General features: G+C 34.6%; 2 protein-coding genes across 2 annotated transcripts; one reads left to right on the forward strand and one right to left on the reverse strand.

Annotated features, from left to right (window-relative positions):
• Positions 1-16,657: 16,657 nt before the first annotated feature.
• LOC111507058 (odorant receptor Or1) lies at positions 16,658-36,470 on the reverse strand. Its single transcript, XM_074176984.1, has 4 exons — positions 35,698-36,470; positions 26,743-26,980; positions 17,004-17,103; positions 16,658-16,789 (listed from the first exon to the last, which is right to left on the reverse strand). Exons 1-4 carry the CDS (start codon positions 36,236-36,238, stop codon positions 16,658-16,660), a joined length of 1,011 nt encoding a protein of 336 aa, XP_074033085.1. The 5' UTR covers positions 36,239-36,470.
• A 16,793-nt stretch (positions 36,471-53,263) lies between these two features.
• PCID2 (PCI domain-containing protein 2) lies at positions 53,264-58,877 on the forward strand. Its single transcript, XM_023162298.2, has 3 exons — positions 53,264-53,438; positions 53,564-54,202; positions 58,120-58,877. The coding sequence occupies exons 2-3, from the start codon at positions 53,568-53,570 to the stop codon at positions 58,676-58,678; spliced, it is 1,194 nt and encodes a 397-aa protein (XP_023018066.1). The 5' UTR covers positions 53,264-53,438; positions 53,564-53,567; the 3' UTR covers positions 58,679-58,877.
• Positions 58,878-72,089: the final 13,212 nt, after the last annotated feature.

Consider the following 72,089-nt stretch of genomic DNA (forward strand, 5'->3'; position numbering starts at 1 on the left):
GGAATATTTTAGAAAAAAAAAAAGATACATGCAAGTTTTGTTTTTCTTTCAATTGACGACATTTCGTTTGAGCAGAAGTATAGTATTTTAATTTTTTTGCATTGGCTTGAAATAATAAGAGAAATTGAAAACCACTCAAGTTCCTACCACTTGCACTGAGACCAGTTTCATTCAGTTTTAAGTTACCTACCTCATTTTACCATATTGTTGATTTTTGATCATGTTTTAATCTATTCAATGGCTTATACGAATAAATACCTAATTAGTTTTTTATATTTTTTATTTAGTTACAACCAGATTTAGATTTCTTTTGAAATTAATATTGGAACTTTTCACTATAATATTAAAATTCAAAAGTCTTGTACAAGTCAAAAAAGAGTTATTTTGAAAATAAACAATATTGTTACGACCAAAAAAATACCATTGAATTGAGTTATTAAGTGTTCATGTTTTTAATGGTGTGATTATGAGGATTTCAAATGAAAATGATGAAAGCATCTGAATTTTCCATCGACAAATAATTGTGACCTCACTCAACTTTCTTATTTATTGATAAAACATGTGTTTGGGACTGAATGACTATTTTGCATATATTCAAAGAGAACATGTAAATTTAAAATTATGTCATCGAGATCCATCATTGACTTTCTCAATTCATTTTTTCAGCGTCGTTCAATAAAATTCAAGATTGATACAACAAAGTTTCATAATGAGATAATCTGGTTTTGTTGTGTATATAAAGATCAAATAAATCAATCTTCAAGCAGACGGGCAATAAAATATGTTTATTTGAGAGCAAAATATAATTAGGATGTTAATTTCTCCGCTTTTATTGATGCTGTTACGAAATAATTCAGGCACATTTTTCAAATTGACATACTGATGGGTGATTCAATTTCTATTTCGGATTTGGATGATCGCCTTGAGATTTTTATGATAATAATAATCCTTAGATGATGTTCCCGGATGTAAACTGAAACACTATTGAAAACCTCATTCAAACACATATTTTTACATATTTTACGAAGTATATGGGAATTCATAAAAAACTTAATCTGAGTAGATATTTTTCGATAATAACATATCTCAGTTGAAATATATTGTAGTAAATTGATGGATGTAACCTTCACTACGTGGTAGGAGATCATCATGAAAAATGAGAAATAAAACTTCCTATGATTCGTTCTATAACGAATTCTTTTGAAAAATGTCCTTATAGGCAGTAACGTTAGTTAGAAATACAAGTGATAAAAAACAGAAAGTTTTATTCCTCATTTTTCGTATATTGTAGTCTTTCCTGTTATTAAAAAAAATTCGAATTTCAAAATGAGCTCAGGCTACATGAAACCAAAAATATTTTCGAATTACCTGTTTGCATTAGCTGAGTTCTATAAAACCTCACTTTGTTTCGAATCGAATGTCAATTTTGATACTGGCTTGATAAAAAGTTGTTGAGAATGTTGATTGTAATAACCCATTTTATTACGTATCATGTGAAGGTGAGTGCCAGTGTAAAATATGTCACAAAAAAGTCGTGAAGATGAAGCTGTTTGAAAATTCCAATTTGGTTGGCAAACTGTTCACACAACTTGGATATTGAAACGTGCATCTAGAAGAGTTGCAGTGCTGCTGTTGTGATAAGTGACTGTTTTGTGTTTATTCTACATCAGTGGTTTCAGTTTGGCCTTTGAATGAAAAAAACTCAAATACTATTAAAATATATCAAAAACAGATATAAGATCCAATAAAATCAAAATTACCATTTTCAGCCAAGTAAAATTATAAAAAATGATAGATGAGAGTATATTTTTTAAGGACAAAACACAAGCACTACAGAAAAGTCCCTAAGGCGCTCTAGGAGCGCTTCCTGTGCGAAAGTAGCGGTTCACATTGGATTTGAATCGCTGGAGATTAAATCCATTTGAAACACCTTCTCAGAAAGTTCATTCCACATAAACGCAGTTCCCCAAATGAAAGAGTTCTTAAACAGTAAAGTTTGAGGTGTACTGAGTTGAACCTCAAAACGATGAACAGCCACAATTCGTCGCGTATTTCTGATATGTATTGCTCATTAACATCTCCGTTCGCAAGCAATGATGGGGGAAAGGGTCCAAAGTACGTACCTGGGTTTGCTCCTCTGTTGACAGCCTGGCCCTAAGGAACGCAAGAAGAATGAATGGGATCTGAATAATTGTAGGAAATAAAAGGAACAGTATGAAGATTATGAACGTTTACGATGAACCGGGTGGAAGCAGAAATGCAAGGATGAATGAAAGACGTAAACTTTTTGATGAATAGGAAGGAAGATTATGGTTGGAGACATGAATGCTAAGAATGTTGCCTGAGGTGGCAACATCACGGATGAGAGGGGAGGGGACATTCTGGGTTGGGTAACCGAAAAAGGCTACCAAATCAAGAATAGTTGTGAGAGTCCGGCAACCTTTTCCAGTAACAGAGGAGAAAGCTGGGTCGACTTGACAATTAGTGGAAGTATGCAGGTTGATGGCTCGAAAGTGTGTATGGAGGAAACCTTGAGTGACCACCGTATGATTGAGTTCTGTCTGATGGGGCTACCAAAGATGAGGAAAGTCATGGTGACGAACGTCAGAGGAGCCAACTGGTCTGGGATAGAGCGATACGTATCCAGCTACATACCAGGGAGGCTAGACACGAGTGAGGAGATCGAAAGGGAGGCTATGAAGACCTGAGAGTGAAAAGATGATCGTCCCGGAGAAAGAATGGTGAAACGTGGAGTTGGAAAACTGACGGAGGAGTGTAAGGAGACTGAGACGAGTGTCACAAGGCACAAGGGACGAGGAAGCAAGGAGATGAAGAATGAATGGGTACAGGAGAGAAAGGAACAGGTATAAAAGAATAGTAGGGAATGCTATAATTGAGTGGTTGAAGGAGATAGTAGAGTGGATCCAGGATGAAAATCCGTGGGACCACGCCTACCGACTCCTCAACGATGACAGAGCCAGAGAAATACCTTCGAACGTTGTGAGAGATGATGGATCTTATACAGGGAAGAAGGAAGGAACCAGTAGATTCTTGCTGGCTAAATACTTCACCAAGGACGATCACTCGAGCGAAACTCCGATCAGGCGAATAGATGGGGTCCCCAACGAAGTGATTCGTAGGGCGTGATAGAATGGGATGGAAAAAGCATGTTGAGACTATTCAACGCTTTTCTGTAAGGTATTTCCCTACGGTTTGGAAGCAAACAAAGATTGTATGGATACCAAAGAAGGACGGAAACCCCAGGCCCATCAGTTTACTGACAGGCATGGAGCGGATGTTTCACAGGTTTCTTAATGGTAGGATTCAAGTCTGGTGTGGAAGGGAGTTGAAATTATCTCCAAAACAATATCGTTTTAGATGAGTAATGGATATAGTAATGACAGTAGAGAAAATTGTGAAAGGGATTGAAGAAAATAAGAGAGAAAGGAGACACAGTCTGGTTGTGGCATTGGACCTGTCATAACAGGTCATAACAGTGAATGAGAGAGAGATTGAAATCAGAATGAATGTAAAATACCTGAGAATTGTGGTGGACTCTGGACTACTGTTCATTGACCACCACAAGGAGGTTAGAAAAAAGCTGAATACACTGGCGGATTTGATTGAAGAGAGAGTGTGTCAGAATCATATATGAAAGGGTAGCGAAACCTGCAGCTATGTATGGTGTTTAAGTGTGGGGGTGTAGAGTGCATGATAGTAGAGTCAGGAGATAGCTGAGCGCGGCGCAGACGCCTTTCCTTATTGCCGCATGTGGGGCTTATAGGACGGCGCCGACGGCCGCGCTCAGTGCGATCTTGGGTATAGCTCCACTTCATATTGGAGCTGGGGCCAGATACCATGAGTGGAGAATGAATGGGGAAAAGAAGATTGAAGACAGAATGAAAGGTATAGACAAGATACTCCCCTGGATGCAAGGGGGGTCACTGGAAGAGTTGCAGGACAAGGGGATGACTGACGTGTATGAGGATGCCGGAGCAAATCTGTTCAAATCTGTTTTTTCGTTGATCAGCTGTCGCCCCCATACGAACGGCAACTTTCAGGGGTTGAGAAACTTGTGCGAGCTAAGGACTAACGAGGTCTTACCTTTTAACGTCATCGTCAAAGAGGTGAACAGATATCAAATTCTAAAATCACAATTTCACTACATTTTAAAAATAGAGGATTTTAAATACAACATTGGGAAGATTCATTTCGCAATAATTCAACAAAATGAAGCTTAATAGTAGAAGTCTATAATATCCCTGGTTATTGGTAAAGAATATAAAATTGGAAAACTGTTTTTCTCACGATACGGTGAATCCATTCAGATAGTATTACTGAATGAGAAAAACAATATTTTTGTTTGAAAGTGGTTGACAATGTTTCATGGAGAATTTTACCAGTTCGGAATTCCATTGTCTAATATAAATCGAAATCTATAGAAAATAAAATGAAATCAGAATGAATAGTCAAAATATCAATTATTCGTATATAAACTATGAAACGTGGAATGAAAATACAATAAAACGAATGAAATAAAATTATCAAGATGAGAGATAAAAATTATTTTTTATATTATTTTCTATTTATTTTTTTAACTTTCTGACCAATCCCATTTTTATCTTTTTTTTTCGTTTTATTTCATTTTCATTTCACGCTTCATTGCTTGGATATAATTAATATTTCAATTATTCATCTTGATTTTATTTGTTCTTCATAGATTCGAATCATGGAAGTCCAATCTTGTTGAATTCAAACTAATACCTATTTCAAATTAAGGTTTTCAAAACGTGTCGCAGAACAATTCACAAAAAAATAATTCGTGAAGTCAATTCATCAAAATCCGAATTTATGTTTACATATATAGGTCAGGAATATCCCGGTTCAAAAACCGCTCTTTGGTGAAATTTGTTTTGTTGGACTGAATGTCCAAAGCCCTCATTTATTTGTAAATAGTGAAAATATTGTGGAATAATATAAAATATGTATTAGCCCACTTTCAACATAATTCCCAAACTAATAACTGCAATTCGTGTTTTTTTCTGAGCTATTTCTCTAACAAATTTGTAAATGCCGTATTTAGCTGAAAAGTGGCCGGGAGCCGTAAATTTGGAGTCTGCTCTGAGCAGGATGTCTTGGGAATTAGCCGATCTGAGTGTTGATGCTCTACATTCATTAAATTATGATGTCAGAGTATACTATAATGCTGAAGAATTATTTTCAGAAGAAGTTACATTTTGTTCAAACGAGCATGTTAATCGGCAAAATACTGCAAAATACCAATCATTGTCTTGATATAACTCCACATAGGATACAAGATTGTGATACAAAATGACTACATATGATCAATATGTGGGATGGTCGACGTCATTCCATTCAAACAGTTCTCACATGTTGATTTTATATGCATCATTTTGCGCAAATTATCGTTATGTTTAATTTTCTAAAAAAAATCCGAAACACCTCTACTATCATCCACCCCATAAAAATGTTGATGCAACTCGAAATGAATCTAGCAAGATAGTTTCTAATTCGGGAATTTTCAATAATATTCAGTTGGTAATTATATATGTAAAAAAATACATTTCTCCGTTAACCAGCTGTCGCACCCCTACGAACGACAACCTTTAGAAGTCAAAACTTGTGCGAGATAAGGACTAACGAGGTCTTACCTATCAACGTGTGATTCCTAAAACGGGACTTTATTGAGACACTGTATAAATATTTCATTCGAAAATTAATACTTTCTTTTTATTTATTTTACTATTTGAATTTCGTTGCAGGTAAGCCATCGAGAGTTTTTTTCTCTTCATCAGATACTTGTTGATGGATAAAATTTTGGAAGTTTATTCCTCTTCAACTGAAAGGTGAGTTATTCATTCGTAACATGTTTAGATAAGGGCAGAAATATTTCCAACTTTGGTCTAGATATTGCTTTCACGACCTGTTTCTCCAAAATTCTTCCAATTTGGTATGTAAAATATTTAACATAGGGGAGGAAAGCTTTTCCCTCAACAGATCTAGCTGGGGTTACTTTGAAACATAGAAATAATTCCAATAGAAAGGAAGAGGGAATGATCATTAGAAAAATCAGGATACATGTCATCATTTGTACACAAACAAGGTCATTCAATCCAATTAAGAGCAACGAAGCCATGCTCACCAATGATGATATAAAACCGGAGACGAATTTCAATATTGCAGTTCCACTTTGACCCCTACTGCATCGTCTTTGATAATGTATATCACAGTAGTAGACGAAACGTCTGACAGACCACGGCAAAAAAAATCTGAGTAGCTTATGATTATGGAATACGTGTCGGTGATCATTCTAATAACAGTAATCCAAAGCTTATCCATAGTTCTCGATCATATTTTTGTGATATGCAAACTTGCAAGAGTTTTCAAAAGTACTATATTAGAAATTGTATGAACAGTTTAACGGTTATAACCAAAAAGTGCGTTATAAAGAATTATTACCAGTTTTTCAACTGATTTTCATCGTTTGACATATTCACATTTGATGTTACTTCCCCTATCTCACCCCCAGAGCATGTCACCAATTTTTTATAATGGATCACCCTATGTTAAGGATACCCAACGCTATAGTAAAACTTGATGAGAACGGCATATTCTACATTTCCATCATAAATACAAATGCGATCCCAAAGCCAATTGATTTCTCTGAAATAGAACTCGAACCCCTTCCAACACATCAAACAATTTCGAATATTAACATTTCATCTTCCAGAAACAAACCTCCCCATTGACCGTATCCAAGAAATGAAACCTCAATTGGTAACCGAATATATCTCAACAAAGAGGAACTTCAATCAATCACTGATTTTTATCTCCAACTCGAAAATATCTTTTATGTAGAATGAGATGATCTTACTTCCATCATTGAAACCAAAGATTCAGGACCCGTCTTTACAAAATCATACAGTTACCCACAGGTACACAAAGATATCCAGAATACCAAATCAAGGCATCATTCAGCCATCAATATCCCCAGTTTAGGTTGTACCCAAAAAGATGGATGTCAATGGTAAACAAAAGTATAGAGTTGTCATCGATTAACGAAAACTCAATGAGCTAACAGTTGATGATAAATCTCACTACCGAACATCACGGACCTTCTAGATCAGCTTGGAAAATGCGAATATTTCACCACGCTAAATCTCGCCTCCAGATTTCATAAAATTGAAATCGAAACCAAGACATCACCAATACGGCTTTCTCCGTAGACGATGGTCACTACGAGTTGGCTCGTATACCATTCGGCTTGAAAAACGCCCCAAGCACATTTCAGAGAGTTGTGAATAATGTCCTTTTAGGCATACAAAAGGAGAGATGTCTGGTATACATGGATATTTTTTCGAAAGAGATGAGCCTAGAATAATGTCTTTCAAAGCTCAAATGAGAATGCATATCAATCTTCTCAGCCAAATATCTGACTCATTACAAGTATTTCCTAGAGAAATTTTCACGGACTCAGAAAAATTTGTAAAAAAAAACTAAATATGGTCTAATGAATGGTGTAGGAACTTTTTGGAAAGAAATAATCGGAAACCTTGACACATCCGATGGAGAATATTTCACGAATTGTATCAATGAAATGAGTCAAGACAAACATCAAATGGAAAACCTACTAAAAACCAAATACCTCGGTGTCCAACAACTCCAATTCAACTATTCACAAATTATAAGTTGATGAAGAGACTTTCAATCAATATATAAAAGGAATCGAGAAATTACTATTTTACATATCAGATAATATGGCATTTTACGAAGCCCAAATAAAAACTTTAGAAATATACGAATCACTTATGGAAAGTTATCTATGTCTTGAAACTTTCATTGCTGATATTATCAATTCAATCACTTCCGCTCGATTGAAAATCATTCATAGTTCAATCAATAACATCGAGAGATTTCCTTTATTCACTTCAAAAAATATCACAAACGTTGAACAAAAATGATTTACCATTATACGTCAGTATTGGAAACGTTCCCCAATACCTAGACTTCATAGAATTGCAAGTATATCAAACAGATAATAAAGAAGTATTTGTTTAAATATTCCTCTTGTAGAGCCTGAAACATTTTTTCACTTGTATCCAATACAATCTTGGACTTGGACTTGGACTTCACGATATATTATAAACATTTCAAAATTCATTGCGCGAGATGATGATTCAATATTGTACATTTCTTTTTGGAATTTAGACAATTGTGAAGTAATCAAACATGATCTGAAAATTTGTGCAGGAATGCTTCCATACCCGATAGACAGCAACGCTATCTGTTAAACCCAGTTCCTAAACAAATTCTAAAACTACTCGAAAATTGCATATCAACAGTGATATACGCAAAGGACTACAACGTTCAAGTGATATCTCAAAACCTGTGTTTAATATCAATATTCGATCCTCTAACAGTCACCATAAATTGTACTGACAGAGAATCAATAAGAAAAATTATCGAATTCAATACTCTCCTGAAACTTCAGCATAAATGCAACGCCTTCATTGGAAACACGACAGTTCATTGCAAATATATTGTTGAAAGATACCAGAACGTAACTTACAACAAACATGCAGTCCAGTCCCGGAAAAATCAAAACTCTCGGAGTTGAAAACCCTGAAATTGAATGAAATGAATGTCGACGATCTCAACATCGCCGAACACATTACTCGTATGAATTGGACAAACTCATCAACGAAATGTTTCTTGGTTCACGTATTTTATAATCGAACTCATCATCGCATTATTAATCCTGCATATTTTTTGCAAGTGCTGTCGCAAAAAATCAGTTGCGATCGGAATCACCTCTTCAAGCAATGACAACCCACCTAGACCGCCAAGAACGAGAATAGTACCCAGAGTCCTCGCAAGATTTGTCCCCAGGAGAAGATCCAGCGTTCACCTAAAAGACCCTGTCAAAAAAGACGTCGAGTTAACCCACAAGTTTTAATGAAAAAAGTATTCTCAATGAAAATTGCTGCAAAGTACACACTTTTCTTTGGTAAGGGGAGTCGTTACATCATGCGGAAGACGATCTCCCCGGTATCAGGTTACCAAGATAACGTCTTCCATGATTTCGACTCATAGCAGAACTCAGTTCTTTCATTGTTTGCTATTTCCTATCGTCTCCTGCTGACATCCCTGTCTACACATTATAAATAGACCCTTCAAGATCAAATTTATTCAGTATTGAGTATTGAGTATTCGTTATATTTTGGTCCGTTGAACAAATAACGTCATTTTGATTGATAAATTTTGTATTTTCAAATGAAGTTTTTTTTAAAGTTATTTTTGATAGAGTGAATATTGCGTGACTCACGGTCGATGGTAGGTTAGACGTTTATGGCAAACCCAAAGCATGATTTTTCTGAAAATTTCACCTCCCACATTTCTTTATCTGTTCTATCGATCTAGAATATTTTCAGCATTGCGGCGTTGCCAGAAAAAAGTCCTAGCAACTTTATTTTTTTAAATAGAACACCCCGTATACTGATGAATTTTTAGAATCGCTCTGGTATTTTAATACTTTTTTGTTAATAATGTCCTATACCTCTTTCTATCTGTTTTCGAGATAAAAAATAAATTGTGCTAAATATGGTCCAAAACATAGCCTTAATTGAAATTAAGTACATCAGTACTCTCAATTCATGAAAAATTGATATTTTGATGATAGTTTGGACAAACTCGAAATATTCAAATAACACCAAGAAATCGACTCCATATCATACAGGGCGTGCTGAAATTACTATTATTTCCATTGTGCATAAAAGTAGTCAAAAGTTCATTTTTTCAAATCAAACCCCCTGTATATTACTCGGTAAATTGAAAGTTGGTGAAAAATGCTTCAAGATGATATATCATGTCCCTATACCTAAATCGTCAAGTTTTCTCAATAAAGTCGCTTTTTCTAGAAACATTATTTTTTTAGAATTTGGATTTAGGTAGCAGTGGAATTATCAAGCTTATAGCAGTTCGGTTATTTTTGTAACTGATTTACAAAGAGTTACCGACGGTGTTTCGAATCATCTTCCAAAATGAATGCAAATATCGATTATTCAAACGAAGTTCTTATGAAATTATTTATTATACACATGAACAAAGTGATCAAATCATTGTCAGAATGTATATAAAATTCAACCAAATGTATCCTGAATCAACACCAATGAACGAGAGGAAGTTTGTAAGGTTACAAAATAATTTCCTCAACTATGGCTCAAAGTTTCCAGGGAACAACTGTACTAAAAATCAGTCATTTCTAGGTAAAAAGTGAGATTTTGTGAGCTAAAACATGTGAAAGTACGGACAATAACAGAATAGGACGATTCAAAATAACAACATTGTAAACAAAATATCACATTTTCACAATAAATGCTGAAAATGTTGTCCATTACATTCTGAACACTTTGAAATGTTTTTTTGTACGCGACTTGTGATTGCTTTTTCAATTTCCTGGGGATCCAGATCTTCAATACTCCGCACTATTCGCCGTCGCAATTCTTCTTTGGTAGACACTGGAGTACCATATACCCTTTCTTTTAAAACACCCAATGAAAAAAAGTCAAGTGGCGTGAGATCGGGTGATCTCGGTGGCCAATCCCACGGCCCTAAACGCCTAAACCATTGATCGTCGAAGTGTTCGTCAAGTTTCCTGGAAACTTCCTGGGTGGAATGAGCTGGCGCTCCGTCCAGTTGAAACCACGAATTCCTGTATTCCTCTAAAGGCAAATTTTCAAGAAAATCGGTTACAGTTGTCCTTAATATTTGGAGATATTATTTTTTATCTCGAAAACAGATAGAGATAGGTATATGACATTATCAACAAAAAAGTATTAAAATACTAGAGCGATTTCAAAAATGTATTAATATATGGGGTATTCCATTAAAAAAAATATAATTGCTAGGACTTTTTGATAGAAGTGGCAACGCCGCAATGCTGAAAATATTTTAGATCTATAGAACAGGTAAGGAAATGTGAGAGGTGGAATTTTCAGAAAAATCATGCTTGGCGTTTTCCAGAAACGTCTAACTTACTATCGACCGTGAGTCACGCTGTGTATGTGTTTTAACAGTTTTAACTTCTGGTCACTGCTCAACGTTAGAGCCATTGAAAATAATGTCCACAGTTTGAAATTGAATTGCTGGAATCGATGGCAGCTACTACAGCGTCTTCATCTTAATTTTCGAACTCCTTGGTTTAAGGAATACATACATTCCATTTACCAGCGTAGTTTGTGGTTGAAATATAACGGAAACGTGAGTCCTGGAACAGTGGTTCTCAATAAATCCGATAATTTGCATCCTCTGTGTTGTAGATTAGGCGAATTATAGATACTCATCCATGTTTTGATGTTATCGCTCGAGTAGCCACATGGAACAGTTGAATTTCCACTTGTAGATCCCCAAATGTTTTGATATATTTAATGTTTTAGATGTTCAAACACGGATGCAAAGAGAGTCTTTCAAAGACGGGTAGTGGAATCATAGCTCGTATCGTACTTTTTTTATGCGAATTGATTAACATTTATCAATGAATAATAACCCCCCTCAAGAAAGTATACTCCACTCTCTCATGTTATCGAAGACGATAACACGCGAGAGTTATTCAATCAGTTCTGCTGGTAGAACAGCGTCACATAATTACAACTTTGGAATTGAAATAGTTTCACAGTTTTTGCGCACACAAAATGGGTTGAAAATTTATCTTCTCCCAATATATCGAATCAACAGCGGTAGCGTAACCTTGCGAACTAACATCGCAAAATTCGTGCAATTCACAATTTATAGAGTTTATAATAGATATATTCTTTGGTTACTTTGGTAAATGATATAATGGAAAATAACGATAAGTATCATTCTATATTTTCGAGAGCTAGGTAGGTTAAGCAAAAAGTATGATCTCCAGATCTGAGCCCTTCTCCCAACGGTAAAAAAATGCCGGGAACAATATTATCATCGAATTTGAGCCAGTCGTGTTTTTTTTGTCAAATGTGTAGTAATGGCCAGAATATACAGATGTGCCAAAGTGGAATACAGCCTCATAGAGCTTTCAGATGCAATTTTTTGCAGAGATGTGTTTGCTCAGCGTCAATATTTTCAGAATCTTTGAATGGGGGGTGTCAGTGTTGTACTGAAAATGATTCAAGGTGAGAATCAGATGATATGAAATATTTTTCCAAACACGTCCGAGAGTAGGATCACTATAGGTTTCTGAGGTCGCTAGACCCGTATTTGGAGTTAGTTCGACTCTATCAGTATGAGGGCGAGATGTAAACTCAGTTCAATCTCAATTTCGATTTTTTTTTTAATTCCCACTGTGAAAGAAGTCAAACTCAATACAAAGCTGATACAAACCCAAAAACAAACAGAGCAAACTATAAAATTCAGAAATAGTAGTAATATGAAATCCAAGATCAAAAAATACGTTCTCCAGGAACACTCAATTTTTTAAGAAGAAATTTACTGATGATAATTTGCAGAAAATGGATACGTATTTAAATGAATAGCTGGCATTCATTGATTCATTCGAACCTACAGAAATATAACAAAGGGGGACATGTGATACTTTTTGAAAATGCCGTTAGTTGTAAGTGATGCATGTAAAAACAATAGGAGGGTAACTTGCCAGTTCTTGTACGGGTTCATATATTTATATAGAGGTAGGAAAAATTTTCATTCGCGGAAAAATCACCCCTTGATGCCAAGGTGATGAATTCTTGTGCAGCTTTTGTGAAATTTGTGTTTATTTTTGAATACCCTGACCGGTTACTTGACGAAAATTATCAATAGCCTTTCGCTACACGGTAGCTTCATCAATTACTGAACCATCGAACTATTCTACAATATCTTTCATATAATGCCTAAACTTATCAGAAAAATGATTGAATATGATAAAACAGCTAGATTTTGAATAAACAATTAGGTGGTAAATAAAATATAACTACTAGGAGAAATGCCAATATTTCAATATTACATTGTACCTATTCCAAATCTATCTTTGGTGTAGTAATGGATATTATTGGAGTTTTTCCCAATACCAAACCGTTATTTGAACACCTCGACACGTGTTTCGATCACCAAGTGATTTTCTTCGAAAGTAAGATCTAACTAGTCATACTTACAAAGTTATCCTTATTTATTTATATAGATACTTCTTCTAGGTACCTGCGTCTTGAGTGTCTTGAATTAATTTCACAATATTGCCGTATCTACTTGTCTTGAATTAATTTTATAATGTGTCCTTATGTAATAATCAGGTAAATCTAATAATTAAAACATTATTTTAACAAGCTATATAGTATTCTATTAGGTATTGGTCCACCATCGTTATTCATAAAATTGTTATGTTTACTTATTCCTACACTCTCATAGGCATCTAGATGACAATTATTGTTAATTTGTCTAACTAATTCTAGTGAACTTATTTATATTTCAAGTGTGCTGAGTGTTCTTTATATATTATTTTAATAGATCTTTTTATCTGTCCATGATATTTTGCATCGCAGTCCTTACATTTAATTCTTTACCTGACAAACCTATTCGTGAGCAGATTCGAAATGAAAACCAAAGAAATGTCAAAGTATATTCCTAGGATATGGCTAAGGTATGTGGATGATGTTTTCGCAATATTCGATAACAAAAAATGGAATATTGAGGACTTTGTTTTCTTTTAAAATAACAGATTTCTATCAATAAAACTCACGTTTCATTGATAGAAATGAAGGACAACTTCCATTTCTTGACATTCTGGTAATGACTAGAATATGGTGTATTTAGAAAAGGAACAAGCACGTAAGGTGTATTCTTGAATTTTCTAATGCATCGTCTTTCGACTTTTCCTCTCACACATGGGAGATTCACAAAAAAAAACGTATAATACAGGAAATAGCAGCCACTAACGGTTTCTCGAGGGGTAATGTAGAGAATATAATAAGGAAGGAAAAATTTAGGTTGAGAATGAACGAAATCTCGACTTTTAAAAACAACAAAAACTAAAATAAATGAATTGATGGTTATAGCCGTTACTACGTGATAGGAGATCATAATGGAGATCATCATTCGATGTAAAGAGTATGTTCTCCAACATACCGTACAACGAGTGTAAGCCACTCATTTTGAATATATTAGATCAAGCCAAACTAGACTATATCACTTCCTTTGAAGTTTCAAAAGCTTTCAATGTGTTCCTAAATCAGAGCTACCTAGTGTTCAACAACAAATTCGATAAACAGGATTCAGGTTTACCTATGGGCTCACCCCTTACTCCACTTTCAGCAGACACATTTATGAACAGCTTGGAGACCACTATAATAAGTTCTGACCTGGGTAAAAATCATATTCATTTTTGGTACAGATATGTAGACGATATTCACGCCTGTTTCAGAGGTACTACACGAGAGCTGAATCAATTTATGACATTATGACATGAATAATTTCAATAGCAACATTCAGTTCACACTCGAAACAGAAATAGAGAAACAAATACATTTCTCAGACCTGACCATTACACACAATCAGAAAAAAATTTACTTCAATGTTTTCAGAAACCTAGCTATATAAACATTATCATCCCAAGCGATTATTTCCATCCAGACAGTGATAAATTAGAAGCCTACAATTCGATGTTGCACAGAGCATTCCCACTGCCTTTGTCTGCTAGCAATCTAGCTAGGGAATTGATATAATTACACAGATAGGTCATAATAATGGTTTCAACGCAGATACTATCCAGAAGTTAGTCAGAAAACAAAGCCGTAAATTCACTTACAGATCAATATACCCTCAGGTCAAACAACCAGAAATTAGGAAATGGGTAACTCTTACATATTTTGAAAAAAGAACAGAGGTAATTGCGAGTTTCTTCAGAAAAAAACAATGTGGAAGTGGTACTTAGACCACATGCCAGGTTATCTGACTTCCTTTTCAATGCCAAAGGTGGACAAGTTGGAGGAATCTGGAGTTCATAAGCTTAAGTGTCCGGAGTGTTTATATGGGGCAATGTGGTCGAAATTTCCAAAAACAGTATACTGAACATGAAAGGTTTTTCAGACTGAGAAAAAATTATTCGACGTTTTTAAACATTCTTTGGCATGCAACCACAAGTTCCCGAATCAAAACGATACGGAAACTTTGCACTATGCAAGGAATGGTTGCAAACTCAATTATTTAGAATCCTTTGAAATTATCAAGCATAAACATTGCGGGTGTAACCTGTTGAATGATCAAATCGATTCAGTTCACTCACTGGTTTTTAAATTAGCATATCCGCATTGTAACTAGTAAACGAAATATTCAGGTACTCAATCAAGCCAAGTACCTATATTATTACCTACAGTGGTGCTATGTAAGGGCTAATGTAATCAACCACTGTTAGTTCAATGTATAAGTTTGAAAATGTTCTTATAGGACGAAACTGCCGTAACGTTAGTTACAAAAAAAAAGTGGTAAAAACCATAGAAAGTTTCAATTCTCCTTTCTTCACCATCCCAGTTCCATATCACCAATATACGAAGAACTTTGGAAAGATTTTCAAGGAACTAGGTATGAAGGTGGTTTTTAAAACAAGTCATACACTTCAGAGCATTTCAGGGAATCCAAAAAACAAAGTCTAAAATTCGAAAAAGTCTGAAATTTACGAAAATGAATGCGAGGATTGCGATGCAAAATATTATGGACAGACAAAAAGATCTATTGTAATAAGATATAAGGAACACTTGGCAGATTTAAAATTTGGAAGACCTGAAAAATCAGCAGTCGCCCATCATATTTTGCAACAAATCCATTCCATAGACTTCAGTTCATTAAGATCAGTTAGATAAGTTAACAACAACAGGCATCTAAATGCCTATGAAAGTGTAGAAATAAGAAGACATAATAATATGAATAACGATGGTGGACCATTACCTAATAGTATACTGTATAGCTTGTTAAAATACCATTTTAGTTATTAGATTTACCTGACTATTACATAAGGACACATTGACTAGTGGACAAGGCAATATTTTGAAATTGATTCAAGACACTCAACAAGCAGGTACCTAGAGAGGTATGTATGGTATAAATAAGGATAACTTTGTAAGTATGATTAGTTTGATGTTCCTCTTGAAGATGACTACTTGGTGTTCGAAACACGTGTCGAGGGGTTGAAATAAGCTACCGTGTAGCGAAACGCTTTTTAAATGAATAGTTTTTATTTCAAAAAGAAATACTCATATTACTATAATAATGTAAGTATGAATTATTTGTTTCGTGGGTATTGAACGTAGGATCAGCCAAATAACTTTGAACACTAATTTTAGGGTGAGGAGTTGATCCGTGAACTCACAGGGCACGACAAATTGAATGACCATTTTCTGATATGGAAACACTGATTATATTATATTCAAGCCAGTTGTCAATGATGATTTTATTTTATTTTTGTCATATGGTAATTATTATTTCAACTTCCAATTTATAATAACTATATTTCCACCACACTTTGGTTCTTTTCATTGATGTATTTTCTACTATATTGACTAATAGAAGTTTAGATAGTAGAGAGTTATGTATTGTTCTTAATGAAATGCTTAGTTTGACTAGTGGTGTGCATCAATCGCTTTCGTAAGGATAAATGAACTCAAATTGAATGGATGGTTTACTGCATTGACTGAACTATACTCACTTCTTCATATAAAATCGTTCCGTAATAGCAATAAAGAAATATTTCAGCAAGTATGGTGAAGACATAAATCACCATCGCGAAGAAGGTTGCGGACAAAGGTTCGACCTAAAAAAGGAAGATATATTACTGAATGACGTGGATTGCTCGAAATAACTTTCATTCAGGCAAGAAAGAGAAAATGTTTCATCATATGTTGGAATTGAAATTGGCAATACTTTAATATTGTGTTTTTTTTGACGAAAGTTTTTATGCGAACTTCGAAGTTTTGTATCGAAACCCATAGATCGTATCAGATTCATAAAATAGGTACTTTACTCACCAACAGTATCTGAAGACAAGATATGCATAAAACTAATACGCTTGCCGTAAACTGGGCAAAAATTATCGATGAGTATGTTCTTTCGAAATCTCTCACGAACCTGAAAATAATTATTGAAATAAATTTTCGTAATTTTGGTTTGACAATGAAACTGTTTTAACCAAACTCAATTTACACCACTTTATGTTCATTTATGGAATATAGTGCAAATGATGATTTTTTTCAGAAATTTTCATTTAGGTATAAGGAACAAATTCAAACCTTTGACCTCTGCAAATTGTGTGACCTGCATTTACATTACACTATGTTTATTTGAAAAGGCTTATTTATTCTCGTATATTTCAAAAACTGGTTTTCTTTTAGGAACTTATGATGCACTGTTTGGAACCTTTGGTGTAGTAATGAATATTACTGTAGTTTTTTCCCAACACCAAATCGTTATTTTTAACACCTCGATACGTGTTTCGATCACCAAGTGATCATCTTCAAAGAGGAAGATTAAAACTAAGAACTAGTGTGAGCTAATCCTATTTATGCTATAAAGGTAACTCATACAGGTAAACAATCCAGGCGTACCAACCGTACAGGTATACAAACCTAAATTGATTTTACAATTATGTCTATATAAAACAATTTTCAGCTATATGAAAAATAATTTCACAATATTAAATTATGTTATATATATAGCTGAAAATTGTTTTATATAAACATATATTGTAAAATAATAGATAAAGCAAAATTGTAAAATTAATTTAGGTTGGTATACCTGTATGGTTGATACGCCTGGATGGTTTACCTGTATGAGTTACCTTTATAGCATAAATAGGATTAGCTCGCACTAGTTCTTAGTTATAATCTTCATCTTTGAAGATGATCACTTGGTGATCGAAACACGTGTCGAGGTGTTGAAAATAACGATTTGGTGTTGGGAAAAAACTCCAGTAATATTTCTTTTAGGAAGTTTTTCAATATTTAGTTCAATAAATAGAGGTCAAAAAAGGGAAATTACTTATGAATGGTCCGGTACTTTGAATTCATAACAGGCTCTCTACCATCCCCGTGCCTACCGTTATCTGAAAAAAAACGATTTTTTTTTCAGATTTTCATTTATATCTCTGAAATTACTTGATACCACGAATACTACACTTCAAGTAAGGGAATATGTGACTGTAGAACGGCGGACTTTGATTGTATCTATTTTCGCAATTTGCTGTTCAAAAATGTGACCACGGAGACGAAACCAGTCTGGATTAGAGGCGCCATTTTAACGAAAATGAAAACCACAACTTCATGAACCCACCCACACGAAACATTAGAAGTTCCTGAACGTGACCCTGAAGTTTTCTCTACAAATATTCGGCATGGAATTGAAACGCTACACGCTACATATGATATATGAAGGACTATTGATATATAATTACACTTTCATGGAACATCATCATTCTCAATACTTTGGAGTTTCTTTGAATATATATATATATATATATATATATATATATATATATATATATATATATATATATATATATATATATATATATATATTTGAGATATATATGAGATATTTGGTCTCTACAATTCACTATCCGAATTGGAATTTGTTCAGCCCAAAATATCATGATCTGAGGAAATACAATACAATTCGTGGTAAAAATAGCCCATCACTGTATAAGACATACACTCTAAAAAATTCCTGTCATTGAGATAATTTGCGTGGTCCCAGATAAGTTGCGTTTCTTTGTCCTATAGTTTTGTCACATCGTGGTGAATTTAAAGAGTTTCCCTTTTTCCTAGTATTGTAGGAGTGAATGATTGCTTCTATTTTGATGTTTTCTTTTTAAACATTACTCCATATTTTACAGCGGCTCATATTAAATTGAAGCGATAGGTTTCTCAAACTAATAGTAGGATCAGCTTGATAAGTCGCCAATATGGGATTATCTTTAATGTGTTGTTTACAATGTTTCTTTCCTTTGTTACTTGGCCGGTGCTCATGATAAGATTATATATTTTATGGACAATTCCAGGGTGTACAGCTACCTCTAGCGGGTGTCTGCTATTGAATTCAGCTGTCGCTTCAGAATAAGACCTCGCGCCTTCATCAAAAACTAAGACAATTTCTATTTTTTCTTAAAGTGACAATCCAGCTATGTTAAACTGTGTTAATCAAAATGAGCTGATATCAGTTGAGATACAAACTTCAGAAATATTCAAATATGAACAGGAACTCACGAACAGAAAACAACTGAAAACAGAAAACAATCCTTTAACAATATTGTCAAGTTGACAGTAAATATCAATGAGTAACTGATTTCCATGGTAATCTCAGGATATGATTTTTATTTAGTGGAACTGTTTTAATTCAATCCCATCAAATGATTTCAGAAAAGAATTCAGAAAGTAGGTAAAACATCTAAATTCTACCTGTTACCAAGTGCTATTTTTTATTTAAAAATCAACTGTTGTTTCGGTGTTGCAATGAGTATGAAGATTAATTTTGTTTCAGTTGGAAAAATGTTTTCTCAATATTTCAATAAAGGACCACATATATTTCTCAGGAGAAATCGCTTGCCGTGAATTTTGCATAAATTTTGATATATTGTAGTTCTTGATGTGCTGATTGAAAGTGTCCACAGTCAAAGCTCAGAAATGTACAGAGTTGTGAACCTTTGAAAATAGATTTTATCCATTTTTTGCAGCATTTGCTCATCAATCGAAGAGCTCTCACTACTGATTGGGATAGAATTTGAATGTTCGGCACCAAGAATTAGTTTTACGAATGGTCTTCCTCAGTTATATCAGATGCCGCCATCGATAATTTTTCATACACTGCTCCACACTATCTCGATAATTTGATAATGTAGTGCTGTAACATTTTCCAGCCAAACGAATCCGTGGAAATGTCTGCATCTTTGATGCTTGAGAGTACTCTCCAGATAGAATAAAGGGGTTCGGGTGTTAGAAGTGAATTACTTTGCCCCTTAGTATGTTTTATCGTAAATATGGGTTGTTCCATCGCAAGTGGCGGGCAGTGTATATCACTTACATTACAATGAAACAAGTCACTACATTAAGTTCATCAGATCACCGGAGAATATTCTCCTCATTAATGGGTATCGTAAACTTGTCAATTTTTGTCAATACTGGTCATACCACAAAAAGTCGACGGAAATGTCCCTCATTCTATTCAAAAACCATATCGCAGTTGTCGGTTGATTGGTCAAACCACCAACACTGACATAAAAACTTGATGAGTTGACTCATAGGTAGGTAGGTGGTTCCACTTATGTGTCGCTTGCGTTTAGCCAGTTATTTTTATCAAGTACTTTTCTTGGTTATTCACATTTTGTCTTCAATCGAGGACCGCCTGCGGATACTGGCAATGCCTACTTTTGATTTTCATTTAATTATTTTCCAGCAGCTTGACTGCATTAACCTTTCTTGATTTCATATCTTTTTAGAAACATGTGGATTCGTTTTCCGATGGCATTCCAGAATAGCTTTCCAAATTTCCACTACCGTAGTTTTCGGTTGATTGGTCAAACCACCAACACTGACATGAAAACCTGGCAAGTTGACTTGGGTGTCACACCAATAGGTGGGTTCAATTATGTCTCGCTTGCGTTTACGCAGTTATTTTTATCAAGTGCTGTTCTTGGTTTCTCACATTTTGCCCGTTATTTAGGGGAGCTATAGACTATACTGTAGACGACCCCTTCCGATATAGAAGGCCCAAACACTCTGCCGAGTGAGGCCCTCATGTCCCTCGTTAACAGATGAACAATTTTTCATCCATCTCACCTCAGTCAGGTAGGGGTTCACCGTGAAGTGTGGTACTGATGTCTGAGGACCTTCATGCCGCCATCCCATGATTAGTTACGACTCATTTGTCCTTCTGACAAACGCCAGTCATGACGGTAAGGGAGCCAGGCTCCAACCTGTTTGAAATTAAGATGACTTTGGTCACAATCTTCAATCGAGGACTGCCTACTCGGTACTGGCGATGCCCAACAAGCTGAAACAGCTGTCTACCAGGGGCTCTTTCTCGATTTCAGGTAAGATTTTGAGGGCTATTCAAAGAGAACTCTTTGTTTTTGTCAAGTTTTCGGTGGTTATTACCATCTGCCTCAGGATAACTGAGGAAGTTTTTCGCATTATTTTCATAATGATGGAAAAGTAGAAAACAATTTTTTTTAATGAATCTTTCCTAAAAATATCTTCTTTTCAATTCAAATGAAATTGCTATGGCTGCAAATAACTAACGTATGAATGAATTTCACTAGTTCGGACTTCCATTGTCTACTATATAAAATGATTTGAAATCCCTGAAACAAGTAAAAAAGAATAATTAAAAAAAGAATAGTTGAAAATAACAATTATATTAAGCAACAATAAACCTGAAATGAAATGATAGTGAAATAATCTACAAGTGAAAATATAATAATTGAGTAAATAAAAATTGAAGGAATGCAAAAAAGAAAATAATAAAAATAAAGTGTCGAGATTCCAAGTCACGTTAGTTCACGACGTTTCGATTGTTGGTATCTACAATCGTCTTCGGGTGATGATTGGACTGATTCCTCCGAGAGATGACTATTTTATAGGTCGTTGAAATACTTTCACTTTCTCTACTTTCCATTTTCCGCTTCACTGATTCCGTGAGGGATGACCGTTTTGGCGGGAGTTGGTCATTTTTCGTTTGATGATGGGTTTCCATATGTTTCGTATATCTACGATGGCCTGGCTGAATACGTTGTTGGACAACATGTATGCGGCTTCCTTAAATTTTCTCCTGAACCAATGTTCCTCTCTGTGCAAGATCTCAGCTTGGGACCACTCGATGTTGTGTTGATGGGTCCAAACATGGTCTGCTATTCCTGATTTGCTGGTTTCTCCTCGCTGTGTATGCTTCTTGTGCTCGGCAATGCGAACATTCAGTGGCCTCTTAGTTTCACCAATATAGGATTTTTCCGCACTCACAGGGTATCCGGTAAATGCAATTCTTGGAATCGCAGTCCGCGTTTGGGGCCTGGTTTTCGTGAGGCTGCTACGGATAGTGTTACCGGATCTGAAACAGTTTCTAATGTTGTACTTGGAACCAATTCTTCTTATCCTCTCCGATAATCCTCTGATGTAGGGAAGTGCAAGCACTGGAGAAACCAGCAAATCAGGAATAGCAGACCATGTTTGGACCCATCAACACAACATCGAGTGGTCCCAAGCTGAGATCTTGCACAGAGAGGAACATTGGTTCAGGAGAAAATTTAAGGAAGCCGCATACATGTTGTCCAACAACGTATTCAGCCAGGCCAGCGTAGATATACGAAACATATGGAAACCCATCATCAAACGAAAAATGACCAACTCCCGCCAAAACGGTCATCCCTCACGGAATCAGTGAAGCGGAAAATGGAAAGTAGAGAAAGTGAAAGTATTTCAACGACCTATAAAATAGTCATCTCTCGGAGGAATCAGTCCAGTCATCACCCGAAGACGATTGTAGATACCAACAATCGAAACGTCGTGAACTAACGTGACTTGGAATCTCGACACTTTATTTTTATTATTTTCTTTTTTGCATTCCTTTAATTTTTATTTATTCAATTATTATATTTTTACTTGTAGATTATTTCACTATCATTTCATTTCAGGTTTATTGTTGCTTAATATAATTGTTATTTTCAACTATTCTTTTTTTAATTATTCTTTTTTACTTGTTTCAGGGATTACAAATCATTTTTTATAGTAGACGATGGAAGTCCGAACAAGTGAAATTCATCACGAAACATTGTCAATCACCTTCAAACTAACGTATGAATGTTATACGTAGTGACATCGTGACAATAGCAGGTTTGTTTCTCATTAAGTTGCATTCAATATATATGAACACTTTTATATATCACATTGTGTAGCGTTCTTACGAATGATATTTGTTACAATTCCATAGTAAATATTTATAGAACAGGCGTAATTTGGAAAAGTGTTCATGTAAATCAATGTACATACAGGCTGATTCACGATGGATGGCACATTAGACGTTTCTGGTGAACCAGACAACGTATCACTTTGAAAATTCAATGAAGGGCATATTCGGACATTCTCTAGCCAACTAAAATATTTTCGACAATGCGGTATTGCCGCTTCTATTAGAAAGCAGTAGCAACTTTGATTTTCCAAATGGAACACTCTGTATATAATATTATTTTTGGATTCTCCAACAATTGCCCGATAACTTTTCTTGATATTTCCCTATACCTATCTGTTACCGTTTTCGAAATAAAAATTAATTTCAATTTTTTTCTTCGAAAATCATGACTTCTAAAAATGCCGATATCTTTTAGTTAAGAAGTACTATGATATCGAAAGTTGGTTTGGAGTTAGGTGATACTTGGACACTTCCCACACGTCAGCCTAATCTCCGTTACTTCAATACAGGGTGGTAAAAAAATACAGTTTTTTCGTTTGCTTGAAAAAGTTGCTGAAATTTGATTATTTTAAATAGAACTGTATATTATTGAAAATTCGGAAAGCTGCTGAAATTTGCTTTCTTTCTATGTATATCATACCTATACCTAACTAGTCAAGTTTCGGACTTATGAACATTTATTTGTGAAAATGTCCCTTCAGAATGGTATTTCCATTCGGTATTTGGTAAGCAGGCCATGATTACTATTTTACAGTAGCGTTGTGACATTCTCCTAATAATATCGACATTTTCGTCACTTCAGAAGTTGCAAATACCTTCAAAACGATGGAACAAAACTATTCAAACGGAGTTCTTATGAATTTGTTTATTATTTTTGGACAGTGTGACAAAATTATCAGCAGAACATGTAGAAAGTTCAATGAAATATATCCGAATCTACCGCCAATGAACCTCAAGAAATTTATACGAATTCAGAACAATTTCAATGCATTTGGATCAACTTTAAAAGCACCAAGAAACTTGCCTCGACCCGTAACTTTCGAAGACAACCAGATTAATGTCTTAGCATATTTTCACGCATTTCCCGAGTCATCGATAAGAAGTGCTGAAGAAGATTTGGGTATGAAATATTCATCGGTTCAAAGAATCTTGCGAAGACATAAAATGCATGATTATAAATTCACCAAAATTCAAGCAATGAAGCCTCAAGATCCTCAACAGAGAGTAGAATTTTGTGAAATTTTGTTGACACGCATTCAAGAAGATCCACTTTTTTTTAAATAAAATTATTTGGACTGATGAATCGAAATTTTCGAGAGAAGGGATTTTCAATAGAAAAAATCGTCATTATTGGTCCAGTGAAAATCCTCACGTCACAGAAGAAGCCGGATTTCAAGAAAAATTTAGTTTCAATGTCTTCTGCATGTTGATGGACAAAAAATTGAGGTACGTGATATACGAGGAGTCATTAACATCCAGAAGCTACCTGAATATTTTGGAGAATACTGTAGACAGTTTCGTGGATAATCTGCCACTCGAAGATTATCGAAACTGTTGGTACCAACTAGACGGAGCTCCTGCACATTGCACAAGAGAAGTGAGCGCAGAACTGGATAGACTATTTGACGATCGGTGAATGAGGCGCTTGGGACCATGGAATTTGCCAGCGAGATCACCCGATCTTAATCCATTAGATTTTTATTTGTGGGGAATGTTTAAAGAAAAAGTTTACAAAATATCCGTGCGTTCGAGAGATGAATTGTTAGAAAGGATTGCCCAAACATTTAAAGATTTGGATCCCAATGAAATCAGATCTGCCACCACGAAAGCAGTCAACACCCGCATTTTAAAGTGCTTGGAAGTGAACGGCCAGCGATTTGAACATATTTTGAAATATTCCACATGATTGTTTTACTTTTTTATAATTATTCATATCAATATTTCCAATTTCAAGTTTCTTGGTGCTTTTTTAAAGTTTATCCAAACATATTGAAATTGTTCTGAAATCGTATAAATTTCTTGAGGTTCATTGGCGGTAGATTCGGATACATTTCATTGAACTTTCTACATGTTCTGCTGATAATTTTGTCACACTGTCCAAAAATAATAAACAAATTCATAAGAACTTCATTTGAATAGTTTTGTTCCATCGTTTTGAATGTATTTGCAACTTCTGAAGTGACGAAAATGTCGATATTATTAGGAGAATGTCACAAAGCTACTGTCAAATAGTAATCATGGCCTGCTTACCAAATACCGAATGGAAATACCATTCTGAAGGGACATTTTCACAAATAAATGTTCATAAGTCCGGAACTTGACTAGTTAGGTATAGGTATGATACATAGAAAGAAAGCAAATTTCAGCAGCTTTCCGAATTTTCAATAATATATAGGGTATTCTATTTAAAATAATCAAATTTCAGCAACTTTTTCAAGCAAACGAAAAAACTGTATTTTTTTACCACCCTGTATTGAAGTAACGGAGATTAGGCTAACGTGTGGGAAGTGTCCAAGTATCACCTAACTCCAAACCAAATTTCGATATCATAGTACTTCTTAACTAAAAGATATCGGCATTTTTAGAAGTCATGATTTTCGAAGAAAAAAATTGAAATTAATTTTTATTTCGAAAACGGTAACAGATAGGTATAGGGAAATATCAAGAAAAGTTATCGGGCAATTGTTGGAGATTCCAAAAATAATATTATATACAGAGTGTTCCATTTGAAAAATCTAAGTTGCTACTGCTTTCTAATAGAAGCGGCAACACCGCATTGTCGAAAATATTTTAGTTGGCTAGAGAATGTCCGAATATGCCCTCCATTAAATTTTCAAAGTGATCAGTTGTCTGGTTCACCAGAAACGTCTAATGTGCCATCCACCGTGAATCAGCCTGTATAGAAGGTGTTGTTTCGGAATCGATGAAGTTTCCTCCATCTCCTGAAGACACTAACGTGGTTAGTGAAAATCGCGTGCGCGTATAGTGAAAACTGCTTGTTCTGGATGTGGCAGGATCGCCCAGTTTCTAACGCAGAAATGATTCGCAAGTCGAAATACACTCAATGCAAAACCAGAAGACCGGTCAGAAATTTAATAAACATGTATCCCTTGAACAAAAAAATTGCACCCAGTTTTCTTCATTAATTTTTCCTCATCAATTTGAGAGTACCTATATAATTGTCAGTTTCTTGTTCACAACTTCAATCAATATAATTTCAATAGTAGAGGAAAGTTTCTTCGTCTATGATATAAAAATTGAATACTAGATTAGCGGTATACGAACTTGAATGAGAGAAAAAGTGAATTGAAAAAATGTGACCTAACCGGAATTCAAACCCGGATCTCCTGTTTGCCAGACATTTTTTCAATTGGGTTATTTTTTCATTGATGTCTTAATATCGCAAATCTAGTCTTTCATACGATTTCTTTATTCATTTTACATTTTCAATTCATGTTTCGTTTCAAATTCAGGTTCAGAAAATCAATTTCTACGAGCCAGATATAACATTTGGGGGGAAATAGGTTCAAAAGTTCATTTTTAATTCCCAGAGAACAAATTGCAAAAAACAAAATCCAAGAGAGGTATCAAAAGGTTCTACTTTCAATATATGAATAGGTTGTGCGCAGTTTTTTCAATTTCTTGAACTTCTGTAAGAGTGAAATATTTAAACATTTTCGGAACACATGTCCTAAAAGTCTCAAGGTATTATTAAAAAGTGTTCTACTTAGAATTTCGGTTCAGAATTGTATTTATTTTAGACATTTCATTTTCGGTTTCTCAACCATGTAAATTGAACGGAAATATACCTACTGATGAATTGCTTCGTAATGAGCAACACAAGAGCAGATCTTCCTATAGATGAGTTTTTCTTTGAGTAGTTTCATTTGGAACTCGGAGAGATTTTCATATTTCCTAATTTTTTCATCAGTTCTTCTGCCTAGATGTTTGAGCGTGTCTTTGAGAAGTTTAATCTGTCCTGCTCCATGATTGATAAGACCTGCCATAAGTGTGTCAATAGAAGCGGTACACAAAGCTGCATTTCCAACACCTGAAAAAATGGAAACCTTCAGTTTTTTCTTCAAATCTGTGAATTTTGATAAGAAAACAGTGTTGGTTCACATTATCAAATAGCAACATTATATTTTTCAGTAAAGAAAAAGAGAAAAATAGATGAATTCTGAGTATTATTTCATTCAATACATCAAATCCACTCCATTGTCTTGCCTTGAATTCAATCAATTGCACAAGTCAATAAACTAGGTTGAGTACACTTCATGTAGCATTTGATACTAGTCACATCATCAACTTTGGTGTTCTCCAGGGATCTATATTGTCTCCAAATCTTTTCATTGTATATCAACGACTTATAAAACAAGAATTTGATATATTGCTTTGCTGACGACAGCACATCTGTCTCGTCATTCCATGTAAGGTCAAACAATTCCACTTTCTGCTTCGATAAGTTTGTTGGGGGGTTTAAATGTATACCAATGTGTCTGGGCACAATCGTGTGGCTGGAATTGCAAAAACCGCTTTTCATTAGCTTGGAACACTGTTCTGAACCATAAAACTGTACACACCTCAACTACTTCTGATGCTTTATAAAACAGACTTCCTTTGGAGTATTGTTCTCATGTATGGAGCTCCACCTCTGAGCATACCCTTAAGCTGCTAGATTCCATCCAGAAAAGAGTCATCCGCCTGATTAGAGACACGAACATCACATACAACCTTGATAGTCTGGAATATCGAAGAAAGGTTGGAGATTTGTCTTTTTTTGGATACTTCCACGGAGAGTGTTCAAGTGACTTGGTACATTTGATTCCACCAAGAGCGGTACATATCAGAAATAAGCAACGGACTGTGGCTGTTCATCATTTTGAGGTTCAACTCAGTATACATCGAACTCCACTGTTTGAGTACTCTTTCATTTCAAATGGATTTCATCTTCAGCCATTCAAATCCAATGTGCATCACTACTGCACAGGAACTGCTATTGGAGCGCCTTAAAAAAAAGAAAGCAAGTTTTTGAACACAAATTAAAGATCACGTTACTCATCAAAGTTAACCAATTGTTAAAATGATTATTTCTTATCATTATTATTATGAATTATGGAATTCTATTCATTAGGAGTGACGAATATTTAAAAGCTCAGGAAGCCGATTTTGCAAGAGACGTGAATCCTACTGGATACTATACAATCGGCCATGCAAGATTCACAACTTAATTTGAATGTACTGCAGTTCGGAATGCAACACAAGAATACTGTGGAGTATAGTACACTTATTAAACAATAATGATCATCATAAACGAACAAAGTACATACATGTCGAGTCATTACATACAGTACAGCTTCAAATAATATGATTGTTGTTTATATGGAATCAGAAACATAACTTTCACCTACCGATCCAAATATTTTTCTGAATACAGCCGAAAGCCCCGGAAAAGAAGTATTTGAAATGATTTTCCACCATGTGAAGCAGAAATCCATAGTAACATCATGCAACAGATTTTGTTCTCATTGACTCATGTTCATTGGAAAAAAATTTATATGTTGTTGTTCTTATAAAAATTACCTGTGTTGTTTTGATAATGATAATTGTAATGTATGTGGCTGCTACGCCACTGATATAGGGTCAAGGGCGCATGCCCGGAGAACAGTCTCTAGATCAGGAAACGCTGGGGTCAGTCAGTATCAATCGGCGGCTTGATTGTATTTATGAAATGTATAAAATGTAACGTAGTCGTACCTGATGTATATTTGTGTATGTGCATATATCTCTGGATATTATCGATGTCAATAAACCTATATCCACCCGAAATATCAACAGCCTTATTTCTACCAGCACCTACATAACAATAATTGAAATTTGGTTCAGTACAGTTCTCTCTCTGCAGCGGGGGGCGTTAGAATACCCTTGCCAAGCGAAGTGTTATCCGTGGAGATGAGGGCACCTGTTTGTATATCCGTGTCAGAAGAAAGACACGTGCCCCTAACTGAAGCTTCAAGATATCTCGAAGTTTCTGAAACAAGACTGGAGTCGTTGCTGTACCTGTTTTACGGGAGTAATACTCGTGGAGCCCATACGCAAAACTATATATGCAAAAACTATTCAGGTACCAAAATGAACTGGAATTGACGTCGTGGTGAAATCAGGTCAAATTCATTAAAACTTTGCTATCATATTGTATGAATAACCAAAGATATCAAGGAGATATGTATACATTTCCATATTCTTATATCTGTATGTAACTTCTTTTTAGAAGTATCTTCTAAAAGAAGAAAAGAGAATTATGTTTTTTACCACTTTTATTTCTAACTAATGTTACTGCAGTTTCGTCCTGTAAGGACATTTTCAAACTCATACATTATGATTTATTACATCAGCCCTTATATAGCACCCCTGTAGGTAATAATAGAGGTACTTGGCTTGATTGAGTACCTGAATTTACAATTTACAATGCGGATGTGCTAATTTCAAAATCGGTGACTGAACTAAATCGATTTGATCATTCAACAAGTTGCATCCGCAATGTTTATGGTTGTGAATTTCCAAGGATTCTAAATAATTGAGTTTGTAACCTTTCCTTACATAGTGCAAAATTTCCGTATCGTTTAGATTCGGGAACTTGTGGTTGCATGCTAAGGAATGGTTTGAAAACGTCGAATCATTTTTTCCTAGTCTGAAGAACCTTTCATGTTCAGCATACCGCTTTTCAAAATGTAGACCACATTGTCCCACATAAACACTATTACACTCCGGACACTTAAGCTTATAAACTTCAGATTTCCCCAACTTTTCTACCTTATCTTTGGCATTGAAAAGGAAATCAGATAACCTGGCATGTGGTCTGAATGTCACTTTCACATTATTTTTTCTGAGGAAACCCACAATTATCTCTGTTTTTGTTTTGAAAATATGTTAGAGTTACTCATTTCTTGATTTCTGGTTGTTTGACCTGAGGGTTTGATCAGAAATCAATCAATAAATAATAGTCATACAAATAAAGACGAGTTAATAGAAAACTTCAAAGGTTTCTTAAACGTTTCTGAGTCCGATATGAAATCATGTTGACCAATTCTTCAATTTCAACTCTGCCTGCTCAAACAGTAAACCCGACAATTACCTTGAGCATGTTGAAAATTTTTGTTGATACGACACCTAATCATGATGGTGAAAGAAATACTTTGACTAGCTTTATTTATATATTTCAAAAAGAAAATAACAGCTTGTTATTTTCTTTTTGAAAGATAAAGTAATGCAAATTATCCTATTTTGGAAAAATATTCAAACAAAATTAATCAACAGAGCTCAATCATTAGTAGGTTGTAGAAGTGAATTAACTACTTAAGATTTAATAAAGTATGCAGCTTAAGTATAAAGCTTAATTGATTTATTACGGACAATACCAACAAATTCATTGAGGAATTTTTATTAGAAGTATATCAGGTCCATTATAAAGCTTAATTAGAATAAAGAGTCCAGATTTTTTTAAAAGCCGCTATGACTTACCTTATAGAAGAAAATTTTCAATGTATGTCTTTTCAGAACTTCAATAATACCTCAACATACAAAAGTTGTCACAGGACCACAATTTCAAAGCACACAAATTTCAAGTTTTGCAAGCCCACAAAACCTTCCTCAAAATTCAGGAAATAATCAATAATTTTCATATAACACTCCAAATTTTAATACGCTTCAAAGACCAGCATTCGAAATGAGACACTAAGCACCTGTCATTTTCTGCAAACTCGTTTCCCAAACAACCTATCAGTGTTCAGCCACGACCTGTCCACAGAAACTTCTTTCGACAAATGTCTTCCAACCTACAGGGAGGACACCTTCGAATCATTCAGAACTAATGTTAGTTACATCCAGAAACACATTTCATCGGCAACCAAATAACCTACATAATAAATTTGCATCATCAGGTGCTCGTAACTTCACGTCTCAGGAAATTTACCTAATTCATAAAGAGTCGCCCGAACTAATGCCTCGAACGATTCCGACAATATTTCTGATGACTATAACTCAGATTTCAAACATAACTAACACACTTAAGACCACAATTCAGACGTAAACCCCCAAACTGAAGTTAACGAAAACTCTGGAGATTTTCTAGAAACCCCCACAAATTTTCAGCAGTTTGACCACTCCAGTTAACTGATTACGGGTTTTTATCATTCAATGATACGGCCCTCCATTGCTGAAAAAAATTTTTCAGAAAGTATTTATCAAAGCCTCACTGAAATTAAAACGGGTAAAGTTGAAAAAGAAGTTAGATTTAAAGCTGATATAAGGTCTTCCAGAAAACTCAATTCGGATCAAATGATAAAATTTATTCTATTTGATTTTCATTTATTGTTCGATAGTATTTTGGGCCTGGAAGAAGTGCAATAAATGAAATTTTGCGTTGATTCGATTCAAAATTGTTTAGTTAACGAGAGAGTTGAAATTCCAATGCTGTTGAGAAATCCAAATAAGGAAACTTACATCATAACTATTAATGCAAAGAAAATTGCCTCAGTGGAAGTCCATGTTTCTCATAATTCTGATGATATTTCAATAACCAAATGCAATTACCAAAATATCTTCATTCCTGAAATACTCACGACGGCAAAAATTGGATTAGCTAAAATCGAAATTCACAATTACTCGGACGAATCAATTTCAATATTTTTTAATGATCAATAAAAAGTTATCCACCTTCAGATAGTCAAAATTAAAATTTTATTCATTTCATTTTAAAAATTCAGAAGTTTTCAACATTGGATCTTGCGTCAGATTTCCATCAAATAGAAATGCATCCCGACTCCATAAAAAAAACAACTTTTATTGTTGAAAATTGACATTTTGAGTACTTTAGGATGCCATTATTCCTCAAGAACGCTCCAGCGACATTTCAAGGGGTTTTTGATGATGATTTGAGTGATCTCCAAAATAAAATTTGTTTGGTGTACATGGATGACATCATTATAATTTCAACTAGCCTTGAAGAACACATATCCAACTTTAAACTCATCTTTAAGAAACTGCTCAGTTCTCAATCAAAAATTCAAATAAATAAATGTGAATTTCTCAGGAAGGAAGTTGAGTTTCCAATTCCAGAATTCACAGAGTCACGAAACAAAAACCGTTTGTCATTATCCACGAACGACTTGACGCTCTAAACCCATTTGATATGTCTGACAAAATTATAATGAACCGACCGACAGTCGAAAAAGACTAAAAATTCTTTTTGAAAAAATACATGAAATCTCCCTGGAACACAAGACCAAACTTAACGAAAAACTAGATGAAAAACTACATTCGTCAAAAATAAAACAGCAAAAAGTAAAAGTAAACCTCGATATAGAAAGAAAACAGTAATAGAATGTCTAGGGACTAAAATACAGACAACAAAAGACAAATTCGTACACAAATCAAAAATGAAAAGACCTAAAAAATTATCTGGTTTTTTACAGGACAATGAAACTGATGACGTCATTGCTTCGTGTAGCTATACTCCTAATGATGTCCAGAATAGCGACTAGTCACATAGAAGTCACTTGGAAACCAAACACAACACACACCAAACACACCTTCATCCGTTTTGTCCAAATATCCCCAATTTTCAATCAACTCAAAAATCTACGTTACTTCTATAATAAAATTGCCGACCACGTTATAGGTCATCAAGTAGCCAAATCTAATGACCAAATGCTCTACGATGAAAAAGTAGATGAAATAGCAGAAAATGTTAGAATTAACTTTTCACAAATACTTTTGTCCAATCAAGTGAAACACGCCGAGTATCTTATTCTAGAAGCAGGAAATAAAATTAATAATACTGAACTCAAAAGTGTTCAAATCGTGGTTTGTTAAATTTAGTGGGAAAAACTTCCGGATGGCTTTTTGGTACTCTGGACTCAGACACAATGCAGATATCATTTCAAAAAAGCTGATAGACATAATACAATAACTCTTCTTACTGCTAATCAAGAAGTAATTGAAAATCGGCTAGACTTCTTTCAATTCAATATCAAACAAAACCTGATATAAATATTTGGGAACGCATAATACATTGAAACAGATTATATCAAACCGTCAAAATTCAATTACTTTTCTGGACAATTTAGAAGATGCATTAGTATTCGCAAAATTAAATACATTACACAGCACTGTAATATCAGATAAGGAATTGGAAAAGGTAATGAGACGTCTACCTTCATTATACAATAAAGACAGGATTCCTAAATTTGAGTTATAATATCAATTGGTTGGCAAAAAGGTTACCTGTTCATGAAAAAAACTTATATTTGCTATACATTTTCCAATTCACTCTCAAAAATTATTCGAAATGTTTCGCCTATTTCCTGTTCCAATTATCAATTCCATAATCATCCCAAGTCACCCGTTCCTACTACTTGGAGAAAACCAACAACAGTTCGAGGATGAGATGTGCCCTGTATTCGAGAACACACATATTTGCCACGATCATCAAGATCTACAAACAGACGATTGTATAGCAGCCCTTATCAAAGTAACCAACAATCCAAACTGCTCCACCTCCGTAGTCTACGTAGCCAACCCCATCATAGAAGCTATTTCCAGTCAAGACGTGTCAGTCATTCCGGCTGAAAAACAGCTGAAAATCCTCGTAAACTTCCAAAGTGATGAGTTCACACTCATAAGAGATCCCAGCCTTGTTGAAGTACCATTCAACTGCGAAATCACAATCGGAGATTTCAAGTTATGGAACATAAACGAAATTGTGAGAGGCCATCCTCTAACCATTCCAGAAATCTAAATAAACAATAATAACCCTGAAGAGTTGGAACTCATAAAAATTCACCTGAACATTATAGATCTAAAAAAAATCATGAACTTCAAGACGATGCCAGGTTTCTTCAAATCCAGGACACCAAAGTAATTCACCCTGCAGTATCCAATTCTGCAAGCACCCTTATAACCCTCTTAATGGTTGCTGCCGCGCCTTCGCAATCTGGAAACTTCATAAGAATAGGACCACCGCCATGAAAGAGAAAGCATCCGTTCAAGCCGAAAATACCGAAAATAAACCAGTATCCCTCTTGTTTTCGTCTGAGGGATGGAGTGGTTATGAACCGAGCTGACCTAGCATCAACCAGAGATAAAGTTACATTCGCTATTCCAGATGCGGCTACATGCTAAGTAGACAAAACAAAGATTATAAATAAATATTAATTCAACAATCAGGCATTCTTGTTGCCTTGCTTGAACTGTTGATGTTTTATTCATCCAAAATGAAATCTTTTTATAAAATTATTTTCGTATATCGCTTAAGTAATTTCCAACTGGAGGTTATTTGAAATATATCTTGTTGAAATTGTCTTCTAGTTGCAAATGTTAGAGCCATGACGATAACTCTTTTAAAATCAGCAGCAAAAGTTGATCATAAACTTTGACACTAACGTATGATATCTTGTTTGTAGATTATGATGGGTGTGATCAATGTATAATTGGACCAACAAACTATAGAATTGGTATATGAAGTGTCTTGTTTTCACAAGATATTTCTGATAATTTAACAGAAGAATTGTTTTTTTTTTCTGTAGTGATTATCATTTTTATCAAGCTAAAACAGACAAAAGTTCTCCACTGAAGAATATTCGGGTTTTGGGGATATCTACAAACAGTTTTTTGATAAAAAAAGGTTTTAACTTTCTACTTCTCGATGTTGATACAAACAAAAAGTTTGAATCAGCCAAAGAAAGGAAGGAAGCAATCAATTTCAAAAATTAACTCTATATTGTGGATTTGGCCGCGGTGGTAGTGCGCCCGACTCACGATCGGAAGACTGTGGGTTCGATTCCCGCCTGGACCAGATATTTTTCTCGAAAGAATTTATCTGGTTGAAGCTGGAATGGTTCTGCAACCGTGTTAGGAATCACACGTTAAAAGGTAAGACCTCGTTAGTCCTTAGCTCGTACAAGTTCTCAACTTCTGAGAGCTGTCGTTCGTATAGGGGCGACATCTGATTAACGGAAAAACAGATTTTAAACAGACAGATACAATGATGTGTAGATCATGCAAAGAAATAACTTTCAGAAACAAACTGGAAAAATAGCCCTCTCGAAATAACTCTTTCTATATATTCATTGAATTACACGAAAACTAAAAATACTTTCGAAACAAATACCTTTATATTAATGCTAAATTATACGAAAAACACTTTTCTATATTCAGTTTTTATTCCAAACATTCGTAATGGAATCGAATCAGATATAATTCACAGGATTCCTACACAATATAATATATGAAAGAAGTAAAATTTCACCTACATAGAACACTGTCATCCTCACTACTGGACATCCTATGTTTCGTCGTTAAGACACTTGCCTTTTCGGCTCTAGTAGCAAATACGGATAACATCATAAGAAGAAACAATCAGTTCGTTTATAAAATCACGACATTTTGTCACGGAATGAATTGAACCCAACCATGTCATCGATGATAGTACGTAAACATTCATTCGCTTATTTCATTAAATCCCAGCTATAGGATGGAGAAGTAGAAAGCCAAAACCTTTCTTTCCTAAAAATTATTCTCTTCAAAAATATACCCTTTCAATATAAATGAGTTTTTGATATTCAAAAATGTATTTGTGAATGCTTGTGTTTGTAATATTGTAAAAATATTGTATTTGAAGTTTCAAACGGAACAGTATATACGAAAAGTGTTTTGAATAACTTACATTTCTTTTAATATGGTGCATGAATCATATAATAGTAATCTTACCTAAGAATATGTAGAAAAATACGGTCAAGTAAATATAAACATTCTTAAAAGGGTCGAACGGCAACCAAACATCGATAGGAAATGCCCGTTCTTCGTAGAGAAGCACTTTCAGAGCCCAAGTGAATAAACTTGTCAGACAGCTGGTCAGGAAAATAGCAAAAATTTTTCTACACGTTGCCACTGTTTCCAAAAGGATATATAACTGTTCGGGCTCAGCTTGACTGAATATCTTCTTGTTCAGGTGAAAAATAGATCGTTTTATGACATCCGGCTTGTTTTTGAATGGCAGCACCTTCAAAACAAGAACTCCAATTTCAATTATCAGAGATAAGCTATCGCACATATTTCCGATATCTTTTACTTTGAGTACTATAAGCTTTATGATAGACAGAAGTGGGGACGGTATAGTGAAGAGAAAGTAAAGAAGATAGGCAAAAAATGTGTAATATTTGAAAAAGTTTTCGGAGGGGTAGATCCCTATTATTTTCATGAAGAATAAATGACCCTTGAAGGAGTCTTCTACTAGGTTCGGAATTTTCATTTTAGGAGACTGATTCGATTCATATGGGAAGTCACAGTTATATAGTCGAAGTTCCCACTACATACAGGTTTGTATCAGGAAAAATTTGAATTATTAGACATACTAGACAAATTTATATTAAAAGTTGAGAATATTATCAGTGCTTGGAAGTTATAGGGAAACTTGTGCAGTCCAGTACAAAGTGTTCTGTTTTTTCCCTTACTAGTTTGAATTTTGTATTCAAAGTTCTCATTAACATAAATTCATCCTTCATATACATGCATTCTCCTAGGTGAATACAGTTCGATTGATCAATTAGAGTTTTCAAATCCTTCAGCTCACGTTTTACCTTTTGGTACATTATTGTCTTTCTTAACCGGACCTCAAAAAGCTCAAAAACAAAGCAGCCTTTGAATAAAAATTTCACCAAACTATGAACATGTCAGACAAAACTTTAGTCATTACACAAACATGCATATACATGTATCGCTTCACTTTTATTTGTCATTTTTGCGAATCAAATCAAATTTGAAAATGTGAACCGAAAAGTGAAAATTGGAAAAGTGATTTTCGTTAATTCAGTTGAATTTTATATATGTTATGTGTCTTAGTATGCTGAATGAATATCTCAATGGACACAAGAATCAAAATTATTAGTAGAACTGATACCCCATTTTATATACTTCGACGAGTCTTACCTTATGTTTTCAAACATCCCTTCGGGACGTACAGAAACGCAACATAAAAAATTCAGCAACATTGACCGAAAGCATTTTACCGAGTGAAAAATGGATGATACCACATTATATTGACTTTGATGAGACCGACGCGAAATTACCACAAAGCATAAGAGCTTGTTGTGGCAACCTAGCCACCCTGGACTGAAATTGCCTTATGATATGTTTCGCCCCAGCCTGAAGAATGATTGCCAGTAGCATACGGGGAGGAAGTGCTTCTTCTGTACATAGAAGAATAGTGAGTAAATCCATGCCGCAAACAACACAATGACGTTCCGAGCAATGATACTCCAGAGAAGCGCAATGTTCGTATTTATCCTTCCTAACTCACTCTTATACTTATCGATCGCTAAATCTGAAGATATTTTCTATTATAGATGACGTTGAGAGGTTTGATGAAACTGACAATGATCTTCAACGAAGTACAGTGCCAATAGCCTGTTCTATTTAAATTTAAATCATTCCTTCATTTTTTCACGACAGCCAAAAACACCCTCGAAACCTCTAATGTCTGTCTGGATATTTTTCTCAGATTTGGATTAGATTACACCTGCATTCAAAGATAATATGAAAGAAATTTTATATTTGTATCAAAAAAATGCTCTTGATTTCAAATGAGGTAGATGAGTTAGTCTGAAACCTCACCAAGGATCACCAAGTGGGAGCTTTTTTATTCACTTGTGTGGTGATAATAGATTTTGACTCTAAGGTGGTTGACAATGTTTCGTGGTGTATTTAATCAGTTCGAACTTCCATAGTCTAATAAAATATAAATTGATTTGAAATCCCTGAAAGAATCGGTGAAAAAATTAAAAATATCAACCGAAAAATAACAATTTTATTAAACAAAAAAACTGAAATTACAAATAAATAACATACAAGCAACAACCAAAATAATAATAATAAAAATTGAAATATTAATAGAAACTGAAAATTTAAAAAAAATTAAAAATATTATTAACAAAAAATGAAAAATAAAAATTAAGATTCCAAACCAAGTTACGTCACGACGTTTCGATTGTTAGTATCCTCAATCGTCGTCGGAAGATAACTGAACTTAATTTTTTACAGATTCTTTCAGGGATTTCAAATCAATTTATATTTTATTAGAGAATGAAAGTCCAAACTGATGAAATATGGATTTTGCCGTTACTTCTGTAGGTTTATGCCTTTGAATCAGCTCTCACACAAAGATCCAACTGGGGATCACTACATCTTCAAAGAATTTTGAACCCCTTGGTAAATTTTTCAAGGTTCTATTTTCGATACAGTAAGCAATCACTTCAGTAACGGAATGTTATCATTGCAGTGGCATTTCACCAGGCAACATCGGCTGGAGACCATCATTCACTATTCGCAATTATTGAAATAGAAACAACTTCATAGTAGTAAAAGTAAATGGCTAAATACTTGATGGCTGAATTTATTACCAATCTGTGTATATGTTCGTGAGACTCCACAGCGGTATGAAAAAATTGTTCTGAAAATAAATTATTGAGATCTCTGAATTACAATGACCGTAGATTTTCAATAATGCGAGTAGTTACTTCAAATAACTGAATTTTTAAAAAAATACATATTCTTCCTTTCTGTATAAAACAATTTTTTTGTATGGAGCTTTCTATAAAAATAAATGCAAAATGAAGAAAAACATTGTGATTTGCAATGCATTGACTAAAAGTCAAGTGGGCTAGTTCCATTCTGCATGTTTCTTGGGAAACCAGATATCAAACAATCCTTGAGAGAAAAATTAAAAATTTGAATGAAAGGCAGGTCAAAGTGAATACGTTCAATTAACGCAATTAAATAAAGTTTGTTACCTGTCCAACGTTTAAGTGCAATGAGTTCTTTATTGAATCATAAAGATATAACGAGACTTTTGACATCAATTAAACTTTGGAAAAGACTGATAATTAACGTTGCATTCGGTAGAAATAACTGACTTCAATTAGGTATCAATTTTTATGAAGCGAATGAATGCAGTGAAACATAGGCCCTGTAGTTATTTTGAAACAATCTATGTGATTTTGAAGCAATTTTTCAGTTATTTCCTCAGACGATCCGTTCATGCAGGTTTTCTCGTGAGTAATCCCAGGTGTATTTTTCCAGTACGCTTTATACTTATTTTTCATGAGCCCATTTTCTGATTTGGTTCTTACCATGGATTTTGGTACCCCTATATCTGATTTGTGGACAATATATAGATGATTAACAATGTTTCATGATGAATTTCATTAGGTCGGACTTCTATTGTATCTGGCTTGTATTGTCTTTGCTAAACTCTGGCAAGTAAAATAAAGACCATTTATTATTATTATTATTATTATGATATTATATAAAATTATTTAAAATCCCTGAAAAAAGCAATATAAATGAAAATTAAAAAGAATATCTGAAAATAACCATTATATTGAACAAAAAAAACCTGAATATAACTGGAGTTTTTTCCCAACACTAAATCGTTATTTTCAACACCTCAACACGTGTTTCGATCACCAAGTGATCATCTTCAAAGAGGAGGATTAAAACTATAAACTAATGCGAGAAACTAGAAATTAATGCAAGAATGAACGAAATCTCGACTTTCAGAAAGGACAAAACCAAGATAAATACATCTCAGTTCCATACCACCAATATACGAGGAACTTTGGAAAGATTTTCAAGGAACTAGGTATGACGGTGGTTTTTAAAACAAGTCATACACTACAGAGCCTTTTGAGAAGTCCAAAAGACAAAGTCGAGAATTCGGAAAAGTCTGGAATTTACGAAATTGAATGTAAGGACTGCGATGCAAAATATTATGGACAGACAAAAAGATCTATTGAAGTTAGATATAAGGAACACATAGCACACTTAAAATATGGAAGACCTGAAAAATCAGCAGTCGCCCATCATATTTTGCAACAAAACTATTCCATAGACTTCAGTTCATTAAGATTAGTTAGACAAGTTAACAAACAACAGGCAACTAGATGCCTATGAGAGTGTAGAAATAAGTAAACACAATAATATTATGAATAACGATGACGGACCTATACCAAAGAGCATACTATATAGCTTGTTAAAATAAAATAAAATAATGTTGTTGTTGTTTACATAAGGACACATTGCGAAAATAAATTTGGATAGGCAATATTGTGAAATTAATTTTGATATAGTTGAAAATTGTTTTATTTAAACATAAATTGTAAAATAATAGATAAGGCAAAGTTGTAAAATTAATTTAGGTTAGTATACCTGTATGGTTGGTACGCCTGGTTGGTTTACCTGTATGAGTTACCTATATAACATAAATAGGGTTTCTAGTTTCAATCTTCCTCTTTGAAGATGATCACTTGGTGATCGAAACACCTGTCGAGGTGTTAAAATTAACGATTTGGTGTTGTGAAAAAACTCCAATAATATTCATTACTACACCAAAGGTTCCAAACAGTGCATCATAAGTAAAAAAAAAAAAAACCTGAAAAGCAACTACAGTGAAATGAAATACAAATAAAAAATAGAACAATTAAACAAAAAATGTAAACACAAATCAAAAATAGAGAGTTTCCAAGCCAAGTTACTTCACGACATTTCGATTCACAATCGTCTTCGGGTGATGACTGGACTAATTCCTCCGAGAGATGACTATTTAGGGGTCATTCAAGTATTTTCACTTACTTCCTTCTTTCCTCTTTCCGCTTTACCGGTTTATCGGCAGATGACTGTTTAGCGGGAGTTGGCCATTTTTCGCTTGATTATAGGTTTTCATATGTTTTTTATCTCTACGCTAGCTTGGCTGAATACATTGTTGGACAACATGTACACGGCTTCTTTGAATTTCCTTCTAAACCAGTGTTCCTCCCTGTGTATTATGTCAGCTTGGGACCACTCGATAGTATTAGCCGGAGAAGTAATTGTTTTCTGGATTCATTTTCCAGAACCTACTGTGTGGGTATGTTGGGAGAGATGCATGTTTCGAAATTTCAGTTAGAAATATTTGTTTTCTTATGAATCTCTCGGATCAGCCTCGTCTCAAAAAGGCACAGAATCGGCCATAACTGACTGAATCTACGCCAGATTCGTAACACAACAACTATAACTTTTCAAGATTAGGCCATCAACTTCAAGGCGGTTTACTGTCCTTTCTTCTTTGGCCATAAATAATCCAATTGATCCATCCTATAAAAAAGTAGATTTTCAATCTTATGCAGATCATCTTGTCATACCGGCCAAAACCACGTCAGGAAGAGTAGTGTGTGATATCTTCCAAAGAATGCTGAAAAGGTTCATAGTTAGTGCAGATGTCTGTGAATCCCACGAAAACTGTGACTGTCTCCTTCTCCAGAAAAAGACATCTGAATTATTTGACTTCGCATAACAGACATGCTTGCCTTGCTATCTCTGGTGTCATCAGCACCACAGCCAGCGTCTATGGAAATTCTTCTAGATATACCTCCACTCCATATTTTTTGGAAGAAAGAGTTTGACGGACAATATAGAGAATTGTATACATTACCGATAGCACAATATAGATTCAAGATACTTACACAGTATGCGACCACGATGACCACTTACTCGCATACTGGATAGTCCGTGGTCAAAGTGGAAGTATATATTGGCGCTTATAAGCTTAGTCGCTTCTTGTTGATCAAGCAGAAATCTACACAATTCATTCATGTGTAGAGAGATTGACCCATTTCAGCCTTTCAAGTATGTTACTTAGAAACAACGTTATTCAACAATATGGTATTCGGATGGTTCAGTTTCGGCAAAGGTACCGATAAGTATCATATTTTCCAAATTTGGTCATAAATACTCCGAGCAAGTTCTCCAGACATTCTATTGAGGATTCAAGTTAGTGGCAGGCACTGTTCCCGAACGAAGTTTCAAACCTGCAATTGTAGACGTTTTCCATATAATCTCTAGGGAAAAATTATGTCAGTAACTAATTTCTACCACTTTGTATTTGAAAAGTATCATCGTTATGAAATTGACTTTTTTTTCTGTTGGATTGATTTGCAATAAATGTTTCCTTCTTTCATAAAGGTATTAGTAGTAGGTACCATTAGGTTTTAATCACTGAAAAACTTTTTATTGTGTTCTCTTGAATCTAACGTAATTGCATTATTCCAAAGCATATATGGTATGATTTGAAATACACTACTAAATTTAGTTGTGGGAAAATGTATCTACATAGGGCATGATTTTTCTGTGAGGATGGATTTTGTACGAAAGGCACAATCAATATTAGATTTTTGTTAGTTGCTCCTATTGATCAATGTTTTGTCATTCAAGTCAATAGAAGCAGAATGCTCAGACACTTGAAAGTGTAATACGTTTAGATTTTGTTAACTCGTCTAGTTGATCATACAGTCTGTCAAATTTCTTCTTGACTTTCTTTTCAACTTGATTACGAAATTTGCACAAACCTCGCTAATTCACTTTTTTTTTCTTGATCTGAGGGACTACTTGCTGAAGGAGTACATGTCCGTATCATTAGTTACTTTATTGGATGGTCGAATATCAATTCGTGTTGCTTTGGGATAGTAGAGACAACTAGATATCTCAATGCAGAGAAAAAGTTGTAGCAAACGATATTTGGAATAATAAGGGTAAATTCGGACACGAAATTCTATTTAATCAATATGGATTAACTGAAGCTCTCGAATCACGTCTATTCGCCTACAGCACACATACATTGTGCAAATTCCAATTATCCACTTAAACATATGATTTTTGAAAATATTGCCCAATGATATCAATAAGTGAAGTTATCAAAATCCCTTATAATTGTTTTTAAGTTTGTTAAGCAGAAAATACCAATTTGAATGTATTGAAAGAACAACCTATTGAGATGAGATTGAAAACATTTGAGCAACTGAAAAAACAAGAAGAAATTATGTGTCTTAAAATTCATTCACATTTATAAATAAATTACATATAGGTACAATATATCCACATCTGTAGACATACAAATAGAACATTTTTCTAAAGAATCACAATTCAGCTATAAAGCTAGTATATACAAATATAAAATAAAAAACAGATAATTATAAATGAGAAATAACATGAATGACATATTATTTTCAAATGAACTCTCTATAAATTCGATATGACAAAAAATCGAAAATATATATTTTAATGAAGTTTTCAAATTATCACTCAGAAACCAATGTTTTTTTTAATCAAGCAGAGATTGCATCAACCACAAAAGAGTAATTAGCGGGGTACATTACAATGTCATAGATATAAATACATGAATTTCCTATTTAATTGAATACATCGATTTTTTTCTCAACATTGTTATTAAAAGTGACCTCAATGTTCTCACTGATATTCAGTAGCTTTTGTTCTTCATGGTAGTAGGGGCAAAGACATACGATGTGTTCCACTGACAGCGGTGTATTGCAGAGGTTACATGTTTTGGGAATTTGCTTTGTGACCAATCCTCAAACGAGTTATGGTTATGGTGACTTGATCTCTTCTGCTTGAGTTTGTATAGTTCTGTTTGGTCTGTTTGGGATTTATTTTGAATTATTCATTCGTAGTTAGTTACAACTAGACTAGTTGTAAAACTCCAGACATCAACAGAAGATGGCAAATTGATTTACTGGCACTTAATTTAATACAATTCGTTAGTCTAGATGTTAATGTTATTTAATATTTGTTGTTATTGTTACATAATCAAAAATGCAAGAGACAAGAAGATGATTCTAATTGCTTAATCCAAAGAAATAATAAAAATTGCACAAAAGTCAGTGACGTACATACATGTTTAAGTCAAAAATATTCGTTAAAATCCCGCTCGAGATGCCACTGGACGTAATAAAGTTGAATCCCGTTGGGCTAAATTAGCTCCTTAATGTTATGAATACCATTGCCAAATTACAACAGAATTAGGTAAAGGATATTTAAGATATTTACGAATAACTTTTTTTTAATTTTTATTTTAACACCCTGTATCTTGAGAACGAAGGATTTGCGGATCCATGTTTATATGAACATTTCGTCTTAAAATTACCTAAAGAATCGTCTGTTGAATTCATGGTACATACTTAATCAACACATATTATATATATATATATATATATACATCGGTAAAGTCTAGGGATATTTTTAAAAATGGCAATAATTTTTTTTTTAGATCGCTTTAGGGAAAAAAAAGTTGACGGGTGATTATTAAACGAATGTAACTTACAACAAAATTTATTAAATGATCAAAAATACTGAGTGCGCATATAAGCAAAACTAAAAAAAAATATGGCTCTTTCTTGGCACCCCGAAAAAAAATCATAATACAAAAAAAATTGGAATCAGTACAAAGTATGGCCTCCACGCTGGTTTATTACGGCCCTACATCTATCGTGCATCGACAAAATGAGATTGTCAATGTCTTGTTGAGGTACATTTGCCCATTCAGCGATTAAAACAATTGAAGTAATTGAAACGTTGTGTGAATGTTTCCCATATGCGGAGTAATTCTTCGTTGAAGCATGTCCCACACATGCTCGATGGGATTCAGGTCCGGTGATTGTGCTGGTCATGGCAATACATCAACTCCTTCGTTGGTGAGCCAGTCAGTCACTAGACGCGCGACATGTGGACGAGCATTATCGTGCATTAGGTGGAAGTTTTCACCAACAGCACCAGCAAACGGACGGACGATAGGTAGAAGAATGGTGAGGTACTGTCGAGCTGTGAGGGAGCGATTTGGAAAAACGAGATCGGTTCTGCCGCCGATCATGATTCCGCCCCATAGCATTACTGTACCACCTCTGTATGTGTGGACTTCCTGGACGTGTCTCAAACGTTCATTATCTCCAGGTCGTCTCCACAGTTTTACTCGACGAGAATCTGGATGAAATCCAAATCTGGATTCGTCTGTAAACAAAACTGTGGCCCAATCATTTGCATCCCAGTTTTGATGTTCTTGACACCACTCTAATCTTCTACCGCGATTGCCTCTCGACAAAGGTGGACATCTAAGTGGCCTTCTGTTGTGGAGATCTGCTTCATGCAGTCGATTTCTGACAATATCACGACCAATGGTTACCTGGTGCGTCTGCTGTAACACGTTAACCAACTCAGGTGATGTGATTGTCGGTTGTCTTCTTGCGGTTAAGACCAAAAATCGGTCTTGAACTGCAGTTGTAGCGCGTCCTCGCCCTGGATGTTGTTCGGCTGGACTGCCAGTTTCACGGAAACGCCGCCACAATCGACTGATAACACTTTGGGAGACCCCCAAACGAAGAGCTACATCATTTCGTCGCATGCCACCTTGAAGAAGCCCTACAGCTCTATTCATCTCAGCCAATGGTAAGTGATGGCGTTCCATGTTAAAGCACAATATTTCCAGTTTAATTGCTGAGCAAGAACTGCATATAATGTACAAACTCGACACTTTCAGATTATTCATTTCAGCCGAAAACCTACAGTTTGTAAAAAACTTGATAAAAGATTAGTTACCATTTTTGCAGGCTTTGTTCAACCCATAGAAATCTACAGGGTGGTCGAGTGTACCAATTTAATCGAAATTAAACGACCTCATACATTTATTTTTATGATATTTAGTATGTTATAAAAATATCCCTAGACTTTTCCGGTGTATATATATATATATATATATATATATATATATATATATACAGTGTCACCGATAAAGTCCGCATCAAATGGGAAACTTTTTTATTTATCGTTTTATGTGAAATTTGATTTTGGCAGTAGATTTTGCTTAAGAAATGATGTCAAATGGCGTCTACAAAATAGATTTACACTGTCCGTCCACAGTAAAAATGGGGTGTTCCATCGCGAGTGGCGGACCGTGTATATCACTTTGGCCAACCCCATTCAGGTGGTAGGTGCATTTTGAGCATTTCCATCAGTCCTGAGAGTTTCATTGTTCTACCTCGAATATTACGGAAGATACGGGGGTGTTTCCATAAGAAGTGAGACAAATTCGGATTTTTCAGAACTGAAATTTTTTCAGAAAAAAAGTGTATTCGTAGTAAGTTGGTAATTCTGATCACGAATCTGAAGGAATTTTGAGCCTATTTTGCCCCCTAATATGTTTTACTGTAAAAATGGGGTGTATATCACTTTGGCCAACCCCATTCAAGTGGTAGGTGCATTTTGAGCATTTCCATCAGTCCTGAGAGTTTCATCGTTCTACCTCTAATATTACGGAAGATATGGGAGTGTTTCCATGAGAGGTGAGATATATATATATATATATATATATATATATATATATATATATATATATATATATATATATATATATAATCTAGAAAAGTTAATGCAGTCAAGCTGCTGGAAAATAATTACATGAAAATCAAAAAATAAATATATAAGTACTTTTTGATCATTCCCATATTGATTTCAATTTAAGAGCCACCGGTAGACAGCTGTTTCAGCCTATTGGGCATCGTCAGTACCGGGCAGGCGGTCCTCGATTGAAGACAAAATGAGAAAAAACAAAGAAAGTACTTTATGAAAATAGCTGCGTACACACAAGCGAAACATAAGTGGAACCACCTTAATTATAGAATAAATACCCACTCAGTTTGCATTCCAAACATTCGTTATGCAATTGAATCAGATATCATTCACGAAATTGCTACACAATGTAGTAAATGAAAAAGGTATATTTAACATTTTTTAAAGAAGGAGAAATCTTCACAGACTCTATGCCGGATTACTACCGAGTAAAACCCCTCCCGCGTTGCTTAGCAGTACGTACTGGAAACCGCTCTCGCATTACTTGCCCTTAGTAGTGTGCGCCTGAGACAGTAAAAATGTCTCTAATATATGTACGACGCTTACACAAACATTTAAAAAAGTTATCCCAGTTTTTATCAGCTTTTTTATCAGCTGCTTTTTGCAGCCAACTATCACAGTTGTGCTCCGACTAGTCTCAGGCTTCCTCGAGCTCATTGCTCGAGTTTCTCATCACCTGCTCCCTCTCTCTCTCCTTAGTTTCGATGATTGCTCCTATCGTTCTATAGGTTTTATTCCACGTCTCTTTACCACATATGATGCTTCCATCATATTTTTGGCATTGAATATGATATTTTTTTCAAGTATTTCATTTTTCCATCTTATACAAACGTCATCATTTGCATCGCAGTAGGTACAATCTGGAAATATGAAGATACTGTTCTCCTGCGATCATATAAACATTATAAAAACAGCCGTGCCCTAATAGTGCCTAAGTGAGGTAAAAGTCCACTTCCTCATAGTTTCCATTCAACCAACTCTCTACTGCAGGTATTAGTCGAGGTGTCCATCTACCGTATGAACCGTTTTATCTGGCGACTCCTTTCGAAATGCCTGCTTATCGCTCTTTCATCTCGATGATTTGCAGCTCTGTTGGTGGAATTCCAACAATAACACATGCGGCTTCTACAGATATAGTTCTATATGCACTACTTGCTCTAATTGTTTATTTCTTTTGTATACCGATGAACTTTTGGACTAGCTTTTGTGTTGTGTTACTATGTGCCAGATGCTGAATCATACAAAATCTGACCGTGAACCACTCCAGACAAAATCTTTCTTTTCGAACACCTAGAACCTCCAATATTGGGCATCAGACTGGTTAACACAGAAACTGTTCTGTGTCTTGAGGATACTTGTTCGGCAAAGGTGAGCTTCGTGTGAAGATATATCCCTAGATACTCAACAGCCCTACTTAGTGCTATATGCGTTCCTTGTAGTTCAAAAGTCATTGGTCTCGGCTTTCTCCTTTTGATCTGCTTCTGTTTTTTCTAGGGCTGAACTAAGGAGTATAGTTTTCATCCAGTCACCAGTAAAAATTGTCTGTTTACAGTGTTCATTAAAAATTCATCTTTTTTTGCAACCATCATCGCCACATCATCAGCAAAACCAACCACTGTGACACCTTCGGGCATTTCGAATGAAAATAACTTGTCGTACAGAATATTTCATAAGGTAGGGCCTAGAAGGGAACCCTGAGGCACCCCGCTGTTTAAACTAACGAGTTTTGCCCCCTTCTTTGTTTCTGATTGGTAGGATGCGATTATGGTAATTATTCTCTCATTGATTTCCCTTAGTGACTTCAGTATGAGCGGCCACAATGCACTACTGAAGGCATTTTTTACGTCTATAGTGATTAACGCACACAGTTTTTGACGAGGGGCGGCGTCCTGTATAGTACTTATTCCCATATTGACTGCGTCTGCAGTTTTTTTTTCGAAATCCAAACTGTTGGTCTGATAGTCCTTCGGTACGCATTAATTCTTCATTGAGACGTATGAGCAGAGGCTGCTCAAAAAGTTTACCTTTTGAATCGAGTAAGCATATTGGTCTATATGACGGCCTAGAATTGAGCCCTGAGGCACCCCGCTGTTTAAACTAACAAGTTTTGCCCCCTTCTTTGTTTCTGATAGATAGGATGCGATTATGATAATTATACTCTCATTGATTTCCCTTAGTGACTTCAGTATGAGCGGCCAGAATACACTACTGAAGGCATTTTTTACATCTATAGTGATTAACGCACACAGTTTTTGTCGAGCGGCGGCGTCCTGTATAGTACTTATTCCCATATTGACTGCGTCTGCAGTTTTTTTTTTCGAAATACAAACTGTTGGTCTGATAGTCCTTCGGTACACATTAATTCTTCATTGAGACGTATGAGCAGGAGCTGCTCAAAAAGTTTACCTTTTGAATCGAGTAAGCACATTGGTCTATATGACGAAGGATTATCTAGGGGTTTGTCGCCTTTGCCCGAAAGCACGAGATTAGCTTTCTTCCATTTACTCGGGAAGTTTCCTCACTTGGCCAATTGTGGTAAACAGATAAAGTGTTATTTGGGTTTTGTAGGGCTAGTTCTTTCTTCGTAAATTCATGAAACTCGCATCCTTATCACAGGTGAAGCAGACTTGCTCATGTATGGGAAACAAGTGGTCTGTCACTTCCTTCATTTTGTCAGCGGTCAAATTCAGTTTGGGAGGGAATCCCAGCAATCCCTTAATAGCTTTCATGTACTCATTTTCTCAAATGTCTCTATCTACTTCTTCACATAGTTTTTTCCAGCAATGTCTCTTTGATTTTCTGATGGTATTCCTTAGTATCCTCTTGCTTTCGTTATAGGAATACCAGTGAATTTAATTTTTCACGAGCTGCAATCTTCTGAGGCATCTCGTGTATTATTTTATTTTCTGAAGGGCACTGTTTACTTAGTAGGGCAGTATAATTGTTCCACCAGTAATTTGGTTTCCTCGAAATACAACTCGTTTTTCTTGGCATCAACTCATCACAAATCCGGTTCAATTTTTCTGTAAATTCTCTTGGGGCAAACATTTTTTTCAAGAGGAAAACACAAGCACTACAGGAAAATTCTTGAGGCACTCTCAGAACGGTGCCTGTGCGAAAATAGCGATTAACATTGGATTTGAATCGCTGGAGAGCAAATCCATTTGGAAAAACATTCTCAGGGAGTTTATTCCACATTAACGGAGTTCTCCAGATGAAAGAGTTCTTGAACAGTGAAGTTCGAGGTGTACTGAGTTGAACCTCAAAACGATGAGAAGACACAGTTCGTCACGTATTTCTGATATGTACCGCTCTTGATGGAATCGAATGAGCCTAGTCTCTTGAACACCTCCCGTAAAAGTGTCTATAGAAGAGAAACAAATATCTAACCTTTCTTCGATGTTCCAGGCTATCAAGGTTGCACGTGATGTTCGCATCCTCAATCAGGCGGATGGCTCTTTTCTGGATGGAATCCAGCAAGTTTAGAGTATGTTTGGAGGCAGAGCTCTATACATGAGAACAATACCCTAAAGAAGTTTTCTGGTTCGGAACAGTGTTCCAAGCTTTTGAGAAGCAGTCTTTGCAACTCCAGCGCTATGATTGTGCCAAGACATATTGGTGTCCATTTTAACCCCCAACAAACTTATCGAAGCAGAAAGCGGAATTTTCTAACCTGACATCATCATAACCGATTCGCTGACATTCATCTCCTTGGAGAAAACCGATGTCTGGCTTTTTGTGGCATTGAATTGAACCTGGTTACTTTCATCCCAATTCGAAATCACTTCTAGATCCTCATTCAAGATATGCAACCTCCTGCTGCCGGTGAAGATGTGCCTCCGTAGCTGATGTCCTGAAATCCAAATGGAATGACGAGACAAGTGTGCTGTCGTCAGCAAAGCAATATATTGGATTCTTGGTTTTTCCAATGAGTCGTTGATATACAATAAAAATAGGGTTGGAGATAATATGGATCCCTGGGGAACACCAGCGTTGATGGTGAAAATATTCGAGAGATATCCATCGACGGCCACTTGCAAAGATGTTCTTTCAGGAAGCTGAAGAGCCATACACAGAAATGATCCGACAAACCATAGCATCAAAGTTTGGCCAGCAAACTCTTATGCCACACACGCCTGTTGATTTTCGTTTCCGAAAGTCGTATTGATGATCGCTCAAGATGTTGAATCCTTCCAAATATTGAAGGATATGGTGGTTTACGACTTTCTCCATGATTTTTTATATCACTGATAGTAAAGCGACCGGTCTATGGTTATTTGAAAGATTTTTCTTACCCGTTTTGAGAATAGGCTGAACGCGAGCAATTTTCCAACTCGACGGAAAAACTCCCTTCTTGTAAGACAGGTTGAAAAGTCTGCAAAATATTGGTGCGAGTTCATTTGCGCACATTTCAAGTACGATGACGGGCACTTTATTAGGGGCAGAAGCCTTGTTGATATTGAGCTGACTAGATGCTGCCGCAAAGTAATTTCCCTCATTATGGATTCTAGTGTGGGACTAGAGGATGGTGACTTTCCCAGAAAATCGACTGTGGAGTGGGGCGCAAATTGTTCAGCTAGTAGATTTGCTTTTTCTATGGCTGTTTTTGCAATTGAACCATCCGCTTGTATTAGTGGTGGAATTGTGGATTTTGTAAAGTTCTGATTAACAACTTTAGCCACCTACCAGAAGGATCTTGACCCATTGGGATTGGCAAGCAGTTTATCCCTAATTAGTTCCTAGTTCTTAATTAGATCCTAGTTCGATTTTCGGCACTGGGATTTTTGCGCCCCTGCCAGTAGGCGATATTTTTGGAAGCGACAGCCTGCTCGCAATTTTTGTTAAACCCAGGTTTGCCGTTAGAAGGTCGTTTCATTGAAAAAGGAATGTATGCATCAATGGATGATAGAATAATTTCCGTGACTTCAGAAGCACTAGTTGATAGATCTTTACAGCTGAAAATTATCATGTTATCTTCAGAGTTATCCAGTATGCCATTTAGATTTTGGCGGTCAAGTTTTTTCACCTGCCGTCCTTGTCGCAGTGAGATTTGTCCATACATCTGTACGTTGTCTGAGATTTCAAACAGATTCGTCTTCTAGTACTTTCCACTGAAGCATCTTTGGTCGGATATGTTTTGTGGATACAGTCAAGTCCAGAATGGTATCATAGTTCGTACCTTCAAACGTAGACTTATCTCCTTGATTGGTAAAATTTCACTTACATAGAATACTGTCATTCTCACTCCTAGACATCCGATGTTTCGCCGTAAGACTCTTGCCCTATCGGCAAATCTGGATAACATTATAAATATTTAATATTATATATAATATTTCCGAATTGTTGTACAATTTTACAAATATCAAAGGCTAAAGGTACAGCCCATTGTTGGCAATGCACCTCTAATTCATTGGGTAATAAGCCTACGATCCGGCAATTATGAGGCAGTGCTTCATCCTGTTGGTACCAAATATTCTCTACATCTTCAATTGATAAATTATTCACTGCAACTCCCACAACGTTCTGTACAGTATCCTTTACAAATGTCCATCATAGATGTACAAACACAGAGTCCTATTATACTTTAAAGCAACATAAACTTTAAAACTTCAACTTCCTTGGAAATATCGTTCACTGGTCAAAAATGAGTATTATGACGAATAAATAATTCATTTTTGGTAAACTTAGCTCCATCATTCCATATATTTTTTTTACTTCACAAATTGAGTGGCATACTTGGAGACTGGCTGTGAATCAAATTATCTAAAAGAACAATTCGTTCAGGCCACTCTCAAATTACCTACACTGTAGGTTATAGGGGTGACACCTATCATAAAACAACTACTCCCCTAGCTAATACCACGAAGGGCGTTCGATTATATCCGACAGGTCTCAGTGCAGGATTCTTTACTGAAATTATTCCTATATACATATGCTGTTGACGATACAACTGCCGCAATAGATTTTCAATTTTCAGAACACGCAGATCGGTTTTGGGCTGTTTGGACATTCGTCAGTGCAAGGTGGTGTCACTGAAATATAAAAAAATCAAAAGTATATGGTCATTCTATATTTTCGTTAAATGCAGCCAAGAGAGCAAAGCAGAAACTCGCGATACGCTTCATATCCCATAAAGAAATATGTTTATAGGGTTTTATTCGAAATCCCACCTAATTTGTTTAAATGCACACAACCACAGAAAAGTGCACTATTTTCATTATCTGTTCAAAATCTGCCTGTTCAAAGTCTGTTTTACATACATTTTCCAAAAAATCAATGTACCACTGTTTGCATCTTCATGCATCTGTTTTAATCACCTATTTTTTTGAGTGAATTAGGTAATAAAATCTTAAAGTTGAAAACTGAATGACCATCTTCAATTACCAACAAATATTCCAGTCGAATAGTGCCTAGCATTGTTAGAACTATGCTTTATTTTTGAATCGCAAATTTTTTACTCCGGAATCAACCGAATGGCACCGAGTATAATGATTTATTTGTCACCCGGTATAAAAGTCAACCAAGAAACTAACTCTTTCTTTTTTACAAAAACGAAAACAAGTATGATATTGAGATTGATATAGTTCTACAATTTGGATATCTTGAATATCTTTAAAATGTGGTGAATTTCAGTAAAACCACTTCTTCCTCAAACTATTGAAGTATCGCGAATTGCATCAACCAAGATGATCAGTCACCTAATGGTCAATTTAATTGGTGAAATGAGATGTTTCTATCCATAGTATATGTAAAAAGTGCCAGAGATTCTAATTGTATTTTTGATTACATCATAATTGGAATGGCCTAGCTGTTAATGAAATGAGGATGTTGGAAAGAAATCAATAATTTCATACAGCACCATCTATTTCACAGAACTCAAGTATTTCCTTTCATGAAATAGAACATACGGCCGCCGTTGTTTGAAAAGAAATCTTCAAACAACCCACCCGCTCATTGTCTAATGGCTGCACGTTCTAGTGAATTGGAAACCTGTTAGTACGGCTTCTTTACGTGAGATGGCAGAGAGCAAATAGTCAAAAATTTGTAAATCAATAGAAACGTGCAATTACCTACACACAGACTACAGAAACAAGTTTGTTTACAATCAGTATTCTGTGTATACCTACTAATATGAAATGTTGACAATTAAGGTATAGAGAATTTATTATATAGAATAAAGAACTGCCTGTTAGCTGAAATAAAGATAGTGGTGCTTTTCGTTCTAGGTAGGTATCGGCACAATGCCATTTATATTTTGATGAAAATGAAGAGATCAACTGTTTAGACTATATAACCCTACTTTCATTTACATTTATTTATAAAACATAAAATAATCCTAATTTTTTTTTAGCAAAATGTCTTTCATGACTCTCGCTCATTATTTGCAAATTCTGGACAGGAGCTGGCGAGGCCAAGATGGTAACAAAATAGCTCAATTCATTTCCTTGAGACATGACCACTCCAAATATCCAAACTATCAAATTGAACAACCAGAAGGAATAGTTGATAGGTTTCTCACGTCTCCTTTAGATGAGCTTATAATTTTTCATTTAAAATGCTTGTACAGTATCTCCAAGAAAAACTTCTTAGAAGCTTATAAATATCAAAGTGCTCTTATTCAATCATTCACTAAGACATTGCAATCACAGAAGGAAGAAAACTGGTGTCTGCCAATTATGTATACAATATGTTCAGATCTCAGACTTATAGCTCAGCAAGCAGAGAAACAAAGGTTGGGAGCAACAGAAAATCCTGGAGAAATTCTCGAGAAAGCTGCTGAATGTCTTATGGCATGTTTTCGTGTATGTGCCGCTGACAACAGGTCCGCGGAGGAAGATACCAAAAGAATTGGAATGTTAGCTCTTGTCAACCAATTGTTCAAGGTGTATTTCAGAATAAATAAGCTACATCTGTGTAAGCCTCTGATCAGAGCAATTGAGTCTTCTCCGTTCAAGGAGAGTTTTCCCTTGGGACAACAAGTAACATATAGGTAAGCATTTTGGACGATATAATATTCAAAGATCACTAAACAAGAGTTGAACTTTCACTACAACAAAATTATTGAAATTCCGAGTTTTTTTATCAACCTTCATTAAAAGAAAATAAAAATTGAAATGGAGAACTTCATGCAGTTGCAGAATGGCCCAATTTCTTAGTTTACCCCAATGAGTTCAAGAAGTATGTTTTATCAATCAGCAAGTTGTCATTGATAAGGCTACTAAAAACTAAGAAATTTTACAGATACCTACTTATAATAAAAAAAAACATTTATTGCCCAAACAGGTACAAGACCCACTTACAGGACAGCTTTTACAAAGTATACATGTAACTGTGAAAAAGAACCAATAATTGATAGAAAATGTTGAATCATAATCACAAAAAAACAAACATTGGAAAGAAAACATAATAACATATATAAATGAATAACATGTATGAACAGAGAGGAATACATTTTCACGTTTTTCATAAACAGCACAAAGTGGAAAGAATATGTTATATTTCCGTTTTGAACATTCCAATGGGTGTTGAAAATAGATCAGTTTTTTCGCATATCTGATTGATTTTTTTTTTCACATTGAATGAATTGGAGATTTCAATAGTATATTCGTTCGTGGAGTAGATAAATGAAACCGATGTGAGCTTCTACCGTTCAAACGGGGTATGTTGGAGTTCATTTGAGATAATAACTCTGGATGATCGGTCAGGTAGTTTGTGAGTTTTATATAAAAATGCAAGAGTGGTAGGTTCCAGAAATAACAAGGAAGATCTGTTTAGTAATAAGGTATTATCTAAAACTTCTGTATACAATATACTTTAAGTATTTTCGTTGAATTGATTCGAGCAGATAGATGTAATTGAACTAAATAGGAGACAAAATCAGCGAGCCATATTCTAAACATGTTCTCACATATGAGGTAAGAAGAGCAATGAGGCTATCTTCATTTTTGAAGTCTTTACAGTTTCTGAAAGATTTTAGAGGCTAAAATCTACCTAAAACTTTATAATTGAAAAAAACTAATGTAACTTGCAGTTTTTTTTTGGTTCACTTTATTCTCAAACTTTCCCAACAAATGTGAAAGAAGTTTTAAAATGTGGAATATGTCAATGTTTTGATTGCCTTCTGAAACATTCGATGTAGTGCAAAGTATATTAGGTTGTAACAATTATGCCACTATCATGCACTATCCATTTCTAAAGAGATGTTCGAAATACAGTTGTGTTCAGATATAGGAATATAAATATGCTGATTTTTTTGAGCTCATCTCTATTGAAGTGAGGTGATTCTGCTAATTGTCTATTTCTCATGTAATTTCGATATTCATTTTCACAAGCTTTCAATGGTTTTTGAGTTACACCAATATAACTTTCACCAGAAGAGCATTATATCTTATAAATGCAATTTTTGTTCTTTCACTTATATTTTCTCAGCATATTTTCCATTTTGTAAGAACTTTTATTGTCATACTCATTTCCATTTTTTGAGATTATTCTGGAATTACTTGATGGTTTAACGTCAGTTGTGAAAGATTTCGATGGTTGATGAGCTAGTAATTGTTAAGATGGTGGTTGATGACTTGGTGTTGCTATTTGTAGCTACATTTTGTTATTTATTAACTGTTTATTTTATATCACATATATTATTGAATCTACGAATGAAACTGAATAAGTGTTCTCTTGCAAAACAGATTATATCGATGATACTTCTCCATTACAATTTTTTTTCAGATTGTGGTTGGTGAAAATGCCCAAAAAAAGTTGATAAGAAACTCGGATTTCCTCCACAAAAAATGACTTCTGTTCAATGTTGCATTTCCATTACTGAAAAGTAGTTCATTGCTAAAGAGAAAATAATATAAAGGTACATCATTACTTAGTGATGCTTTTCAATGGTGAAAATACTTGGTATTGTTTTATCAGATATGATAATAATGGTGATAGCAAGACATAAGCCACTTTTGATGTGTTGGATCATCAAGTAATTGAGCCCTGCACCAGCTATCAGGGTGCCAGGATTGTTGAAACCAAGTCTGATAATATATCAATAAAAACTCAACAAATAGTGGAAAAATATACCCCTTATATATGCTCTATAGGAACTTGCATGAGAAACACTTTATAAGGAAACAGTCTGAGGAATGAACTGAATACCAAATTGACTCAGAATAAATACAGGACAATTCACTGGACACTGTCCATTTACGGAACACCTGATGATGTCAAAGAACCCAATTTTTGTAAAAATATGAAATTGGTCATAAAATGATACATGTCCTTTTCACTGAGGATACACTACAAAAACAAACTTTTGTTTATTTTCCACGATATTTCTTTATTGTTGACTAGTTTTGGCCATTACACCATTTTCAAAACTAACTAGATTACATTTAAATCTGAGTAATTTATACCTATGTTGTCTATCCTATCATAAATAATTTGGTACCTACATTGTCTATACCTGGAATATCAATGAACATAACAAAACAAAAAACAAAGCTTTTGATATAAAATAGGTTTTTTAGATCAAGTTTTTCCTTGAGGATAATAGAATTGGGATTTTTCTTTGAGCTGTTTATTTCCATAGATTCCAACAGATTCATTATTTTTTCTTTTTTGCATGTGTGGAGGATCTTTCAATTATCTTTATCTATTTTATGTTTCGAATTTTGAAGATGTTCGTACATTAATAATTTTGTAACCGAAATGACGTGTTCATGGTACCTTATATCAAAATTTCTACCAGAAAATGCTGGAATCTATGGAACTAAACAGGTCAAAGTACTAAAATCCCAATTCTATTATTCTCAACAAACAACTTGATCTAAACAATAGTACTCTCCTGAACCTATAATCCAGTTCCCAAAACCTACATTAAATCAAAAGTTTTGTTTTTTATGTTCATTGATATTCCAGGTATAGACAATGTAGGTACCAAATTATTTATGATAGGATAGGCCACATACCTATAAATTACTCAGATTTAAATGTAATCTAGTTCCCATTCAGTGGAGGAATCATCGAGTTTTTGATTGTGCAAAAACTCATGAAAGTCCGTTAGTTAGGGAAGTTATGGATTATGCTGTAGACGACCCCTCCTGATATAGAAGGCTCCGACACTCGTTCGAATGAGGCCCCTATGTCCTCCGTTAAAAGATGAAAAAATGTTTTCATTCATTTCCCCCCAGCCAGGTAGGGGAACACCATGAATGGCGGCACTGATGTCTAAGGACATTCATGTCGCCTTCCCACCAGCAGTCATGACCCGTTTGTACCTTTGACAAACATCAGTTGGAAGGGTAAGGCTCCAACCTGAACGAAATGAGGACGACTAGCTTCGGTAATCTAGTTGGTTTTGTAAATGGTGTAATGGCCGAAAACAGTCAATAATGAAGAAATATCGTGGAAAATAGACAAAAGTGTGTTTTTGTAGTGTATCCTCATAGGGGTACTTGCTGAACACTGTCCCTGAGATTACACCTAAAAAAATGGGACAGAGATGTTTCATCACGTTCTTCGGAAATGTGAGGCACTGAATCACAGGAGGCAAGCAAACTACAGATAATATTATGCCCAGAGAATATGAAAAATACTCAACAAGATACTTGTTCAAACTAGTATGGGAACTAGATTTTGGAACGAGAAAAATTGGGCTTCAGGTTTCTTCGAATAGTTGAAGGTAATGGACAAGTCAGATAACTCTCAATCAGTGAAAAAAAATCACTTCTAGGGATATTCAAAATATTTAAAACCCCTCCACCAGAGTTCTGGAAAATAATACATAGAAATGTATGTAGTAGTTAATATAAAAAGTTATTTCATTGCTCATTTATTGCTAATTTAATTCTACCTGAATGTGAAATCTTTATTACTTTGATTTTCCATATCTTTTAATAAAATATATTATTTCAGATATTTCGTTGGCAGAAAAGCAATGTATGACAGTAACTATAAGGCAGCAGATGAGTACCTTACCTATGCCTTCGAAAATTGTCACAAATCCAGCAGAAAAAACAAAAGACTTATTCTAATTTATCTTGTACCCGTTAAAATGTTACTGGGTTATATTCCTAGCAAAAAAGTATTGGAGAAGTATGATGTGATTCAGTTCTGGGATTTGGTACAAGCAGTTTGCCAAGGAAATTTAAAGTTGTTTGATGATCTCATGGAGAAACACGAGTCATTTTTCATCAAATGTGGAATATATTTGATAGTGGACAAATTGAAGATTATAGCTTATAGGAATTTGTTCAAAAAAGTGTATCTGATACTGAATACTCATCAGATTCCTGTGGAAGCTCTGCAGTCAGCTCTTGAGAGTTTGGGTCAAGATGTGGATTTAGATGAAACTCAGTGTATCATGGCAAATTTAATCTATGAAGGAAAAATAAAAGGGTATATTTCACACCAGCACAGAAAAGTTGTAGTTAGTAAGCAGAATCCATTTCCTGCATTGACTAGTTTGACTTGAAGTGGCATTTTGTCTTTTAACTAATTTTTACTGTTTCTTTTACTTTCATACTGAATATGTAATTTGAAATTTCCTCTATTTTGTAATTGATCAGAGATATATCACTTGTTTCACTACTCACACATAGTAGCGATACCATTGCTCATAAGATATATGATCAGTCCCAAGTTTTTTCCTAATAAATTTATGTATTGAAATAGATTGATTATAAATTAGTTCATTTGAGGAAATTGGAAAGTTGAAGAGAAAATGTGGGTGCAATGCTCAATCGTCATTCTTACTCAAGGATGATTTTTGTAATGAGAGTAGTGTTGTCGTTGTATTCATGACCTGGCCTAGTACCACTCTTTGGAAGTTTTTCCACAACTTTTTTATATAAAGATGGACAAATGAAAACCATAAACCTTTTTTCTTAAAAACCTATTTCTTTTAAAATTATATACCTTTTAATAAATATTTTTTGAATTCTGTTACGCTCATTGTCAAAAAAACAATGAAAAGTAAAAAGCTACATTAGTTACGAATAAGGTGTATTATCCCCAGCATAATATAGTCATTCAAGTAAATCCAAACTGAATAGACCTATTGCCAGCATTGCAGAAGCTGATGTGTTGCTGGAAAAATAAAGAAAAAATTCCAAACTCCCCAACTCTTTGAAATTAATTCAACATTTTTAAACTGACTATAATGTTCTAGTGACATTATTACAAGTTATTTTGATTTTCAATTGGGAATGTTTTTGTTCACAAACTAACAAACAAAATAATGTTCAAAGGATTGAAAACTTCTAATGGAAAGAGAGAAGACACCTCTCAATCTTCGAAGATGAATTTCATTTTTTTATTTTCAGTGAATAAATTTGTCAATAAAACTGAAAATTCTTTAATTATATTGAATAAATCTGCTACCAACAATGCTTATTATCTATTTTCCAGTATGAGGCTATTGCTAACGAATTCCCAATTTTTTTTATATTATTTTAACACATGGTTGGTGAATAGAGATACTTTTGTATGTTCGATACATTCAAATGAGGATATTGGTGATGATAGATAATCTCTCTACTTTCGTGCTTCTTCAGAGAGTGAAGCTAAATAGTTAACACATGTTCCTAAGTTTCAAAAAGAAACTATAAAACAGCTCCATTTTATCCAAATTATTGGCCCAGTATCACATTCAAACTATTTAAGATTTTCTGCAAATGCTTTAAGAATCAGGATATGAATCGAGTGATACAGTAAGAACTCATATAAGAGTATTAGCTACTCTATTTCACTTAAGACTCACTGAGATACACTACGGGTATTATAATGTGTATTCATCAGAAAATTTGAGATAGTGATTATTTGCGAATGGGAATCATTTAAAACATAAAATAAATTTCCGACATTGGACAAATTATAAATTCCTAAGAGGTATATGAAAAACTTGATATGACTAGATATGAAGAATTGAAAGAGAAAGTTAATAATGTAATATGAAATCAAGATTGTAGGAGAAGTTGTTTATTGAGTATTTGTTAAGTTAATTTTCTAGTATGGTTTTTCTAAGTTCAAAGTCATCAGTGAATTTATTTTATTGAAAATCTGCACCCATATATTTCAGAATTTTTTTTTTGAAAGGTTCAGTCTAGAATATGTAAGTGAGAAAAGTTTATTCATCACTTAAGGTTTCACAAAATACGGTTTTTATACATAAAAATATATATATATATATATATATATATATATATATATATATATATATATATATATAATATATATATACAGTGTCACCGATAAAGTCCGCATCAAATGGGAAACTTTTTTATTTATCGTTTTATGTGAAATTTGATTTTGGCAGTAGATTTTGCTTAAGAAATGATGTCAAATGGCGTCTACAAAATAGGTCACGTGATTTCCTTAACCTGTCAAAATTGACATTTAAAAAAAGAAACATCGAAAAATGACATTATTCTTCAAAATATCCAAAAATATCAAAGGATAAAAACAGTTTCTTTTGTAATTTTATACCCACACACCAAGTTTCAAACCCATAATGAGTATTTTATATTTTCACTATTTTTCCGCATTCCTGCTTTTTCTACTTATCAAAATTTAAGCACACCTGTACTAAATCATTTATTTTAACTAAACTCGTCACCGAATTTCTTTTTTTGTAATATAATAATATTTTAAGAGCCTCTTTGATGTTAAAAACAAATTTTGAAAAATAAAAGTTGTCAAACTTGATGCAAAGTTCATCTAGTTTCAACGGGGCTTTCCAAACTATACAGTACTTGAGTTTTTTAATGAGCAAATGGCCTCACAATATGAATTAGAACAAAACGGAACATCAGGAAACAATATCTTAGAGTGTTTATTATTTTTTTAACAAAAAATATAGTGGAATTTAATCTTAATTAAAAGGAACTGAAAATTAACATGTACCTATACCTAATAGCAAACAAACACGAAAAAAAGGCTCACGACATTAAATACACTACATTTCTGTATGTCTTCCATCGCGTTCTACGCAGATAATTGTCCTTCTTGATACATCTTTTATTGAGTTGCTGATACTCAGGGTTTATGTTTAAAATAGAGTTTCTAATAACAGTTTCTAGGTGATTCACGTCACGAACAGGTCTTTGTTTATAAACGATTTGTTTTAAGTAACCCCACACGAAAAAATCTAGTGGGGTTAAATCTGGCGACCTAGGCGGCCATATTTGCTCCATATTTCGACCAATAACTTTGCCCCTAAACATTTCTAATAGTTTCTCTTTGACTTGTCTTGAACTATGAATAGGAGCCCCGTCACATTGATACCACAGACTGTGTCTTATTTCAACCGGCATATTGTCCACTATATCACTGATCTCAGTATTTAGAAATTGCAAATAATCCTGAGAAGTTAAATTGTGTCTAAAAAAGAATGGTCCCATTACTTGATTATTTAAAACACCGCACCACACATTTGTTTTAAATGAATATTGGTCCCGACATTCTATTACAAAATGAGGATTTTCCTGAGCCCACCACCTACAATTCTGGGAACTGACTACGCCGTTCGATGTGAAGGTAGCTTCGTCGGTCCATAGGATTTTGTGAGGAAATTTTCTGTTTAATTCTACTTCTCCTTGGTACCAGAAAGAGAAATCTAGTCGAACATCGAAATCTCTTTCCTTTAAGGTATTTATAAATTTGGGTTTGTAGGGTTTGAATTTATTTTTATGTAAAATTGCTCTTACGCTTTCTCTTTTAACGCCAGTTCTATTTACAATATTGGTAATACTTGATTTTCCCTGTTCGATAACATCCAGGCAAACAGCCAACTGAACCTCATCATTATTGCGTGATGGATTATGACGTTTTTCAAAAGTATTTTCAACTGAACCAGTCAGTTTAAATTTTTTTAAAATCCTACTTACAGTGGATTGCTGTACATGTCTACCAGGATGTCTTGCGTTAAAAATATCAGCCACTTGTCGATGCAATGTGTTTTCACCATGTGATAAAGATTTAAGTTACATATTTTACATTTAAAATAGTTTACCAAATTCGTATTATATTCAATTGTCTTTTCCACAATTCTACGTATAGAAACGTTGCAGGTTCATTAAACTCACCTCGACCTAATTATGTATTACTGCAACCTTTTCAGTACATTGAACTGTTTGCAGTTCAAATATATAACAATTAGATGATAAGTGATGAGCAACCAATTCTGTATAACCCCGATTCTGATGAATCATTAGTGTGCATATACTCTTCGATGTAAGATGTTAACTTTGATACGAATAAAAACGAAACTCTTGGTAATGACTGGCTTCAATTGAACTACCTGGAAAACCCAACATTTCATGGCGATCCTACCAGTCCAGTCCAACCAGTGTGAAGAGAAAAAACCAAATAGTTAAAAATGTGTGGATCAAAAGTTACAAACGAAGAAAGACTGCAGATACAAGCTACTGGCACGGGATCAAATAATGCAAACCAATCCAGTTCCACCGAATTTACACACACCGACGGAATGATAATTCCAATTTTGATATTCATCGCAATTGTTATTATTCATTTTATATGGAGGAAAATGCGAGATGGTATGAAAAAAATCAATGGAACGACAAATCGCGTTAAGCGAACTTCGAAGGTCTCGAGAAGGTATTAATTCCAACTGAAAAGGAGAATATTAGAATACGCTAGTATCCAGGGCTCATGAGCAGCAGAGATATTCTGAAGGAGTTCACAGGAGCTGAAGAACAACTGGTGAAATTTGAAGAAAATCTTCGCAAAGATTCTTACGAAAAACGAAGTGAAGCAGCTACGCAGAGACGGTATAAGAGGTTAGAAAATATTAATTCACTTATTAATGAATTAGTTCATAAGTTTAATAATAGCGGGCCAACTAAGGATGAAATTGCTCAAGTAGAATTATATTTACATAGATTAGAGAAAGTATCTACTAGAGTAAAAAATATTTTGGATGATAGGATCAGTTCAGTTAGGAAAATAGATATTAGCACTAATATAGGTACAGGTTTGATTACAGAGATAATCATGAGTGGAGACAAATTTGATTTCAAAACAGCAGCTAACTTACTGCCAAAATTAAATGGCACAACTGAAGGCGTGTATCAGTTAATAGAGGGAATTGAATTATATGAACCTACGTTAGACAAACAATCTTTAATAAATTATGTTCTTAAAGCTTGCATATCTCACAGAGATAAAATCCGAATGAAAAACAATTATACCACCGGCGCAAATTTATTAAAATATTTAAAAACTAACTTTTTGCCAAAGCAATCAGCTCCAACACTTTCGGCTAAATTACAAAATATAAAACAAGGTAACTCAAGTATCGATGAATATGGAAGATCAATAGAAACAGTAATGTCAGATCTTACTTTAGCTCAGGCAGGTGACAACACAGATTCTATTGAAATTTTCAGGAAAGAGAATGAAAAACTAGCAATTGACGTTTTCGCAAAAGGTATACAAAATACAGAACTTAGAACTATTATAAAAGCTCGGAATTACAACACACTGACAGACGCAATTAATGGAGCAAAAGACGAATTCACACAAGACAACCATCAACCACCGACTATGTTTCACATTCGAAATAAACAAAATCATCATTTCAAAAATTTTAACAATAGATATAGAGGACAAAACGGGAACAGGTATCAAAACAGTTCGAACAGACATAACAATACAAGGTACATCCCAAACAACAATTTTCGAGGGAGATTCAATAGTGTTAACAGACAAAACAACCCTATGAATAGAAATCGTTTCTCTCAAAACTCAGCGAATTATCGTCCCCAACAAAATCAAAATATTAGAAGAGACAACAGAAGACAAAATATGTTTTTAGTAAATAGTGTATAAAACGAGGAATCAAATCAAAACAGCTCACAAGAGCAAACATTTTTTCGAGGCCAATAGTCTGAAAAATTATGCTAACTTTGATATACACGATTTAAACTATGTCAGATTCAATTACAATACTTCTCGACTCAGGTGCATCGATTAGCGCACTTTTCCACAAACATGTAAACAGACACTTGTCTACAAGAGATTATTCAGACACAATAAAAATCGACGGAATTTCAGGGTCAACAAGTACGCTAGGGTCATTATACTTACCTTTACAAGCCGGCAAAAATGAGTTCACACATAAATTCTTTATAATAGAATCATTTGACAATAACATACAAGGGATTTTAGGTACAGATTTTTTCAAAAAATACTCAGCAATCATAGATTATGAAAATTTTGAGTTTTCTTTCACAGTTTATGGAAATAAATTTACAATTCCAATAGAGTCCAACTTCAATAAAAATACTAGTATTCCCCCGCGCTGTGAAATAAGCAAGTACTTCAAGATAAACAAAAATTTGGAATGCATAGTATTTCCACAAGAAATAGCCAGTGGTGTCTTTGTTGCCGGATCTATTTCAAAACCGGTAGACGGAAATGAAATTCCAGTAAAAATTCTGAACACGCGAGAAGAACCAGTAGAAATTAAGAATTTTTCACCGAAAATTGCTGACGCCAAATTGTTCGAAATTATTTCTTACAACGACATGAATGTTTCATCCGTTCAACGAGTGGAAGAAGTCTTAAAATCAATTTGTAAAGACGGACTAAATGGGGAGGAAAAACGAGCACTCGACCATATCTGTGCGAAATTCGCGGACGTTTTCCATTTACCCAATGATATACTTTCAGTAACTAACATTTATAAACATTCAATTAAACTCAACGAAAACACAAACCCCGTGTACACAAAACCATACAGACTACCCCAATCACAAAAACTGGAAATTGAAAAACAGATTGAAAAAATGTTAAACGATAAAAGAATAGAACCTGCTAGATCTCCATGGTCGTCACCACTACTAATAGTACCCAAAAAATCGGACGAAAATGGGGAACGCAAGTGGAGAGTTGTTATTGATTATAGATTACTAAATAAATGTCTTAAAGACGAAAAATTTCCTATTGCTAATATTAATGAGATTTTAGATTCACTTTCCGGTGCAATTTATTTTTCCCATCTTGACTTAGCACAAGGATATTACCAAATTGAACTCGACCCAGCTTCTAGAGAGTATACAGCTTTCACCACGAATACAGGGCAATATCAAATGACCAGATTGCCAATGGGTGCGAAAGTAAGTCCCAGTGTATTCTCAAGGGCTCTAACTATGGCTATGACAGGTTTAAATTTTGAATGTTGTTTTGTTTACTTAGACGATATTATTATTCTGGGAAATAGTTTAATGGATCACAACAAAAATTTAACGAAAGTTTTACACAGGTTGCGAAAGGTAAATTTAAAACTCAACCCAAGTAAATGTCAATTTTTCAGAAAAGAAATCATTTATTTAGGTCATTAAATTTCAGCGTCAGGAGTATATTCCGACCCGTCAAAAATTCTGGCATTACAACAATATCCAGTACCCAAAGACGCACAGGAAACGAAACGATTTGTAGCTTTTGCTAATTATTACAGGTCGTTTATTCCAAATTTTGCTCATATAACATCACCTCTGAACAAACTTTCTAGAAAAGGTGAAAAATTTATCTGGACTGATGAATGTCAAGAAGCATTTGAAAATTTGAAATCAAGATTAACATCACCTCCAGTTTTACAATACCCAGATTTTTCAGCTGAAAACACTTTCATACTGAAAACTGATGCCTCAAAAATAGCAATTTCAGGAGTACTCTGTAACGGAGACAATAAACCAATTGCATATGCCAGTAGAACATTAAATAAAGCAGAAAGAAATTATAGCATTATTGAACTAGAGCTTTTAGCTATAGTTTGGTCAGTGAAACATTACAGACCATATTTGTATGGAAGAAAATTTGTAATACAGACCGATCATAGGCCTCTTATATTTTTGTACGGCTCAAATCAACCGTCTAGTAGACTGACGAAATTTCGACTTGTTTTAGATGAATATGACTATGTAGTACAGTACGTTAAGGGCAATTCAAACGTTGCAGACACTCTTTCTCGAGTAGAAATACCATCTGACAACTTGAAAGAAATGTCCAGAAAAATTGATGCCTCTGTGAATGTTATAACACGTTCACGAACAAAGAGATTGCTGGATAACCCGAGTGTAAACGATGAAACTAGGACTGATCACCCCGGAATTGTCGAAGTTTTGAAAAAGCCTTATAACGTAACTGAATTGAAAATATTGAGCTCACACCAATTCAATGCAGTACGGAAGTCAGAAAAACAATTTAAGTTCATGAACGATTATTTAATTTATGACGCAAGCTTGCAGATTATATATTTAAATAAGACAGATTCTTGCTCAGCATTATATCTTCGAGAGATGTTGAAAGACTGTCAAAAGTTGTCCGGACAAGAAAATATTCCAGAAATATTAATCGATAAAAATAACAATTTATCTGCAGATATAATTAAATATATTTCAAAAATCTTCAAGAAGTCGAAAACAAAAATTACATTCATAAACAACTGCCAAATCATTAACGATTCAGCAACTAGACAATTAATTTTAAATGATTTTCACATTCTACATACAGGAGGTCACGCAGGTATCAATAGAATGTATAACAACATCAAAAGGTATTACAATTGGAAGGGACTGTACAATGACGTAGAAAAATTTGTAAAAATTTGCAATGACTGCCAAAGATACAAACACTCTAAACCATTTATAGAACCCCTGAATATAACAACAACAGCATCATACGCGTTTGAGAAAATATCCTTAGATTTAGTAGGACCTATCGAACAAGACATTGAGAACAATAAATATATTTTGACATTACAATGCGACTTGTCAAAATTTGTGGAGGCATTTGCACTACCAAATAAAGAAGCAGTAACCGTAGCGAAATCATTCGTTAATAATTTTGTTTTACGATACGGAATTCCGAAACAAATTCTTTCGGACCAGAGTACCGAATTCATAAATTCAGTATTCGCCGAAATGTGTAAATTACTTGATATAAAACAACTCAATTCGTGTGCATATCACCCACAGACAATAGGATCCTTAGAAAATTCACACAAACATCTAGGCGCGTACCTAAGAATGCAGACATCTAAATTTAAGTCTGCATGGAGCACTTGGTTTCCTTTTTGGTGTTTTTCATACAATACAACGGTTCATACAGAAACAAAATATTCTCCTTACGAGCTAGTTTTTGGGCATTTACCGAAACTTCCCACTAACATTGGTGAAAATATTGATCCTCTGTATATGTTTGATAACTATCCTTAGAACTGAAACACCGTCTTCAGCGAGCATGTGCCGATGCAAAAAATAATTTGTTAAAATGTAAAACAAATAGAAAAGAGAGATATGATGAGTACTGTAATCCTAATAAAATGCTAGAACTTTTTAAGGGTCCTTATTCAGTGATAAGAGACGAACAACCGAATATAGTGATTAAAGTGGACAATAAAGAAGTGACAGTGCATAAAAACAGAGTGAAACCGTATTACAACTGAGTGATAGTATAATAAGATTAGATATTGTAATTAGATTTAGTTTTAGTGATTAGAAGAAAAAGAAAATTTTTTTTTTAAAAACTTTTCTTTTTATTTTGCCAAGGGAGGTGTGATAAAGATTTAAGTTACATATTTTACATTTCAAATAGTTTACCAAATTCGTATTATATTCAATTGTCTTTTCCACAATTCTACGTATAGAAACGTTGCAGGTTCATTAAACTCACCTCGACCTAATTATGTATTACTGCAACCTTTTCAGTACATTGAACTGTTTGCAGTTCAAATATATAACAATTAGATGATAAGTGATGAGCAACCAATTCTGTATAACCCCGATTCTGATGAATCATTAGTGTGCATATACTCTTCGATGTAAGATGTTAACTTTGATACGAATAAAAACGAAACTCTTGGTAATGACTGGCTTCAATTAAACTACCTGGAAAACCCAACATTTCAACCACAAATTAGCACAATTTCAATTTTTTCTTGTAAAGATAACATATTATTTTAATTTTCATACATTACATTGAACTAACGGGCATTAATTTATTCAGTGACAGTGACGTTTTCTGAAACACATTATGTAGTTTCATATTTTTTCACAGCCTACCCAGTTTTTTTTTAAATTAGTGTTGTTAGCGGAGTAGGTAAATGTAAATACTATGAGTTTTTTTCTTTTATTGAATGGGCTTCAAGAATCACGAAATGATGTTTCCTAATGTTCCGTTTTGTTCTAATTCATATTGTGAGGCCATTTGCTCATTAAAAAACTCAAGTACTGTATAGTTTTGAAAGCCCCGTTGAAACTAGATGAACTTTGCATCAAGTTTGACAACTTTTATTTTTCAAAATTTGTTTTTAACATCAAAGAGGCTCTTAAAATATTATATTACAAAAAAATAAATTCGGTGACGAGTTTAGTTAAAATAAATGATTCAGTACAGGTGTGCTTAAATTTTGATAAGTAGAAAAAGCAGGAGTGCGGAAAAATAGTGAAAATATAAAATACTTATGGGTTTGAAACTTGGTGTGTGGGTATAAAATTACAAAAGAAAATGTTTTTATCCTTTGATATTTTTGGATATTTTGAAGAATAATGTCATTTTTCGATGTTTCTTTTTTTAAATGTCAATTTTGACAGGTTAAGGAAATCACGTGACCTATTTTGTAGACGCCATTTGACATCATTTCTTAAGCAAAATCTACTGCCAAAATCAAATTTCACATAAAACGATAAATAAAAAAGTTTCCCATTTGATGCGGACTTTATCGGTGACACTGTATATATATATATATATATATATATATAGTACTGTCATAACAGTACTACCAACTGTCGAAAGCGCTCGCAGATAATTAATAGAAGATATAAAACTTCAAATCCTTTTTGTAGAATTTAATATTGAAATATATATATATATATATATATATATATATATATATATATATATATATACATATACATATATACATTAATAATTGTTTCATTGTTTTACACAAATCTGAAATCGATGCTCTGTCCATGTAGCTAATTCCCACTTTTTTTAAATTTTCAATATACAATCAATGTTTGGTAAAGAAAGTTTTTGACTTCCTACTACTCCAACTTGATACAGAAAAATGTAGGAATCTTCCAAAGAAAGGAAGGAAGTAATCAATTTTCAAAGAAGTAACTGTATACATAGATGTGTAGATCATGCAAAGAAATAACTTTCACACACAAATCTGGAAAAAAGCCTTTCTGAAACAGCTACTTTCATATAAATATTGAATTACAAGAAAGAAAAATTATTTCGAAACAAATACTGTTATATGAACACTGAATTATACAGAAAACACGTTTTTCTACTCAGTTTGTATTCCCAACATTCGTTATGGAATTAAATCAGATATCATTCACAGGGTTTCTACACAATATACTGAATGAAAATAGAAATTTCACTTACGTGTAACACTGTCATGTTCACTGGTAGACATCGATGTTTCGCCGTAAGACACTTGCCTTAGGGCTCTTCAGTACCAATCTGAATAACATAAGAATAAACACATTTCATTCATAAATTACAATTTTTATGTTACGGAATAAGTTTGATCTACTTATGTCATTGATGACATCGTAATGATATTCATTCATTTATTTGATTAAATCCCAGCCAGAAGGAATCTTGTTTATATTGAAAGGGTTACATTTTTAGGAGTGACTAATTTTTGGGAAAGACAGTTTTTGGCTTTCTACTACTCTATCTTGATACAGAAAGGCTTTTTCTTACAGATTTGTGTATGCTCTACACATTTCTGTATACAGTTACATCTGTTAAAAGTGATTACTTCCTTTCTTTCTTTGGAAGATTCCCACATTTTTCTGTCCAACTTCGGATTGATACTGGCGATGCCAAGCTCATACGCCAACCACCGGGATGCTTTCCTTCGCAAAACAGGACGAAGCTTCATCCATCGTTGAGGACATGTTGGAGGAAGGAGTAATCAAGGCATCAAGCAGCCCCTGGTCGTCACCTATTGGTGATTAGGAAAGATGGATCGAGGAGGCTCAATGATGTCACCAGAAAGGGCAGTTACCCTATCCCCAGAATATTTTTGCTGAATTTAGATGGTTCTCAACACTTGATCTGAAACACGTATATTGGCCCGCCCAGCAAAATTGTTTTATAATTTCATGGTGCTGCAACAGCTTTATTTTGTTGGTATTTTATATTTACTTTCAAAATGCTAATTGTTTATATTCGACGAGCCATGATCACAATATAGTTGTAGGCAATAAAAGTGTTTTATACATTATAAGGAGAATTGAGCCGGTTCTAAGCCTCCCCACACCACTATGACGTCACGTGAGGTGGATGACCTAGACCGACTCATGCGACCTTGAAAAATATGTATGGTGTATACGACCTTGAAAAATATGTCTGGTGCATAGATGGTATGTGTACATCACAGATTACAGCCGGTTCTGGGTCTCTCCCCACCACTATGACGTATTAATTGCTTTTTTTGTTGTTTAGTAACATCAAGGCGATGTGACCTTGAAGGGTCTGGTGCATGGATCGTTCAGAATTTTTTTCATATGAGATTTTGTGTGTGTGTGATATAGTGACGTAATTACATTTGATTGGTGTGTGTGTGTGTGTGAGAATGCACGGTACATGGTTTCATCATGTGCTTGTCTATGTACAAACATACGTCTGCATACTTCGAAGATCCTTCAAGTAATGAATGTTCCATCGGTGTGAGCCCACCAAGTTAGTAGTGGTGTGACGTCACAGCAGCAACCGTTCAACGGTAAGAGAGCAAGATGTTCACTCCACGACGTATGGCTGAGTAATGCGTATTCATCGGTGTGCCCTCACCTCTCTCGATGCACTGAAGGCTGTGATGTAACGCATCGCTCTAGCCTCGCTATCGATGGTGAGACGCAGGCGGCCGAGGACTGTGCTAACGTCTGCTCTCTCCGAGAGCGCAACGACCACTGCCTGTTCGTATCGACATCTGTTATCGCATCCAGTTGGGAGGTGGGCTTGGCTGTGACGTCAGGCAAAGTAAGTAGTGGGTAGCAAAGTAGGGTGAACTGAAGAGAGTTAAATAACGTGCATTTGTATAGATAATATTGTAGAATCTCGTGAAGTAATAATCTGAAAATTATCAACTTGAGCTGTGCCAAGGTATGGTTAGGGCGAATTGGATAGATATAGTTATTGACAGAAATTCTCCCTATTATAGCAAAATTTGACCTCACATTTTCGCTTTGAAACCTCATTGAACTATTGAGGCCCACGTCGGACTGCAAAGTTGAAGGTTATAAAATAATTAGAGATGAGAAAAGTTCATTGCATGTATTCAAATGATTCAACATGAAACCAACCAATAAAGCACAAGTGATGAGAAATGAGAGTTCAGAGAGTGAATTCTTGTTGCTTGTAACTATCCAATGGAATTTAAGATCTGAATCTTGTGCAATGTTATATTCATGATGACGAATAAAAGAACAGTTATTATTTAGGTCTATTTTATGTACGGAAAACACTGAAGAGAGTGAAATTGAATTACAGAATACATATTCGGAAGAGAAATAAATATATTAGGATTTGGAAAAATTTTGAGGTTTGGTTAGAATTTAGAAATTGTCGAAAGAGACAACTGCTTTGATGACCCGATTTTCTATAGTTTGTGCCCGTATTTCTAGGTCCCGTATGACAAAAACTTATCAATTTTCATATTGCACTTAGCTTTTGCATTCCGTTTCGACCTTCACAGCATATGACATCATCGTAACTATAACTGAAAAGTAGGATGTGCCATCATTTTGATCGAAAATAAATTCATTCACCTGTCATTGCCAGATTTACCCGTCAAGTTTGGTTTGACTTTGAAATAAATGCAAGGTTATTATCTGCCC

The sequence above is a fragment of the Leptinotarsa decemlineata genome, unplaced genomic scaffold (assembly GCF_025532065.1).
Source record: "Leptinotarsa decemlineata unplaced genomic scaffold, Ldec_3_MD MMD2_tig00002159_RagTag_RagTag, whole genome shotgun sequence".
NCBI classification, from domain to species: Eukaryota; Metazoa; Arthropoda; class Insecta; order Coleoptera; family Chrysomelidae; genus Leptinotarsa; species Leptinotarsa decemlineata.

Coding starts and splice junctions, on each gene's coding strand:
- LOC111507058 (XM_074176984.1), bottom strand. CDS start 36,238: ATGAAAATTCCGAACCTAGTAGAAGACTCCTTCAAGGGTCATTTATTC. Junction 26,981..35,697: donor ATTTTTCTACATATTCTTAG/GTAAGATTACTA, acceptor CCATTTTTTCAG/GTGTTGGAAATGCAGCTTTG. Junction 16,790..17,003: donor CTTGTCTTCAGATACTGTTG/GTGAGTAAAGTA, acceptor TTCCTTTTTTAG/GTCGAACCTTTGTCCGCAAC.
- PCID2 (XM_023162298.2), top strand. CDS start 53,568: ATGTCTTTCATGACTCTCGCTCATTATTTGCAAATTCTGGACAGGAGC. Junction 54,203..58,119: donor GGACAACAAGTAACATATAG/GTAAGCATTTTG, acceptor ATATTATTTCAG/ATATTTCGTTGGCAGAAAAG.